We start from the raw sequence: 72089 nt of genomic DNA, 5'->3' as shown, positions 1-72089 counted from the left end.
CACTGTTGGAAGACAGGATACTGGGCTAGATGGACCTCTGATCTCACCCATTATGGCCGTTCTTATGTTCTTAATGCTTACCCACATCTTTGACTTTACTCACAGACACAAATGTTTGCAAGATCAGGATCTTAGTGACCACCTCCCTGTGATGGGCCAGAGAGGGTCCCCACCCTCATGGGGAACCACACTAGCACAACGAGGAGTCACTGATTTTTTTTCATTTATGCATTAGATGTCCCCGTCTACCATGGTTGGTTTGAATTCGGTTCAGAGTTGACCAAAATGACCATGGAAGGTCAAACCCAGGAACCTTCTGTATTTTTAAAGTCTTGTTTTGTTTAGCCCAATCTGCTTTCCAAGCTTCCTTCTGATTGTAGCCTGATTGGATGAGGCTAAACAAATGTTCCCAGAAAGGCTTGCGGGACTTAAGATGTTCTGGGGGGGGCTTTGTCAAGTTCTTGGTGAATAGGAAGACACCTGTTTTTTCAGCTACTGAATATATAAGTGCTATTGCAGATGTTTGCAACGCTGATGCACCCCAGGTTGTACCTTATGTTGGCTCTTGTTTTTATCTTTGCAGCTATCTTCCCAAGGTCATGGAAGATGAGGGTGTGGGTGAGTTTCACTCTGAGATATGTTGGAGTAATCATTTTACACATTTTTATCATAGAAATCTACTTTTAGTGTGTTTTTGGCACTCCTATTATTAAATTGAAATGCACTTACTATTGTTTTTCCAGGGTTTGGTTTGAGCCTCCCTTTCTGGAAGTATTGTTCCATAGTTTGGAGGTCCTCAGTTAATGCTTTCTCAATGTCCTGGAGGTTTGATGCTTGGATTGTCATGGCAAGATCATCTGTTTATCCAAATTGGCGTTTTTTAGTTGGAGGCATATCACTTTATGTAAATATGAAAAAGAGTTGGCACAAGTACAGAGCCTTGTGTTAGCTCATTGTTTGTTACAGGTGAGCTGGTCTTATTACCCAGGTACACCCGAAGGCATCTGTTACTCAGCATGGTCCACAGCAGGCAAAATGTTTGGTAGCAAGGTATCATTTTAGCAAGTTTCAGCAAAAGGTCCTTAATCCATAGAGTATCTTATGCAGATCACAGTTTGACAAATACTGCATCAGTCTTTAGGGTTTTTTGATAGCCAGCATCAATGTGAGTTGTGAGTGCCAGAACATGGTCACAACAACTATGTTTTGGCTGGAAACCTGCCTGTTCGACAGGGATAATTGGCTCAGTAAAGGGTGTATTCTTTTGAGGGTGATACGTTCAAGAAGTGTATAGGTTGTGCATGATAGAGAAACTGGCCTATAGCTTCCTGCTTCATTATTGGGCTTTCCAGGCTTTGGAATGGCAATTACCATTGCCTCACACACTATTTCAGGGATTCGTTCTGTCCTTAAGGTAGCAGAGTATAATGTTGCTAGCCATTGGAGTCCTTTGGGGCTGAGATAGTGGAGGAATTCTGATGGAATGCCATCAGGGCCTGCAGCCTTCCCTTTTTTCATCACGTCAAGTCCTTCTTTTACTTCCCCGATGCTGACAGTGGAAGGTTCTCTTCAGAGGATCGATGCAAGTGACTGGTAAAGTTGTTGATATGTGTTTGGAGGCTATTGAGTTTGGCCAGATTTTTGGTGGGATTAGCAACCGCTCAGTGTCACGGGAGCGTCCAGGCTCGACGGCTTGAATGTGTTAAAAACCAAGGTTTTGTATGCAGTCAAGCCAGCGCTGGCATCTTGCTGTGTTAAGGGAGTGTAGCGGGGCTTTAGTGGGTGTTAGAGCTCCTGGTCGGTTTGTATTCCTGGAGCAACTCTTGTGTGTCTCTTGTTCACCAGGGAGTATGCTTTTTCCAGAAGCCTTGGGGAATGTTCTTCTTTCCTGCTACTTTCAGGAGACCTGCGAACCGTTGATAGCATTCCGGTCTCGCTGGAATCCTTGCAACAATTTTCTCAACAGTCTGTTTGTAGGCATCCCAATCAATGTTAGCAAAATTCCATCATGGTATCTGTTTCAGAGAAAACACAGGAATTTTGATGCCTATATAGATCATTATAGGCATGTGCTGGCTGTTTGGAAATGCCAATAGTACTTCACAGGATACAGTGAGAGTGTTACCACTTTGGTCTTTGGACATAAATGTTAGGTTTGGATTGTACCCATGTTGGCTCTGGCTATGAGGGAGTTAGAGACTGACAAGCTGTCCACTGGCAATGAGAGGGTTAAGGAGAACCTGTGGAGCCAGTTGACCTTGTCCCATGACACCTGCAGGCTTGGAGAAGAGAGCTACAAGGAGGAGAACTAGCTGACCAGGCAGTAAAGCAGGGCTCCATTTGTCCTGATGTGAAAAGTCTGGTTGCTGCTCAAAGACTGAACAGACTTGCCAGATAGATAAACCCCTGCTAAAAGGGACAACCAGATACTGGGAGATCAGCAGGAGCATGGAGATGCCCTGAATTGAAGGGTCAGGTCCCACTGAAGGTTCATGAGTTGACCCTGTTTTGAGTTGTGGTTTTTGGTTCCTGATCTCCTTTGAACCTTAACACCGTTGAAGGAGTAGGACTGAAGTATATGCATTGGCTGGCGGGCCAAAGCACCGCTACCTCCAACTTCCCAGAGACAAACCTATCAGCAGAGACCTCAGCTGGGGAGTTGTGGCCTGTCAGGGCACAAGGGGGCATTGCCTAGGCAACCCAGCTACAAGCCCCCCTCTGTCACTCACCAAGATTGTTCTGCTCAGTAGGAATGCCTTATCTCCTCAAGGAATGCAGTGGAGAGACACTCCTGGTGACATATGTAGATCAGCTTTGCTCAATGCCCATGACAAGATCTGGGATGTCTGCTGCCCTGGGCAAATTCCTAACATTCCAGCATAGTAAAGCCATCCTTGTCAGTGTAATAAGTAACCAAGGCCAAATGTATCCCTGCTGTAGCTCCACACAAGTCTTGAAGTTATTGGAGTTGAGTTTGAATTCAGCCTATTGTGTTCAGTGCTATAGTAAAATGCTGATGGAAAGGTGGAAATTAAATACTATAATATTGTGCTTTGTTTAAAAAGGGAAGAGTGTCGTTTACTCTGATGGCTGTATCTTTCCAGTTTCTGAGCCAAGATAAGTAATGTTTTGCTTTAATGTTTTTCTTTACTTCCAGATAAAATTTATTTTTAAACAGCATCTTTCATAAAGAGTATCACAAAACACTTTAAAGTGTTTCTTTCTCTCACTCACTCACTCACTCACTCTGTGTGTGTTTTGACCAGCAGGGAGGGAGAGTAGCTGATCTCTATCAGACTTGCTTTAGTTGTTCCACCTCTCTTTTAAAGTACTATAATGTGGTTACGGTGCATAAAATGACAATGGTATATCGAAGCTCTCACACGCTTTGCCTTTAGTGAGATTTTATGATCTGGTATCAGTAAAGATCTGGTTTGGCTCTTCCTGGTTTCTGTTTCTACATAGAACAATATTTTCACAAGAGATTATCCCTGGTGCCATGGTTTCATTTCTTGTAAGCAGGGCATTCTTCCTGCTCTGCTGTGATGCTAGACGAACTAGGAAAAGGCAATTCCAGCTGCAGTAATCTCATTAAAATGTGGGTCATTCTGTGTCATTTCTAGTTTAGTAATTTACTGTAGCTACAAGAAATGGAAAATGCCACTATTTATAGTTACAGATAAAGCAAAGGGATTCATTAAAAATCATTTTAAAAGGAATCCATGGCTTTGTTTTTAATTTAATCTCAGACTTATAATACTTTTTTTTTATATAAGGTTTATTTTCTTTGATGTAGTTTAATTATAAATAGACTAGAATAGCTGAAGGTTGTCAGATTTGCTTTAAGGCTATGTCAACCAAATTGTTTCAGTCTCGATAGCATGCTTGTATATTCTGGAGCTTACTCATAGTTTTTAATGAACATACACAACAAATGCACATGCTGGAGGTCAAATTAAAATATGCCGTTTAATGTTTATTGAAATGGAACTGCTTGAAGCAGTTTCACATCCAGTAATTCTATAGAACTCTACTGCCCTCGTCCCATGAACATTGCAAGGATGTTCTTCTTTTGCCTGCTCCTCTGTACCAGGAATACAATATTTATCCCAACAGCTTATAGGCAACAACAGTTTTTCAATCAAGATGAAATTCATACCTGTTCAGGGGCCAGCACAATGACTATTCATCACTGAAGCACTCAAAATGTGGGAATTTCACCCTTCGTGAAAGATGCCATGCTGGTTTTTTTCACATATGCACGATCATCCATCCCTTTAAGCTGACATCAGGTGAAAGCTAGAATGGTCATGTGATAAAAGTTTTGAATCTCAGGTACTATTGTGTGCTACTACCAGAGTCCGATAATAACTTGGTGGTGCTCTTTCAGATGAACTTAGGGAATGTCTACACGTACAGCGTTCAGCGGCACTGCTGCAGCACATCGGTTGAAGCTCTATGCAGACGGGTGAAGCTCTCCCATTGGCATAATAATGGCAGAAGTTGTGTTGACAGGAGAAGTTCTCTTGCCAACACAGCGCTGTGCACACACAGCCTTAGTTTCTTCTGATTTTACAAGAAAGAAATATTGTATATTTGAAGAGAATGTCACTTGTCCCACTTCTGATTCTGATATGTGAGATGTTTGTTTGAACTGCTGTGAATATAATAAGCTCCCATCTCTCCTTTGGAAAAGCAGAGACTTTCAAAGCTATTGTAAAAATCAATTCAATTTTTATTTATTTACCAGTACTTTTAATATTGACTAAAGTACGTTCTCTGTTAATTAATCTAATTTTGGACTAGGAAATATGCAGGTGAGAGAGCTATCTGTTTAGACTATTACTTAGCCAAAGCATATAGCTTCAAAGAAACAACTACACAGGTTAAAACTAGTTCGCTGCATTTGTTAACCTCGCTGCAATAAATCAATGAGACAAACCAAAAGCATGGGAAAAGTTAATTGTCCGGTCACTTGAAAAAGTTTGTCAAGCCTTGCATTAAACAACTGGCTTACCCTTCCATTATGCTCCAAACCCTCTGCCTTGTGGTGATACAATTAGCCTTTTTTAATCTTTTTTTAAATAACTCTGAGAAACCTGAGGTTAATTCCAGAGAAGGAATTTTCTAAATTGCAAACATTCAACTTTTCAGCCTGAAGTCAGTCTCTGAAAGACTTCACTTTACTTTTAATGACAGACAGTCTCCTGCATCTAACTCAGCCTTTGATGATCACATCTTAAACGTGTTGTCAACTACTGATTCTGTCAGCAGCCAATCAGCAGTCACAGTTGTACTGTAACTGAGGCAGGAGTGGCATTTGCTGTTGATGTCCAGAGTTTCAAAGAAGCATCTTCTGCTTCTATAACAAAGATCAAAGATAATGGGACAAGTTCCTAAAATGAAGTGAGCAAACACTACACAAAGTAACAGATTGGGTTGCAGATCTCTGAAAGCCGATCTGAAAGCTGCAGAATCCTATTTAAATATTTGTGCATGTGCTGTTCCAATTGATGGGGGCTGCATTTTTCGCTTTTTTAAATATATTAGTGAAAAAATGCAGTCTCCAGTTTTAGTAACACAACGGGCGATGTGGTGGTCGAGGGACACTGAGGCCTTGACTGCACAGTGGGACATGAAGCTAAAAGCCAAGTGCTGCCAGCCCTTGTCTTGAGTGATTATTGCATAATGCCCATTTTCCCCCTATTTGTGTGGGGGTGTCTGTGGGTGAAATTCACCCCTGGCCACTGGGGCCCATTGAGGGCCTGCCACTCAGGCTTCATGTTAAGGGTTTAAATAAGCTTCATGCAGCTTAAGTGGTGCCCAGGGGCTTGTGAGGGCCCTCTGCATTGCAGTGAATTTCATTCAACAAGCTCCAGTTTTTGCCACTATGTCACACAATTACTGGCACGCAACAGAAGCTCCTCTTTGAGAGGGTGCGAGCAAGCCTGCAGTGTTTGGCTCACGATTTATTTGTGTGTGTGTGGGGGGGGGGGGGGTTGGTTTTTTGTTTTTGTTTGTTTTGTAAAACCCTTTTTAAAAATGTGAATAGAAAGGGTGGGTGTTTTGTTTTTCTAAATTTTAAACAGTCCCCAGCTCTGTTGCCCTACCTGTAGGAGAACCAGGAAGTGCCTGATTTCAATGTCTGAGCTGAATGAAATGCCTTAAGCCCACAGCCCACCAATTTTTGGAAAGCAAATTGGATTTTATTTGCAAATGTTACCATGCCCCTGAACAAACGCATGTAGATGAACATACTGGGCACCACCATGGCACTTCCCCATCTCCATTTTGGGCACCTACCTCAGCCAGAAGCACGGTACTCTGGCTACATATGCTGAAGAATGCAAGGAGGAGAGTACTGCCTAAAGCTGCCTGCAGTACTAGTGACCTAGGGGAGGCATTTCTGGGCTCCAAATCAGCAAGTTCTGAGATGGCAGCTCTATAAATATCTCCCTCCACAGCTTTTCAAAGGTATAGCAAGGACTACACACGATACCTCTGACTCACATTCTTACACTGTCCATACTGATCTTTGGGGACCATGGTTTTACTTGTTCTGCCTAGCACCTGGGTGCTTGAAAACTAACCATAACTGTTTAACAGCAGGTAAGTGACTATACCTTGGAACATATGCCATTTAAATTGATAGGGTCCCTGTACACCTTTCTACTTGTCACACCATTTATTACAAAGACTATAGTGGCCAAGATTTGATCATGCTATAACATGTGTCTTCTGTTCAGCCCTCTAGATCAGTGGTCTCCAAACTTTTAGGCTCGTGCACCCCCAGGGTGAAGACCGGAAGACCTACCGCAGGCGCGCTGCTGATGGAAGACGACCAGCCGTGGATGTGCAGAGTTGCCGCCGAAGGAAAAAACCGGCAGAGTGCCATCCAGCGGCACTCCTGCTGCCGCGCACCCCTGGGATCATCTTGCGCACCCCACTTTGGAGACCACTGCTCTAGATGTCAGCATCACACAGGTCATCTAGTCAGTGCTTTTAATACACACATGTGAAACCTAATGGGTCAAAATCATCGGTGGTGTAACTCCATTAATGGACTCCATTCCATCAGGGATAAAATTGGTCCTCTAACAATATGTAAAGGGGTGGATCTTAAACAAAAATCAGTTAAGGTTATTTATGTTTAAAGTAAATTTTTTTCTGGGTTTCTCCTAGGTTATCATCACTTTTAATGTGCATGTTTATATATAGCTGATCCATGAACATGCAAAGATGGGTCCTTTTTTCTGAGGTTGCATCTTCTTCAGAGGTAATCTTGCCAAAGCATTGTGTGACACCTAGTCCCACACTTCCAACCACCCCTCCCACCCCCCAGGTATGGCTTCATCCCCACTAGACTATGGCAACAGGAGAAGGTTCTTCTATAGCTTACTGTCTGTCAGGCAAGACAATGTTTGAAGGAGCTGTGCAGCCTGATGGCATCCTGACTGATCGCTCCAAAATGGATCACTACAAAGGTGTTAAAGAAGAGTAACTCACTGGGCCTTTCTCCTGCCTGATCAAAATTGTGGAGAGGGGGATTAGGAGAAGGAAGCCATCCCCCTAAATTGGAGGAACTGTATTGACAGTGGGGGGACCCTCACTACATCCAGGATGGTTTGCAGGTTCTCCTGCCCATTTTACACCATTCCATGTTTTTATGAGTAAGGGGTGTGAAGTGCATGGATACTAATTCTAGTGATGGGGGCCATCAAAGTTACTAGATCGAACACCCACTCTCATTATATAAGATGAAGTTCTAAAATTGGAAGTGGGGGAGCAGGGTGTGGTGGTGGGGAGCTGGGTTCCTTTCCTCTCCCTGTGCTGGGGGCTGCTAAGCATCTTGTTAATACTACAGTTGGGTCAAAAAAATTTCCATCAAAACTTTTTTCAATGGAAAACTCATTTTTGACTAAATGAGAGTTTTTGCTGAAATTCTGTTTTTCCTCAAACTGAAAAACGTTCAGTTTTTCCACAATTTTTTTTTTTAATTTTCATCCTTTTTCCCCACATGGAGAGAGGGGTGGGCAATATTTTTTAACCATCTCTAATTATAGTTCTAATTAGCAAAACTTTAAGGCTGTAGTAACTTAAAGACTTAGTTTCATTTACACTAAGTCCCCTTTATACAACCATGGCATTGCAGAGAGGGCCTTAAAATAGATGTAACTATGAGTTACCCTACTCCCAGGTCCCTTTACACTGCCGGGGGGTGGAAGGAGCCTAGTGTAAATGAGTGGCAGTTAGTTTGAGAGGACACCACCCAGGATCAGGAGTCACGTTATGTGGGGGGTGGAGTATCCTAAGATAGGTTTACATGAGCGTAACCTGGAATGTTAGAGGTGTAAGGGGAAGCGGGGGGCAGCACATGTGGTTGTGTGTTGGCTTCCCTGCTCATGTGGTTTCCTGAGGCTTTTTCATATCACATAGACATCAACTATATTATTGGGGAGCATAATGGGCATACTCTGTCCCTAGCCTCTGATGCCCCAGACAACTCTCAGACTCCGTCTAGTTGGTGGCAACTTCATGTGAATTTATTTAAATCCCCAATGCCCCTTCAGTCTCTCACAGCAATGTATTTGCAGTGTTTCTTTAGCCTTTTATCACAGGGCCAGCGAGGAACAGCTTTCCCTTTCGTTAAGATCTCAGCCCACACAGGGCTCATCTAACAAAGATCCCCCCCACCCCCCCACATATTTCCTTCCTGTGTCGTCTTATACTCCTCAGCCAATGGTCTTATACCCTCCCAGCCTGATCAGCTAAAGAGCTGCATAGTCCCTATTCACCTGCTCCACAGGAACTGATCTGGGAGCTGGCTCACCTGTTAACTTCCTGTGACAGACTACAAGAAGATATAACTTTGCTTCATATTGTTGACAATTTCGGAAGTTTGATGAATGGATTATTTTTTTTCTTTACTTGCCCACTGCATCCCTGTCCTGCCGGGGTGATGCAGGGTACACCTGGTGCAGTCTCTGGAGCAGATGTCCATTTCTTTCTTTGGATCATTACTGAGACTGAGCATCTGGGTGAGGTGGAAGAGGATTCTCCAGAGCAGCGATGTAGTTACACTTCCCACTTGGGGAATAGAGTTTAACTGCTGGGGCCTTGTGATCTGGTGCAGGGGGTTGAAGCACTGCTCAGGTTTGGCACCAGTGCCTCCCCGTCATGATGAGTGAGGGGGTAATGGGTCAAAGTGGAGTGGGTGGCACTGTGACCTGGTGCACAGGAATTGCAGCGCTGCTCAATTTTGGCCCCACCATTGTCCCAGCATGCTGGAGGGGCCGGGGACAGGGGGGAACTGAGCAGGCAATCAGCGGCACTGCTCCCTTCCTCCATGGCTGTGAGGGGCACTGGCTAAGAGGGATGGGGGAGCTCTCGCCCTCCCTCATGTCTGGGCTCTGGGGCAGCATGAGTCTCTGTCATTCTGGGGGCAGATCCCATTGCTGCTCCCTCCCACCTGAGCTCACAGTTACAGATGTGGGCTGGACTCCCCTCCCGCTCTGCCTGAAAGCCCTGATTTAAGCCAGTGGCAAGGGATGCAAAGGCCAGAAGTAGAGACTTAGCAGGGTGTGTGTGTGTGTGTGTGCACCCCCAGAGCTGATCCCAACCCAGTGTCCCCTCATATCCAGCTCTCCCTGAGGGCCAGGCCCAGCTCAGTGCTCTACTATAGGGGTATGGCAATAGGGCAGCAGGGGTGACTCAAAAACATGTTGTTGCAACACAACACACAAACCCAGGACTGTACTATCCTGCTTATAAAATGGATACAATATCTATATTAAAGTCAAACAAGTTTTTTATTTAAAACAAACTATTTTATTACATATCTATCTATTTTGGAGAAAAAATAGCCACCCAGACAAGGTTCTATTAATTCTAAATATTAAACTGAAATTTTTTTAATTTTTATTTTGTACAAAATGAAACAACAGCAAGCAAAGTTTTGTTTTGTTTTTTTCCATTTTTTGGAAAGAAACCAAATGTTTCCTCAACAAGTTTGAGTTCGGTTTCTGAAGCCCAACAGTTCCCAGCTGTAGAAAATTCTGAAAGCAGTTGTGACTCAACTGAGGCTGCTGGAAACAACCAGAAATTTGAGCTACCTAGGTCATCGACTTAGGCCCTAAACTTTTGGCCTGATAGTTGGAAACAAAACCAGTGGAAGGAATTTAAGGAGAAGTACCCCTGGCTGGACTGCAAGGAGAGAAAACTCAGTGAGTACACATTAGTACTGTGAATTCACAAGGTAGCATTATGTATATGAATTAAACCTAACCTTCTTCAAATAGTTCTTATACTAAATTATATGTATATTTCTAAACGAAAGAAAAGGAGTACTTGTGGCACCTTAGAGACTAACAAATTTATGTGAGCTACAGCTCACCATCAACTTCTAAATGAGTGTTCCATACACATTGTAGCTTGCCATCAGATGGTGGTGTTATAAATCCAAAGAATAATTTCACACTTTCTATCTCCTAATGCAAAAAGTTTTGACTCTTTCTCTGTGTGAGGTATATCGTAAGAATGATGGCTAACTGGTGCATCTGTCAATCTGCAGTGTGCCTGGCTTTTTTCTTTGACTGTTATGTTAGCAATAAGCAACATGGCTGTGGTATTAGTTGCACTGGGATATTTTACTGAAAGCTTTTCTAAAGTGACCACATTTGTCTTACATGCTGCCTGGGCCAACTAGAGTTTTTCAAGAACAAGGTGCATCTCTTGATGATGCCTGGTGCAGCTACTGTGTTGAAGCGTCTGGCAATAAAAGTAGAAATATTAAGTTGGCATCCTTCAGAATTGAAGTTAAGTGGATTCCAGAGCTCATGGGATAGTGCATAAAATCCAAGAGCAGAGGAAAGCAAATGTGCTTTAAAAAAACAAACAAACAAAAAAAACCATGGCAGCAATTTCAGGAGTCATAGATGAGGCAAGTGAGGCTGTATTTTGAACTGCTTATTATTTTGCCAAGAACAATCGCTCACTCACAGACCATGAACATCTGAGTTACAAGAACCCAATGAAGGAAACATGGGGGAATTTTTGCATTCACAATATAGTGCAACAGGCATTATGAATCACATTGCAACAGTGATGTGGAAATAGGTCACCATTGTGAACCACTTCAAAGGCTTTATGGAAAATTCCATATAACTACATCTGTTTCTCCCAAACATAGAACAAATATTTATTGAACACATCTGCCTTTTCTGCATTATTGATGATTCTACCATTTTCATCTAGTAATGAACCAATACCGTTGTCAGGATTCTTTTTATTCTTAATATACTTTAAAAACTCCTTATTGTCATTACCTCTGATGGCCATAGATTTCTCCTTGTATCCCTTTGTTTCTCTTATCAGTTTTCCACAATTCCTAGCTGCTGATATATATTCACTACTATAATCTTCCCCTTTCTTCCATTTTATACTCTATTTGTAGATAGATATATTTTATAGCTGCCTTCAATTACCCTCCAAATCAGGTCAGATTTTTAGTGACTATAGGTTTCTTCCTCAGTTGTGGGATTATGGCTTTTGGGGCATCTATAAAATTCCCAATGATCATTCACATTTTTGTTATAAAAATTCTCCCAGCTGATTTGACTCATACCTATTTTCAGCTTTGTTTAGCGTTCAGTTTAGTTTTCTCAGATTTCTGGGTGAGGGCTTAAACTAACTTTTTATTTAATTTTAAGAGAACCCCCCATAGATATTGAACCCAATCCTTGTTGCTGCCAACCCCACCTGGCACAAGGGTTACACTTATACTGTTTTATGCTGGGGTAAATATTGGCTTCAGTGGAGTTACTCTGGATTTACACTTACATAAGCGAGAGAAGACTGAGGCCCCTACTTTTACTCTCTCTCTCACACACACACACACACACACATATACACATTTTAAATATAATCCTCGCTACTTAAATTGTTAAAGTGTTTGTTTTTGTTTTTTGTGTGTGTTTTTTTTTTTAAACACTCTCAAGGCCTGTAGGATTTCAAAGAGCACCTCCTGGCCCCCCATTTCTGACACTTTGGAATTAAACCGAAGTTAAAAAGGGTAAAGAAAATGTTTAATTCATGCATTTCCTCCACCCCTTTAACATGCCCAGGAACTATGATGAACTGTAGTATTAGCTCTCAAAGGGCTAAAACTAGAAATTGTTAAATGGCAAGACCTTTTGCCATTCCTTCATTATAGCTCTAAATTAAGTAGTAATTTGTTAGTCTAACCAACAGAGGAGCTGATCTTGATCTCAAATATACTGGTATGAAATCCTGATCCCATTGAGGTCAATGGGAGTCTTGCCATTGACTACAGAGGGGCCAGGAATTCACCCACAGGGCTAGATTCTGCATGTTGCTGAGCACTTTAGCCCAATTCATCAAGGCACTAAAACTCATGTTTAAATTCAATAGGACAGCTCACGTGCTTAATTTCTACGGGACTAACACGCTTTAAATCAAGCACATGCTTAAGAGCTTTACTGGATTGGGGCTAAAGTGCTCAACATCTTGTAGAATCACGCATGAGATCAGAATTGGATCTAAAGAATAAGAAACCGGAGGATCAGTGGTCTAACTAGAAATAAATCTGCAATATTTTAAAATGTGTAATCAAAAAATTGTTTGAAAGGAAGGGGGGAAAAAAGCTATCCAGGCTAAAGAAGGATGTAGGTGATTTTATCATAGATTAACTACATTTGAAATACTCCTCCTGTTCTAAAAGCACAACTGCTACTTCTTGTACTGCTCTCCAAGCTCTCTGCTGATGGAAGTGCTTTGTGAAGTTTGCTTTGCTGATATGCCACTGCTTTTAGAAATCTCCACCTCGAGACTGATGAGTACTTCACCGACAGACTTCAGCATCTACGTGGAAGCCTCCTGAAGTTAGGGAGACACTGCATGGGCGCAGGGGCCTGTGTGCATAGAGCTCAGGGCAAGATCAGGGTTTAAATGAGAATCAAAGGAGAGGACCTCACGGAAGCAGACAACTGCAAGCTCAAAAGCTTTTGAAGCAAAGGGATGTGAATGATAGATTATATAATGTTAGGCAACGAAAGGCCTGTCCTCACAACAGCTACTAAATAAACAACACTCCTCAGACATGGCTATATTTCCTTTGCAGAGCAACTTTGACATAAGAGCTGGATACTGAAAATACTTCTGAAGATCACTTCATTTGTAAAAACTCATTTTAAATTGCTTTGTGAAAACTGCTCAAGTCAGTTTCTGCCAATTTACTTTTAATGTTGGGTGAGGGGATTGTTTGTTGTTGTTTTTTTTAAAAGAAAACTTTTGTCAGTTCAAAAACCTCTACCTTGCAGAAGATTATATATTAATATCAGCAACAGAGCTGAAAACAAACACATTTGCAAGCCATTTTCAGACGACGTGAGATGACAGATGAGAGTTAGTGCCAGCACAATAAATAGGGAGACTTACTCCAGTAGGATTCTTTGCAAAGTTGCATTTAGCAGAGATTGTCATATGTCAATAGCAATAAGAGAAGAGTAAGCATAAGTTGGCAAAGGACTTTGACACAAATAAGAGAACTGCAGACACAGCTTTAATTAGACAATTTACAATTTAAATTATAAAACATACTTGAACACCTCAACACTCTTGGTATCACATTTAAGTGTAATTATCAGTTGCATATATATCTCAGTGTTTCAGACGAGAGTACTATGTATGGAAAGTTATGGTAAACTATCCACAATCCCTTTACACAGAAGGAATACAGGCTATTTTAAAAAGAAAAAGAATACAAATGTAAAGTTAACACTAGCCACAAACATAGTTACTGGAAAGGATTACATTTCTGGGATTCTTGCAACTTCACCTTGTGACAGCACCAACCGTCCTCACTAGAAAAGGAATTGGCTGCCCTTGCCATTTTTTGCGGAGTGTTCACGTTGGTCATCAAATCTGCTAACTAATCATTTCCTACAAGACAGGTGTGAGATATCAATATTCCACTAACTAAGAAAGTGGCTAACATTCGATGCATTAACAAACTGAAAAGAAATATCTGTCTGGCAACAGAGTAAACTTATCTTCAGCAAATGTCAGAAAAAAGCAGTTTCACTTATCCATCGTGACATTGTGATCAGATGGATAAAGACAATGTAACAGTTCTTTATATTTCTAATATTGCTTATTGTGTTTCTTAATCCTTCAACAATTGCTTGCCAGGGAAATGACTCACTTGCCCATGGATCTAGTTGGAAGCAGCTCATTGTCCTGGTTAGGCAGTGAACATGAAGTGCTCATTGCTATTTATTGGGCAGTTGTACACATGACTGGAATTGGCTGCCCTAGTAATCCATAACACTGGCATTTTATAGTATAGAAATGAGTTTGCAAAACCTAGCTGTGAATGAAAGACCACTAGATTCTGGGTTGGTATAAACTGATGTAAATTCACATCAGAAAAGCTATACAGATCCTCTGGTGGTGTAAGTCTGATCCAGAAAGAGTGCCCCTATAATGTTTGCAGAGTTGCTCTAGCTGTGTCATTTCTGTATGTAGAAGGGTACGCCAAGGAAATACAGGGTAGGAACAAATGGTCAATTTTGACAATGGAGAGAGAGAAAAAGTGGGGGGTCCCCCAAGGATCTGTACGGAGACCTGTGCTATTCATCATATTTATTAATGATCTGGAAAAGGAAATGAACAGTGAAGGGGCAAAAGTTTACAGATGATACACAGTAGTTAAGTTCAAAGCTGACCAAGAAGAGTTACAAAGGAATCTCACAAAATTGGGTGATGGGGAAAACAAAAAAAAAAGAAAAGAAAAAAGGGCAGATGAACTTCAACCGTGGTAAGTACAAAGTAATGCACACTGGGAAAAAATAATCCCAACTATACATATATAATGATGGGTTCTAAATTAGCTGTTATCACTCAAAAGAGATCTTAGAGTCACCAGGCATAGTTCTCTGAAAACTTCAGCTTAATACACAGCAGAGGTCTAAAAGGCTAACAGTATATTAGGAAAGGGACAGAAAATAAAACAAAGTATCATAATGCCACTATATGAATCCATGGTATGCCTACATCTTGAATACTGTGTCCAGTTCTGGTCACCCCATCTCAAGAGAGATATAGTGGAACTATAACAGGTTCAGATAAGGGCAACAAAGATGCTCAAGGTCATGGAATGACTTCCACATGAGGAGAGACTATAAAGATTAGGACTGTTCACCTTAGAAAAGAAGAGACCTAAGGAGGGGATAAAATGGAGATCTATAAAATCATGAATGGTGTGTGTGTGGGAAGTGTTATTTACCCTTTCCCACAATATAAAAACCTGGGGTCAACCAGTGAAATTAACAGTCAGCAGGTTTAATTCAAACAAGAGGAAGTACTTTTTCACATAATGCACAATTAACCTGTGGAACTCCTTGCCATGAGATGTTGTGATGGCCAAAAGTATAACTGCATTCAAAAAAGAGCAGGTCGATCAATGGTTATTAGCCAAGATGGTCAGGGATGCATACTTGGGGCAACCCTAACCTTCTAACTGCCAGAAACCGGGATGGGAAGACAGGCATGGATCACTCCAACTGCCCGGTTCTGTACACGCCCCCTAAAGCTCTGGTACAGGTCACTGCATGAGACAGAACACTGGCTAGATGGGCCATTGGTCTGATGCAGTACGGTAGTTCTTTTGTTCTTATGAAATGTGCAACTTGAATTCTTTCCTGTGGTTCCCTGTTGAATCACTGAAGCTGCAAATTATGACCACAATATTAATACTGCTGTCATGATCTGAACATATGAGGCTTGGGATGGAGTAACTAATGTAGTTCCGTGGACAGCTCAACACTAGGAAAGTGGGGGGAGAGAGCCATAAAAACAGTAGATTAGGGTCATACAGCCAGTCCTAAATATCAAAATACTTTTTGCCCAAAGTTCTGTAGGAAAGCATCCTTTAAGAAAGATAGGTATGTGATGAATATTGGCATTCCTGATTTTAACTTATTTGCTGGTCTGTACTCATCTGAGCAATGGAAAGGTGGCAAAGAAAGGGGGAAGGCATTGCTGGCTTCCTTAGAAACTCTTTGAGACTTTAGTACAACCTTTTGCATTGTAGAAGCTAAAGACATGTCAAAACAAATGCATATGTGCACGTGCAGAACCTACATTTTCTGGTGTGTATCTGGAATTCTGGATTAGCACAAATTGTCAATGCAGTATGATATATTGTATAAAAATAATAAATGGCTCAAACCCCCAAATGCCACATTATATATGAAAGTGTTCAAAAAGGCAGTATCCCTGCTGCGTGATGCTTAAAATGCACCATATCTTGTACCCCATAGACAAACACAAGGCTTTCATGGCCACCATTTATCCACAACTAGGTGTCCTAAATCCCTCACGTGTCACTGAAGTATATGCCCACCTACAAATCAAATACATGATGAGTGTGTGTTTTAGTGACAGTTTGGTACTCAGCTTTCTATAGAATAAATTAGCTTAGTTTTTGGTCTCTTCTCTCTACATTCCTTCGATGCCTCACTCTTCAGTCTCCCAGTCCTTTCCCTCCAATGAACTTTTCTGCCCTTCTTCTTCCACCACTCCAAATCTCTCTCCATTCATCCATCCATCCCTTCTTTCTTCCCTGTTTTTGTTCCATTCTCCACCTTCAAGAGGTGCCCTCCTTTTGCTGACTTTCCACTGCCCGGATCTTGATTTTCCTCCCTGCCATTCTCCCTCTCGGATTATTTCTTGCTGCCTATTGAGTAATTGCCTGCACCTTTTCTCCTCTCACATTCCCCTACTTTGGGCTCTCTGCCTGTTACTTCTTGAATCCCACCTGCAGTTGTGTGTGTTAGTAAGGTGGTGCTGCTGGTAAAAGAGTAGAACCTCAGAGTAACAAACTGATCAATCAACCCCACACCTCATGTGGAACAGTAAGCATGCCATCAGGCAGCAGACACAAAAAAGCCAATACAGTACAGTACTGAGTTAAACAAACTACTAAAAAAAAGTTTTTAAAAAATTTGACAAGGTAAGGAAACAGTTTCTGTGCTTATTTCATGTAAATTAAGATGGTTAAAAACAGCGTTTTTCTTCTGCATAGTAAAGTTCCAAAGTTCTATTAAGTCAATGATCAGTTGTTACAAACGTTTCAATGAACAACCTCCATTCCCAAGATGTTCGTAACTCTGAGGTTCTACTGTAGTAGCCTTTGTGGCTGGCTTCCCTCCTTGTTCTGCTCTGCAGTGAGACAGGCAACAGAGAGCTGATATGCCAGCAGAGGATCAGCTTTTCAAACATGGAGTGATAGCCTGACTCCATTGAGATCAATGGTAGTTTCCATTGGCTTCAACTGGGCCAGGATTTTACTTAAGCCCTCATATATATGCTTTTGTATGTACAATATCAGTTGCCCAGAATTAAATTCAAGGCATGCTGCAAGCAAAATTTTGCATTCAAGATCAGAAACTAAACTGAGCCTTTTCTGAAAACCTGGTCCTAAATAAAATAAATGGAGACAGAACACTGTAGGATTAAATTCAGAGTAGCAGCCGTGTTAGTCTGTATTCGCAAAAAGAAAAGGAGGACTTGTGGCACCTTAGAGACGACAAATTTATTTGAGCATAAGCTTTTGTGAGCTACAGCTCACTTCACGGATGAAGTGAGCTGTAGCTCACAAAAGCTTATGCTCAGATAAATTTGTTAGTCTCTAAGGTGCCACAAGTACTCCTTGTTCTTTTTGTAGGATTGAAATCATTCTTTAATTTGACTGATGTTGAGAAGTGCTAGTTTTACCTTTGAATTTAAAAAGTGCTTTGAAACCGTAAAATAGCACTGTTCTTACAAGTAACAGAAGGCAGAGTCCTGCAATAGAATCCTACAACTTAAATTAATAGACAACAGCATGATTTTTTAAATCAAGATTGTTTTGAACAGACTACCAGAGAATTAACTGTAAAAGCTCAGTATTTCACAAATTGACTGCTAGACCACACTACATTATACAGCAGTTTTTAGAGGATGCGGTTCGAAAAAGAGAGAAGCTTTCAACTCAAGTCAAAGATTTCCTATGACTTGTCTAAAAGCAAACCGAGTTCTGTTTTTCAGATTACTAAAACATCTAAATAACAGAGAGAAAATTGCTTAAATCATGTTCCTTTCTACGAAAGCCACGGCTCCCCTAGTCACCTGGATTAACCTTTTAATCCTTTTTTTCCCCAAAGTTAACCCATTTGGGTTTCTGGAAGCTGCTTTAAACACAGAGACTACTGGCTCTGATTGTCTTTTCACATCAGTTTATACTAGTGGAAGTCTAGAGACTTCAATGGAATTACTTCTGATTTACACCACTGAGTGAGAGGTCAGTCAAGCCCAGTATATTAATGTCTGATGACAGAGACAAGGTAGGTGAGATAATCTCTTTTTTGGACCAACTTCTGTTGGTGGATGGGACAAGCTTTCGAGCTTCAGAGAGCTCTTCCTCATTTCTGGAGAACGTAACCAGAGCATCTAAGAAATGTATAATGCTATATAATGATGGCATCTACTGTTTACCTGCTTATGGTAAATATTTGGAATTGCAGAAGCTTTGGAGAAGGCTATACCCTAGAATCAGTGTGCTGTATATTTCACTGCCTATTTATGAGCTTGGAGCAGGGCATGAAAAATACACCTGTACACATAGCAGAGAGAAGGAAATTTTCCATGGTAATCGTGAGGGCCATTACTGCAGAACTTAAGCTTTCTTTTAAAAAAGACAACATCAATTTAAGGTTCTATCACTTATCATTGTAGAAATAACATTTCAAATGGAAACTGATGTAGTTCTGGGAGTTGGGGACTTCATACTTATCAGACACCAAGTAATCTGAGGCTAATATGAAGGATGGAGCCCCCATGCTAGCTTCTGGGACAATCCTGCAGCTGGGAGATGGAAGGCGTTTCACCAGGGTTTTGCTCCTGACCTTCACTTCTGCCTCTCTTTCATGTGAGAATTTAAGTGGTTTTGTTTTCTGGCTAGTATCTAGGTGTTTATGAAATAAATACACAAATACATGGCATTTCATGACAATCTTTAGAGTAAGGTCTGTAGAACCCTGTTGATTTTAGCTCTATTAAATTGTGTAGCGTTAATTCACTGTAGACTTGAATTATGTACTCTGGTAGCAATTTATGAAAGTAACTTGCTTATAATAAAGCTAAGAGCCATAACACCAAATAAGTATCAGATGTTTCTTACTGTAATATACATGTATGACAAACATAAATAAATGAAAATCTAACTTCACTACGGGTCTAACTGAATACTCATGAAGTTAACATCAAGAGTCCGTCCATTGACTTATCTTAGAAAATAAAGCTAAAGTTGCAGTCCAGGAGACACCCCTCACCACCTAGATAGGAACTGGGGAAGCCAGTTAAAAAGGAGTACAAACTTTGAGAAGAATTGAGTATTTTGCTACCTGATACTTTTATTTAAAAGATTTTTGTGTAAATATTGCAGCTGATGAAAGAATTTTTTATTCAATGTCAATCTTTGATGAGTGCAACAGACAAAATGAATTGTCAACACCTGGAGGATACTGAGGAGAACTGTCAGCCCTGTCCTGGAGAAAAAGCTTTCTACAGGCATAATGTAAAGGTATTAGACACCCTTTGTGCACATGCCCTGGAGAGCACACACAATGTTCAGGATATTGAGGGTATGATTAAGCTAAATGAATTCAATGCATGGCACCTCTGTACAGAATTATATTTTAATAGGTTTATGATTTGAAAGCATGCATATGTTAAATGGAAGAAAGGATACTACATGTGGAAATAAGAGGACATCTGGTCAAGCTACTCTGCAAACCTAGAATAATTTCCATCCCTTCAGCAAAATCTAGTTGTTTCTGTCCAGTGGTATTTGACACAGCAAATCTGATATACTGAATCACAACCTCCTTCCAGTCTTGCTATTTAGACGTACTTGCTCCAGTCCAAATCCTCAGCTAGTGTAAGTTGATAAAGCTCCATTTACTTCAGGGGAGTTATCCTGGCTTACACCAGTTGAGGAACTGGCCCATTTTACTGTATGAATAGCATTTACTTTGTACACTTGACTTCCCTGTGTGCCTGAGACCTCTTATTTCCCTTATCCGATGGTAATACCTCTCTACACTGGATAGAGGAATCTACAAACTGGTACTGCGTTCATGGCAATGTTTATGCCAAAGATAATGAGCCAATTTTGGAGGAGAGTAAGGGGGTGTAAATTGCATGGTAGAGAATGGCTCTAAGGGAGCTGCAAATGATGTAACTTGTGCCTTTTGTCAGCCTCTTACAGAGAAAATTACACCAATTTAGACTCATTTAGCCTAATACCTTATAGGGAACACCAGAAAGTGCCCCAGTCAAACAGTAGGTTACATTTATTTCAGATAAGGAAACCTAGTTTTATACATTAAATATAGATATGAAAAACACACCCCACCACTTATGAAAATTTAGAACATGGGTGCAGATCTTCAGAGGGTATCAACTGTCATAGTTCCACAGGCTTCAATGGAGCTATGACCATTGACACCAACTGAAGATCTGCCCAACTCTCTTGGCACTCCTACTAACTAATCCAGTACTTAAAATAAACACCACAAGCTAATGAATTGCTCCTATTTTACACTCTGGGGCTAGGTCTTGATCCTGAAGGTATTCGGGACATTGTGGTTACCTTGTAAGGCAATAGGAATAGAGGGTGCTCAGACTCTTGCAGGACAGGCCTCATCCTTCTGCTGGAAGCTATGACAGTACTGCGATGCTCCTCCATCATGGGCTGATTCAGGCAGACTAGTAATGTGTGAATTAACTGTGTTATTTCACTGATTTCTTTGGCATATTTTACTGCAGGGTCCTGATGATTTCCTTGAATTCAGCCATTATTTATGAGATGGTGTAGTATATAATTTAATTAAGATAATTAAAAAAAAATGTAGACTGTCTAGAATGTGCTCAAATTGTACTCCCCCTCCCTCCCCAAACCCATGTAGAACATTTATGCTACCAAAGGGAGCATCAATTCTGCATTTGTGATGTCAAGGAATGTTACAGGAACAGTTTGAACTACAAACTTTATGTAGTGGTAGAATCCACAAGGCCAGGGAATGCTCTAGCTGATCTATTAGGCTTTTTCTCTCTTTCCAATTTCTACTATTTTTATTCTAGACACAAGAAAATAATCACAGGCCAAATCCTCCTTGCATTGCTCATGCAAATAGTTCTAATGAAATCAGTGGGACTAGTCAAGCAAGTAAGACGAGCAGGATTTGGCACTTCCTGGCTAAGTAAGTCAAGGATAAAATAAGAAAAACCAGCACCCCAGAAATGTAACATCTAACAACAATCTTTAAGAGTCTTTATTGTTAACTCAAACCATCTCTGTCACTACCAGCTGAAAACAATAGTTAAAGCAGTTCTGTTGCCACTAACAAATCTTAGGCCCCTATTTTTTAAAATCTTGTCAAAAAATTAGACTCCCCCAAACAAAATGACCTGATTCTATGAACTGCTAAATGCTTAGCCGCTCCCAGTGACTCTAATGTGAGCAGGTAATTCATTTTACATTAAAAGTAGATTCAGGAGCTTAACTTAGGCTCCTATTTTTCAAAGTCTTGGACTTCGATGTGAATCATCAAAAGCAAGGTTATTTTTAAATGTTTTACTCTTTAAATTAAAAGAAAGTACAAGATGTTTAAAAGTTTATCAGTCTGATTCAACCCTATTAAAATTGTGTGTATGTTCTTATTCTTGGAACCAAAACTCAAGATATATATAATAAGGCTCTGTAGTAACAGTCCTACTTCAGCCAAGGCACTCTCCAGTGCTTTGTGGCACCTCTCATTTGTTACAATACAACAAACATACCTATTAAAACCACTGGTACAGCGGCTGTGTGCACACCCTCCCAGTTCAAACATTTTCTCTTGATTGCAGTATGCTAGTAAAGTGATTGCTAGTGAAGTGGATGGCACAGAGTTTTTACAAGGTAGCCAAAGCAAAAGGGCCAGATTCTTGCCTTGGTGTATACACAAGGTCTCTCACTGAAGTGCACAGGAATCATTCACACACATCAGAGGATAGAATTTGACTTTCAAGCCTGATCTACCATTCCTTGCACAACCAAATTCCCATTTCCTTAATGGCAGCTTTAGCTGTATACACAGTTTTGAGGTTTAATTCACATTAGACCTGATTTTGATTTTCTCCCTGTGTTTAAACTGGGGTAACTACTGGTATCGGGTCAGATTCTAGCCCATTGTTTCTTTTTTAAAATAGCATAAAAAGTTACATCAAATTAAATAACTTGGCATTTGTTTCAGCTACTGCATCTGCCTTCAACAAAGCGTTCTACTTTTTAAACAAATTTCATAACTATAAAGCTGGTTAAAAAGAAATCCAAGTCAATTTTTGTAACAAACTAAAAGGCTACATAATAATTAAAAAATAAGGCTGTAACCCAATGAAAAAACTCAAATTCAAGAAACTTACAGTTTTAAAAAAAATCTAAAGAAAATTACTTCTCTAAACGGGTTTATAATGCCAATCTGTGCAAGCAAAATGGACATCTTTGGAGCTATTCTTGTCTTCCAAATAAATAGTGTCCACACTAATCTTTTTAAAGAAGCCCTTTTACCTTACAGTGATGGTACTGGTTTTCTGTTCAATTATAATTTTAGACCTAAAACCTGTGGACATTTAAACACAGGAGGAGTTCTGTTAAACTCAATGAGTGAAATTCTGGCCTCAGTGAAATCAATAGAAGTTTTGCCATTGACTTTAATGGGGCTGGGATTTCACCCAGTGATGTTAAAACATGTGCATAAACTTCCTCAGAATTGGGACCTTAGGTAATTCTCTAAATGTACAACATATCAAGTATGTGCTAAATCCAGGATGGCTTCTTTCTAGTTTACTGTGTAACTATGTAAATTACGTTTACTTAACATTGCAAGGGGATGAAACTTTCTTGCACTCAGATTAAGAACAGTTGTCCAGAACTTGTTAACTTTAACAAAATGGATCTCTGTTTCAGATTCAATTTGCCAAATCCATTTGTACAGTGAAGTTAAGACCACATAAAATATGTGATTATAAAACTACAAACACAACTTTTATCATAGGCAACATATTAACGTTTTAAAAAATATATTTCTATTTGAAAATCTTGGCTACAGCACCCCCAGGAGAGGAATCCAGAGCAGGGGCTGATGAAAATATAACACCGGAACCAAATTCTGCTCAGCCTACGTGTGTGGCTCCTTTTACTTCAGTAGGAGCAGCATGAGAAGATCAAAAGCAGAATCTGGTTCACAAAATTCCTCTCATGTACTTTTTAGCATTTTCTTTTTAATACAAACACAACCAGTAGAGTTCTGAGTGGAGTATGTGTAAATTGAGACAATGCTAATTAAGTGAAGGGAAATCACCTCTCTTCACAAAGCAGTAACAGTTGACAGAGCTATGGATGTCAGTCCTGCAGAATTATCCCTGTGCCTCTTTATTCACACCTGACCATATGCCATTTGCCCGGTGAAGCCAGAATACTTACTGGAATATCACAGTCAAATGACCATCAAACTGTTTTGGAAGAAAGCTCCCATGGTTGAGCAGAAGCAACATTATGAAGTTCAATAGCTGTTATTTTAACTGGGTAAAGGGATTCCCATTCCTAAATGCAATTAGACTAGATTACAGACAATCCATTTGCTAAACTGCCAACTCTCAATTTCAATTTTTTAAAAATGGTTAAAGTCATACAGGGCCAAACTGAGCTCTGCTACATCAGGGTAATCCTCAGGGGCAGTTTCTGCTTCCCTTATTCACATTGAATAGTAACTGATCCTTCGATCCTGCAAGGGGTCAAACACTGTGTCCTTATCCAGTAAAGCATGTATACACCGGCTTACTTTTAAGCATGTGAGCAATCCCATTGTCTTTAACAGATTTCACCTTCAAGTCATGAGGACTACTGCTGTGTTTAAGTTATTTGCAAGATCGAGCCCTACCTCTAGGAGTAGTTCCACCAACATCAATGGGGCTAACGGTGGAGTTTAATTCTATTCAAATTGATTAAGGGAAGCAGAATTAGATCCATAACTTTAGAAATCTTTTAAAACAGCCAAATGATGAGCTCTAAAATTTGAGGTGGAAAGTCACACCCAAACAACAGATATTATGTAATGGCTTCATATGAGGTCTCTTCAACTGCTATACGCACAAGTTTGACACATACCTCTCACATTAAAGTGTCCTTGAAAACAATTATTTTGTTGGCAAACACATCAACAGAACAATTTTATTGCAGTGGGGGGAGAGGGGGGAACCCATGGATGTCAAGACAGCATCAGTTTGAGTTCTCTCCTCCTCCCCATTAACCACTGTTTTTATAACAGCCAATCGTCATGTGAATTTTTGATATGAATCATTTAGGGTGGTGGGTTTTTTGTTTTTTTTTTATGAAAGAGCTTAGTAGCCCACACATATTGCAATACACATGTTCTAGCATAGACAGCACAGTAAATATACTGAGCAGAAATCTGCAGTTTTTGGCATAGACCAAGTTCTTCATGCTGTTTTTCATCTTCTGTATCGTAACTAGCATCACGTTCTATTAACCATCAAAATTATAACGCTCATGATAAACTAATTTTATCCAGCCTGCAGTAGCTGAAGATTTATAAAGGATTCACATACTTGCCAGATCCCCTTCAATGCTAATACAGATTTTACACTTCCATTCCTCAACATCCACCCATCTTCAGAGTTAAATAGATTATTTGCTAGAATACCAAAGCCAGTGAAAATGTAATCCATAGACAGATGTGAAACATCAAGAATGGGCATTTTTTAAAAAGGAGTATCATCTCACCCTTTATCCCATTTTGTGTACACATTAATTTCACACCTTTGGAAAGCACCTCTTCCGTGGCAAGCAAAATATTGATTATTCACATTGGCTTTTTATCACAGTGATCCATTGGGGAAGCAGTCATGTGCTGAACAACAAAGTTTTTCATCCAGGAGATGTGCTTGTTGAATCTTCAAAGAATTTTTCTAGGGTTCTGACTCCTGTTTAAAAGAGAGGGGCACAAAATCAACTAACTGTGTAGTTCTTTATTCTTTTTTAGGTCTGGGGATACTTATTACAGCTTTAACTCATATTTGTTCCTACAAGTATAACTGGATGAACAAATATACCATCCAATTATGGAGTTAGAGGACTGTGCATTTGCAATTACAACTGAAATTTTCCACACCAAATACAGTACCTGAACATTCCCATGCAATATCTAAGGGACCATCATCAACTGGAAGATCACACTTCTGTCTGAAATGGTTACCCACCTTTATTACAAGTAACACCCAAGATCACCATATAACTGCAAGAACCTAGCAACACAATAACATTAATGTTCGGTTACTTTGAATGCTTGCCAGCCTGTCTGGTCAGTTTCAAAGTTTAGTTGACGGCCAGCTGCACTTCTTGCCTCAGGTTTTAAAACTAGGTCATTCACATACTGTTCTGGGGGACTTCACTCTTCTCCAGGCCTGCAACAGGGTGCTTTCCAATAACAGAGCAACGAGCAGCTGCTGTTTCTGATTTGGGGGTCAGAAGGGAAGCTTTTTCCTGGGACTCTGGCTTGAAGGTAGGGAGCAAGGAAAACCAAAGAGGTGGCTGCCAGAGGAATCTCCTTCTGCACTTCCTCACCCCCTGCACAGTGCACAGACTTCAGTAATAACAAGTCTCTAGAAGAAGAAGGGAATCCTTCTTTATGGATATTTATTTTTTCATAGATAGCCCTGGGCCAGGATTTGGCCCCTGATATAGCACTTGTGGCAAAAGGAGAATAAATTCAAAGGATCCAAGGGCGAAAATAAAACTTGCCCAGCTGTTTGGCCCATTGCACAAAGGATCCTCATACAGTGAGACAATGAGATAGTCCAGGATCACAACAGGTAAAGCTGTACTGTATCAGGAATTATATTGTCTACTCAACAGGAGAAGCTAACTGCATCTGACGGTTGCCGTGCATCCTATGCACTTCCTGCTACATACATACTTCCTCCAAGTTTTAATTGTCCCACAAGGAATTGCTACAAGCAAGTGGCTTCACCAACACCCTGAATCAGTTAAGTGATTTTTTTAAACATCTACTGACCAAATGTTGACCATCACTAGCTGTTTTTCCAGACTATTTCCAAAGCAAGACAAAGATGTTTTTGCATCCTTAGCTGCACTTATGTCAATGATTAAGGGCCAAGTTCTGCTGATACACCAGCGTAAATCCTGAACAGCCCCTCTGAAATCAGTGGAGTCACTTTGGATTTACACTGGTGTAACACAGCAGAATTTTGCCCTCAATGTGTAATTGACAGAAGATAATTACAGCTTCTATTATATATCAGAAATTAAAACAGGTAAGATTTTGTTTGGTCTAAAATGCTTTTCTGTTTATTATTCCAATTTCACACAGCTCACTAGTATAATATTGGCAAGGAAAGAGAGAGAGAGGAGCATCAGCATGAACATGCTGACCTCTCTCAACTTCTCTCAAAGCAAATTCAAGCTGAAGATGGCAAGAGGAGTAAAAGGTCTGTAAATGCAATATTCACCTTTGATGCCAACCTAGGTTTCAGCCCTAGAAAGGAGAAGACAGTGTTGCTTTCCTTTGCTTCAAAAAAGCAATCATAATCCTAGAGAAAAGAGAGGAGAAAAGATTGATTAACATTTCAAAAGCTTTTCCACATGATATTTTTATATTTATGCTATCAAAGCTCTGGTTGATATGTAACTATGCTGGGGAAAACAGTCAAACACTTGTGTTCTGCTGTATAAACCTGACAATTATTCTAAATTTAATGAGAATTCCAGACCCAGTGGAAGAGTTCAATTTCTCATTTAGGTTCTCTTTACTAGATATCTGAAGAAAATGGAAAACTAAAGCCTCCAGCATCTGAATGGCCAAATGAATGATCCATCTAGTGCAGTATCCTGCCTCTGACAGTGGACAGTACTGGATGTTTCAGAGGGAATGAACAGAAACGGGCAATTTCAAGTGATCCATTCCTGTAGTCCAGTCCCAGTTTCTGGCATTTGGAGGTTTAGGGACACCTGGAGCATGGGGTTGTGTCCCTGACCATCTTGGTTAATAGCCATTAATGGACCTATCCTCCATGAACTGATCTAATTCTTTTTTGAAGCCATTTATGCTTTTGGACTTCAAACATCCCCTGGCAACAAGGTCTACAGGCTGACTCTGTGTTGTGTGAAGAAGTACTTTCTTATATTTGTTTGTTTTTTAAAATCAATATTAATTTACATATACAAGAAATGTCTGAAAGGTTCTTGGTGCCAGATTTTTAAAGATATATAAGCACCTAAAGATGCAGATAGGTTCCTAGTGGGATTTTCAATCTGCATCTTTAGGCACCGAAATACCTTTTAAAAATTGGCCCTTGCTGAGTTTATCAGCTCAACTCCTTGAACAATCCTTTTCTCATGGAGCAGATACCTGAACACTCTGCCCTTTGAAACCAGAAATCATTAGCCAGTAATTTAGACAGTATGAAATTACTGTATCCTTTTAGAAAAATAAGTGAGAACATGTTTTCAGACTTGGCCAGTGAACAAGTTTCTGCTACAGCACAGATCTATTCCTTGGGTCATTATGGTTTTCCCTGACTATGTACAAGTTAGATATTACAGGGGAACCATTCATGAGCTGTCTTGTGGTGCCTTTGATATTGTTTAGGTTAAATATCTACAGAGGCAAGAGAACAAAGACAGATCTGAAGAACAATAAGTAGGGTTGTCAACAGTCCCTTATAACAAGGGCTGTCCCTTATTTTTTCATTTCTGTACAACAAGATCTGGAGTTGCTGAGTGCTGCAAAAAGCAGCAAGAAATACCCCTGGCAAATGTGGGTGAGTACTACTTATTAATTAATTATTATTATTATAATGATAATATCAGGAGTAGGAGTGGAGCGGGGGTGCTAAGGAAACAGTCCCTTATTTTTCAAATACAACATTGGCAACCCTAGCAATAAGTAAAGAGCCAGGGGATTTAACGCAGACTTACAAAGAAAACTGTGCTGATCTAAAATGGTTCTGCCGATTTAGAAAATTGAAGTTATGGGTGTGTGAGAAATCAGCCTGTGGTGTATAACTAACTCTTTAACCTATTAAGTTAAATTCATTTTTTAGTAGGTCAAAGGCCTAGCACTTCTTGAGCTCCTGATGAATGTACAGCTCACCACTCTTGTCTATCCACCACATAGCTCTTGCCCTCACCTTAAAATCTGAGGTGATTTAGCTAACCAACTGGTACAAGACTGGGAGTCAGGAAGGTCTGTGGCTCTGTTACGGAGTTGCAGTGTGACCAAGGGCAATCAACTTAATATCTTGTACAGCTTCCTTCCCTCCCACCTAAATCTAGAAAATGGGAATACCAATGTTTATCTAACTACTTATGTGTCGGACACAAGGCTGGTAGAATACCTAATGTCTCTACATCATATTTCAAAAATAAAAGCACAATGCATGTGCTAAGTAGAATTTACTATTAATTCTCATATTTCTTAGCTACTAGTTACTCCAAAAATCAAAAGTATAAACACAGTAAGATTTGGGATAAATCCCTTTATGATACTGAATGATCACAAATACACACTGCATTGTTTACTTAGCTCAGCTTCGAAGGATTCTCCAAAAACTTCTCAGCCCAGGTTAAAAAAAAATAAAATAAATCTATTAGCCCACCTTTAACTCTTAATGCTAACATGCACAGCCTCCGTGTCTCCATACACCCACACACACGTCTCAGCCACTCAACACACTCATCCTCAGTTCTCTCACTTGAGCACCATATTTATCACTTCTCTTCCTCCTACCCTTCCCAGACTCATTATTTCTCTTTGCTGACCCATAAAGTATCACTTCTCAGCATGGCAACTTCATTACAAAAGCAGTTGCTTCAGACCCTCCCCCAGTCAGGCCTCAGCACTCTTCCCTGCAGTTGGGCCTCAAGTTTTCCCCTGATGGCAGGTGACATATCTCTCCTTCTAGATATGTTTAAGCTTTGATCTCCCAATTCCTCCATGCTCCCAGACTGGGACATGGAGAATCTGGGTAACCACTACTTCTTCCATTTTGGCCCTCCACTTGTTTTCAGAGATACAGAGCCTTCTTGAACTCGCAGCATATGTCCATCTTAAGGCTGCATTTGATTTGGCTGACTAAGAGTATGTCTTCACTACCGGCCGGATCAGTGGGCAGTGATCGATCCAGTGGGGATTGATTTATCGCATCTAGTCTAGATGTGATAAATCAATCCCCAAGCGCTCTCCCGTCAACTCCTGTACTCCAGCGCTGCGAGAGGTGCAGGCAGAGTTGACGGGGAAGTGGCAGCAGTCGACTCACCGCAGTGGAGACATCACGGAAAGTTGAGCTAAGTACGTCAACTTCAGCTACATTATTCACATAGCTGAAGTTGCATAACTTAGATCGATCCCTGCCCCCCAGTGTAGACCAGGGCTTAGGCACTCTGTGCAAGGACTTAAAGGACGTAAGTGTCCCAACCACTCTGCTGGACTTGATCAGCAAGCTGCATAATGGAACCATTGCCCATGTATGTCTCGGGAATCAGACATCGGCACCTTTTAAAGCAGTATGTGGTGTCAGGCAGCACTGTGTCTTGGCCGCTGCACTCTTTAGTCCGGCAATGGATTTCATAACCTGACAGAATGCTGCATTAAGATCGTGGTATTATGCTTTCAGACCTTGACTATGCTGATTATGCTGTTCTTTTAGTACAGAGCCCCAACAGGTTTCATGAGCCGGTCAAGGTTGGCCTCCATGTTTCATGGAAAATGACAAAGCTGCAAAGCCTACAATTAGGTCCACCCATGACTCTAATCTCTTTGAATAATGAAACTGTTGAAGCAGTTTCCAGCTTTTATTATTTAGGTTCTATACTCACCAGTTCCTCCAACTCTCACATGGAGGTTCTTCACTGGATTGGCATTGCAGTATCTGCCATGGGTCATTTATAATGAATATGGAATTATCATCAACTCAGCAGGACAACCAAATTCAGGATCTATTTAAGCTGTAGCCTCTCCGTACTGCTGTACAGTTGTGAAATATGGACACAATGCCGCTCAGATTGGGCAAAGCTAGAGGCTTTCCACACAGAATGCCATCATCATATATTGGGCACAAAATGGATGACTTCATTCGTAATGCAGACGTTCATGGTCGCTCCGGCCTACAGACTGCTGGGGCCATTCTCCGCAGACAGCGTCTTATGCAATTTGGACACGTCGCCAGAATGCCGCAAGACATTTCTGCAAATGCCATTCTCCACGTGGCTTGTAACATTCAGGATAAAATTCCACCAACCGAGGGGTGCGGCCCAGAGGCAGACCCCCTATTATATGGGTGCATCAAATCTGTTCTGACTTTTAACTCTTGGCCCATCAAGCCCTTGCGGCTGCACAGAAACGGACCAAATGATCTCTACAGTGGACCATTTGGCTAATTGCTGAAGACGACTACTTCTTCAGAACCCTTCCCACAACACTCCACTGATTCTTTATAATCCTGTATTTATGAGCATCCAGTTAACCCCTTCCTTGCTTCACCATAGTAGCTGTTAATGTATCTTCCCCAGCTCCCCTCAACACCCCCAAAACAAATAAAGCAAACAAAGATCAAACCAAAACCTAAGTATTTTCACAGCAAGGCCAACAAAACAAATCTGGAGTTTTTAGGTCATCATTTGTAGATATTGGCTCTGCTACACCAAAGCACTCAAGAACATGCTTAGATTTAAGCACCTTGGTAGTCCAATTTATTTCAAAAGGCCTTTTCAGGTACTCAGAGTTAAGCATGTGCTTGAATGCTTGCTGGATTGCAACCATTATGAGCCAAATTATGGGTCACATTTTTCCCAAAAGAGAACTTCACCTCAATTTTCAAGACACCATAACTTTAAAATTCCATTTCTGTGGGTTTAAAAAAAAAACAAAAACAAACCCCACACAAAACTTCCCATACAGACTCCCTGGGATGAGGGCATGCAAAATTCAATTATTTTTCAAGGAATTTAGATGGGGGTAGGGAGTTAAAATCAGGTTCATACCAATAAGCTAGCTTCATCCTGAATTATAGATCAGCTAAGGCCACTACATAACTAGTTTCTATTTTGTTTTCTACCAAATCTGTATGTGTCTAGGAGTCTGCTGTCTTCTGAGGACAGCTGCCATTTTGTGAGGTACATCTGGGGAAGCATTTTAGAGGAGATGTAATGTGTTATCTCATGAAGACTTTACTTTTGTCATTTCTTGTTCGTTCTTTCCCTTCAACTAAAATAAAAATTTATTCTGACTGAACATATATAGCGACTGTTTATATATAGAGAACATAACACCACTGAAGTTAATGGTCATTGTACAGCTGTGTGAAAATGCAGAATTTTATCCAGATGCTCTGTGGTACAAGAGACTAGAACACATGATTGGTGTAGACGGAAAGCTTTGGGCTTCGGTAAAGAATGTTTTCTGCAATGCTGTAGGCTGAGGTAATTCAATATTCTATAACTAAACTTTATGTCTAGTGACACTTTCCATTTATTCAGGATCCATGTAATCATGCTTCTTTAGTTCTACCCATCCTCAATTCAATGTTTTTCTTTACTTGTGATGTACAATTTAAGTTTGGCTAATGTGAAGTTATCTAGGACAGTTGTTTGCTTTCACCCTCAGGAGGAGTTTAAAGTACTAATAGATAAACAGCTGGCCACTTGGTCTGTGGCACAGAGGAAGATGTACTCTCTCTCAAATAGAGACACAAGGGTACTGCTGAGGACTTCTATGTGCACAGGGAGTGCTTAACCATCTATGGCACCAACCACTGTTACAATTATGTTTTAAAGTTATAGTGTGTTCAAAAACTACATTTTCAGTTCTTTATTTATTTTAGGGGTAGGACTAGTTTTACCTAATTTTGAAACAAAGTACATATTACAACTGAATGGCTCACCAAAATAAATTTTACAGCTAATTTGGTTCTGAGACAAACTAATCTGAAGTAAGTAAACAATCTAGTTTTGGACCTAGTACAAACTCATGATCAACAGCCAAACAGGTATACCTAAATAAAATTGATATATATGGCACAGTAGAACATGGCAGAAACCGATTGCGCTTAAGGAAGTCACGTCAATATCCCTGATAGAAACAGGATTGTTTAATAATTAATTATTTTTTAAACTTAAACATCCAAAGGGAAAAGAAATTGTGCAGCAGTTTCACATATGGTTTTAAGCCTTTGAGTTCTGAGAGCTTGACTGGAGAATCTACATAAACACATCTGCTATAGGTACAGATGTACAAGTATTTTGTTTTGTTTTTTTGAAAAGGTGGCTTATTACCAATATCCACATCCCTATTACTTCAGTAGAAAACATTGCCAGGGCTGGCTTTGAGATCACTATCATGTTATATTACTTGTCTTGCTTTGCTCCTACTTCAGCAGGAAAGTGTAGCTTGATTCAGGAGACAGAGCCTGTGAATGGAATTCAGAACAATAGGGATTGACTTCCACCTCTGACTAACTTACTGTGTAACCTTGGGAAAGTCACTTTACAAAAGTTAAGTGTTTTAAGACCTTCAGATCAAAAGCATTCTTTAAGTGCTAATTATTATAAAATGAACCAGGGCTGATTTAATATCTTGCCACCCCTTGCCCTGCAGAAGAATTTGGAATTACCCATTTTGGTTCTGAAAAGTATTTTCCAGGTTAAAAACAATGAACAAGACCAAACTAGCAGATGTTTAAAAGAGAATAAAATCAGCATACATAGTTAACTAGTTATTCATCTAACACAGGGCAGAACACTTTGAGCCATGAAAAATAATTAGCTAAAGACATGCTTCTCACTATATAACTATGTTAAACGATATATTAAGATGCTATGACACTTTTATACTGAGCTGAAGAAATCATCATTGCTTAATAATAGAGCTGGTCAAAAAAATTCGGAAAGACAAGTTTTGTTGGAAAATACAGGAAAGTTTAAAATCTGATTTTTCATTCTAATTCAGGATGAAAGTATTCTGAAGTGTCAGATTTTGAGTTTTGACCAGTTGTATTTAATAGTATACAAGTGGTAACTTTGTAAACTACTGCTGACCATAAATACATTTAAAAGGATATTATCAAGGTTGACAAAATTTGGCCCGCCTAAATAAATAAATATAATACAAGGTATGTTATAAGTGTCTCTACAATATTGACACTACTAATATGAGAAGACCAATGCAGTTTTGGGCTGCTTACACAAAGGTATCACATCATAGACCAGGGAAGGGATAATCCTGTCTAGATAACACTGAGGGAACCACACTGTATGCATTTCATGTATAAATATAGCATTGATAATATCCCTTTCAATGTATTTATGGTCAGCAGTAGTTTACAAAGTTACTAATTATGTCCTGTCAATGCAGAAAATTCTGGAGACTTGAGTGGCAGACAAAAGTCAATAAAACTCAGCGAATAGAGAAGACCAACAAGAATGATCAATGAACTGGGCAGACTGACTTACAAAGAAAGACTTAAACAAAACATCTAAGGAAGCTAGGAAACCTGTCTACAAGTAACTGAAGATGGCAGGTCAGAGAAAAGAGTGATTGTTTAGGATGGTTTAAAGGGGATAAAAGAATAATGAGATGAAAGTAAGCTAAGAAAAAAGCAAATTCACTGGTGCAGGGGAAACATTTCCTAAACATGGAATGAATCTTCTTTGGCTCTGACTTTGCGCTACTGACTTCATTTAAAACTAGACTGGATGGAGCATTAAAGAATATGCTGTAGGAACTACCAAGGAATGGACCAGATGGCTTAATAATCTGTATCTCTCTCAGTTTTATTCTTAATATAAAAGAATGAAAACAGCTCTGAGGCTGCAGTAACTTGAACCCTGGCTTGCCTCAGAAGAGAAATACAGAGGCCTCATAAAGCCATATTTCCCTTACTGTCTACTCCCGTAGAGTGACGATGAGCCAGAATGGAGAATCAGGCCCTATCCAAAAAGGTTTCTTCAAATACACCTGCATGGCTGTAATTAAATAATTGGTTTGTAAGATGCACTGCAATGTATCACATCATAGACCAGGGAAGGGATAATCCCTTAGCAACAGCTAAGTATCAATGACGTTAAAACCTGTTGTTAGCCTCATTTTCACAGGTCTGGGCACTTGCAGTTCACATTGAAGCCAATGGCTGCTGTGCAGAGCATACAAATAAAAATCATGCAACAAAGGCATGATAATTATATTAACGTTTACATAGCCAGAAACTGCCAGAGTGTTATAACGAGATGAAGCATGTTCTACTGGTTATGGTACCAGAGTAGGACTTGAGAAACGTGGGTTCAGTTCTTGGCTACACCACAGACTTCCTATGCCAGTTTCAGTACATGAGTTTACATCCTACCCCTACCCACTTCAACATGAGAACTGCTGGCAAGTGGGAGGCTGAAGGGGGACTTTGCCTCCTTTGTAAAGTCCCAATTCCATGGCCCCTCCTCAGTATCAGCTACTAAGTACTTGTCTTTTTCTGCCACATACACCACCACAGCTAGTATCCAGAGGGTGGTATCTATGCATGCGTGCTCTGAACTCTGATCCTAGCACCAAGAGATGGGATCACAAGTGATGTGATTATGAACAAAGGCCACAATTAATTTGCTTCAGCATTGCGTTAAGTCTTTGAAAGTGGCTACACTGAAGTGCATTTAAATAGATACTATATCTGTTGAGAGAACTGATTTTTCTCTGCACAGAAAGCTAAGCCGTATTGCAGTTCAGTGTTGTTAAAAATAGATGCTATGCAGCAAAAGACAGGTTACAGAAGACCATTCACACATTTTATGGGCACCAGATCAAAGCAAACATTTTCAGTAGGTTCCACTTATGAATACCAACTAAATATATGTCTGCTTATTAACAATAAATGTGTTATAAAGGGCACTCTAAAGGCTGTAAATTGTAGTTGTAAATAATTTCTCCCAATATATTTCTTTTAAAACAAAAAGGATTTGGGGTTTTTTCTTTGTAGTAAACAAAAGAAGCTCACTTACCATTTGATGAACAAATCTGCAGCAATCAGGTGTTTAGCTTTACATACCAGGATACTAGAAAAGTTAAAAAAAAAAAATCTAGCTTCCCCATGTATAATAGAGAGACTTAAAAAAAACCAGCATAAATATAATTATAAGAGCACTTAAAAGGGAAACCTATTCCAATGCCTTATTCTGTAAACAGTCTCACTTTGGCAACTATTTATTTGCATTAAATATGATTGTCACATCAGGACTCTAGCGAAAGGGACAAGACAACTGATCTTACACAAACAGTAAAAGGCAAAAAGTGAGGGGGGGACTCTTAACTGAAATAAACTGAATCAGCAGTCTGCTTCTCACTGAGTTAATACTGTATGTCACTGAGAATGAGACATCAGCATCCTGACTGAAAGAGCAATTCAGTTCTGTGGGACAGATGACACACACATATTGATCTGATTAGGGTTACAGCGGAAAGCTCTTATTCAGCACAGCTCTCTCAGGAGACCGAGTTGATATAAAAAAAGATTGTCTGTACAACACAGAGCAGTCTAAAAACAAATCTCCAATTAGCCAACCTTCTGATAAGACCTCTAGGCTAGGATTCTTAAGCGATAACGTAACATACGCAATCTATCTACTACTCACACAAAGGTTAGATATTTTTCACTAACTTTCTTAGTTGGCAAGATTCCAAAAACAAAGCCTTTATTAAATGCCTGGGGATACATGTTAGAAATAACTCTGCTACATGGACAATAGGTAACACACTCTGACTTAGGGTATGTCTACACTACAGAATTATGTCGACCTAAATTACAGCGACGTACAGCCACCGCAGTAATTAAATGGCTTTTGCACATCCATGCTATGCTTGTGCTGGTGGTGTGCATCCTCACCCAGAAGCACTTGCACCAATTTAACTGTCAGTGTGGGGCATTGTGGGACAGCTTCTGAAAGGCAGCAACAGTCGATGTAAGCAACACATCTACACTGACACTGTGTTGACATAACTACATAGACATTGACACTACGCCACTAGCTGCCTTCCATCGACCTAACTCTGTAGTTTAGACCAGGCCTTACTGATGTCCACCAACAACATATTCAGCAACAACAAAACATTATCTAGCAGCCTTCAAATATCACAGTACTTAATGACCAGAGAGGAAGTATCATTATTCCCCATCTGTAATATGGGGATCTGAAGCACAAAGAGGTTGTGCAAGATCAAACTATAAGGTCCCAATCTTGCAATGGATTCAGCACCGTGCCCCCAGTGACTTCAGTGTGGGGCTCAGGAGTCTACGGATGCAGAATGTATTCCAGAATCAGTGCTTGCATCGGGGAAGTGCCAGGAATACCATGGGTCTCTTGACTCCCAGCTCTCTGTGCTCTCCAATGCATCCTGCTGCCACTTTAGGGAGAATTTGTTTTGATAAGATTATTACTCAATTAAAATTACAAGTATAAAAGCCTGTGTCTTTTGGGAAGGTGGGGGTTGTCTTGTTTTAAAGATAGATAATGAATGACGAACTATAGTAACCTTCCTCTTACCCAAGACTGCTGTTAAAGATATGTAACCCATAGTACTAGCATGTCCGCACACATTTGAAATGACGACAATTTCCCTAAAAGCATATAATTTGAATACACTAGCTGTAACTTTAAAAGGGATGAACTTAAAAAAACCCATCACCACCAATAAAATCCAGACTTTTAACCTAATATTGGTATAAGTTACTTCAGAGCACTATAAAAGGAAAAGAGAATTTTTTTCCAGTTTGTTTACTTTATGACTAATGGTTCCCCTGGATAATCTCTTCTCCGCGTGGGTCTTTCACACAGTCACAGGGAAAGTATTTAAAGAATAGAAAAATGTGATTATAAACCCACAAAAACTGGCTAAGGAAATGAGGGGCAGGAATAGTACCTGAAACTGTATTAACTTCTTCATAAGTTTTAAACAGAGTAGATCTCTTTGGTCTACGATAACCCTTAGAAAATACTTTTCCCTCTTCTTGTCTTACATTAAAGTAAACAGAAATGGAATTACGATTCTTTTTGTAGCATTTTTCTGTTTAACTGATTTGTTGAAAGATTCTCTCTACTTTAAGACCAGATATGTTGGTTGTTAAATAGTTCACTCAAGGGCCTGTGCTCCTCTCCAAGAGGCAGAAAGGAATAACATGGGGCTGAAGGTCTCTGAAAGCAACCCATGGGCTGATGGAGTAGCAGAGAGAAGGAATGTGACAGCTCCATGTAGCCCACAGCTACTCTCTCTGCACTCACCCCCATTTTTGGAGCTCCAGGAGCTTTGGGGTGAATGGTATCCTGCCAGCATGGAGAATAGGCAGAGCTGGGGAGCAGCTGCTTTGTGCAGCATGCATGTAGTTCTTTCAAATGCTAGTGGTATTACTGCTCTGCCATCTTTTCCCTACACTGCCTGATTGGCCAGGACTAGGCTCTAAGATACTATGGTAATAAGGGTCATGTAAATATCTGAGCACTTCACAATCTTGGATGCATTTATCCCCATATCACCCCTGTGAGTTAGGGAAGTGCTAATATCCTCATTTTACAGATGGGGAACTGAGGCACAGAGAGACTATGGGCTAAATTCACAAAAGGATTTAAGCACTTAACTACTAATTTAGGTGCATAAATCCAGAATCAGCCCCCACTAGGAGTCAGAAAACGCCCAATTCAGCTGCTGCTCAACCCTGTAGGCACCTAAACTTGCTCGGCAGTTTTTGCTGTAAAAAGTTCCCTGGGTGCCCATGTTTGTGAATGAAGCCCCATGTCAGATGTCCAGATGCCTAAGCTCCAGAGTGATTCACATATAGGGAAAAGATAGGCATTCCCATGCCTAACTCATCTGCAGGACCCAATCTGGTAGCGTAAGCTCAGAGCTCGCCTACCAGATCAGGCCCTTATAGGTGAGCTTACACAAAATACCAGGCAGGAGGAGGAACTGCCTCACGACTTTTAGCCCAGTGATTAGGGTACTCACATGGGATCTGAGACACCCCTGCTCAAATCCTCTCTCCTCCTGAAGGGGGAGAAGGGATTTGAACAGGGAGCAGCCACATCTCAGGTGAGTGCCTTAACCACTGGGCTCTGGGATATTCTGATGGGGGGCTACCAGCGTAAGTTCGAAAGCTTGTCTCTCTCATCAACAGAAGTTGGTCCAATAATAGATATTACCTCATTCACCTTGTCTCTCCCATATTCTCAGAGACCAGTCAAGGTGAAGTGGCCCATTATCACCACTCCAGGTATAGGACAAATTGGGGGGGGGCAGTGTTTGCAGAATGTTGTAATAATTTTTCTTTGATTCTTAATTGTTCATTTAGAAAGAAACATTCACTATAGAAGGTAGTAAATGATTTTGAAATCTCAGACTCATAAGTCTGGTGATTTTGTAATTGGATTTGTTTTATGACTACTAAAAGCCTATCTAGAGCATGGGGGATGTCAAGTACATCTCTCAGTAGAGTTCGGAGATGCAGGGATATGGAGAAATAGAAAAGCAACCTTGACAATGAAGCCTTCGATGGCAGTAGTACTGGTTTTGTGTTGTGTATATACTTTTTGATAGAAGTTATTCAGCTGTGTGTGTGGTGGCCTAATTCTTTTTGGCTTTACAAGTTAAATTTCTTTGCAAGATAAGGACGGTATCAGTTTGGCCTTTCCTACAAGCAGCATTTAGTCAAATTAAGTTATTCTCTTTGGTCTGAAAGGTGGATGTCATTTATCAATTCTCCATTGAGAGCATGCGAGTCAAAAACCTTGATTTTTGATACTGCACTGCATTGTGTTAGCTATTATAAGGGATTTATTCAGGGCCAGATTCTGCTGCTCTTACTGGGCTGAGTAGTATCTTCTCGCATAAGTAGTTCAACTGATTCCAGTGGAGGTGGGTAGAAAGAATCTAGTCCTGAATTAAAAGTAATCAGTAATGCAGAGATATTACTGAGCTTTGCTTTGAAATATCTTTCCATTTAAATAGTATTAATCTAATAATGAAGTTGCACTATCCTGATACTGGTTGAGGTAGCATTAACCCATCTGCCTTTAGATCCAAAATGGGAATTAACAGGTGTGGTGTGGTAACAGAAACGTTATATTCTTGCCTAGCCGTTCCCAGTTATTTTTTTCCAGGTTTACAGAGAGTTACTGTATTAGATTAAATTTACTGTAGCCTTGAGGGCTGAGAACAGAGGTGATTGTGGTGCTTTATGGGTATTTTGCAACCTTAAGAAAGGACTGCTACCTGGAAGTTATGCTTCCCCACATTAACAGACAAGATGGAGATTTTCTGATTTTTATAATAACGCAAATTTAGATTGCAGTCCAAGGATATTGGGTACTATGTGCCTCTCACACCAGCAAAAACTAGTTAAAATTCAGATCTCCATTATAATTACCTGTTTTGTATCCTTTTATTCTGAAGTGTCCCATGCTTAGTCTCATGCCAGCAGCTTATGTCTGTTTTATTGAAAGCTAATTGCTCAGTTTATTTTTGAATTATGGGAGACCATTTTTGCTTACCCTTAATTCAAAAGTGGTGGAACACAAGAACTTCCAAGAATGCAGCTGGTTAGCCTCTCAGACAAAACAAGTTAGTTAAGCATGAAAGATTAAAACCTGAAATAACTATATAAAGCTATCAAAAGAAGCCATTTCCAAGGATGGTCAATAGGCAACTGCCGTAACTTTAGCACCATCCAATGAAACTTTTCCTTCTCTATAACATTGTAAAGACTGCAGAGATAATTACAAACTTTCCTTGTCTGGCCTGAAAGGCGCAGCCTGCTGCTGGCATAGCTTACATAAGAGAGATTATTAGTAAATGTCTCATTGAACAAAGTACTACCCAAAAAAAAAAAAAAAGCCTTAGTCAACAATAGGAAAAGCGTTGCAGGTTTTGATCCCACACAGAAAGCTAATGTTGTGCCAATACTAAAAGAAATAAATGGGATGAGCTAGATAATTATAGACCTGACAGCCTGACATCAGTCCCAAGATGATGCAGAGGCTTTGTGAATCCCAGTGATTTTTCTAGCGGTTAGGCATGGCAACACTCAGCATCACCACACCTAAATTCCTTTGTGAATTTAGCCCAAAGTCACATAGGAAGTCTGTGGTAGAGTGGGTAACCTGGAACTCCCAAGTCCCAGGCTAATGCCCTAACCACTAGAACATCCTCCCACACCAGCTTCTGAGGCAGAGTGGCTGAGCAGAAGTGAGGAGGTGCATAGATGCAAAGGCAGTCCTTCTCCATGGATGCCCCGAGCTCTAAAGGGATGGAGCTTGCTTTTCTTGCAGATCCTCTAGCTCTGTAGGGTTTGACGATTTCACACCCTGTCTCCTATGCAAGTCCACTAATCTCAGTCCCTGTGGAAAGCAAAGGGCAGAAACTCTGAGGTGGATCCTTGCAGTTTTCCAAAGTCCTCTTTCCACCTCTGACATGTAACACCAATGCGGGTGTATTGATTTGGTTACTGAAATACTTCTAAATAAGGAAGAAAAATTCAGTCTGTCAGAATTGTGTTTATCTGTCAAGTTCATTCAAACATATCAGAATGAGATTTTCAAGTTAATAATGAGCTAGGAAGATTAGTGCCACAATGATTGTCTGTGTCCTAACTGGTTTCTCCTTTGGCAAATACTGTAGACCATCTATTTTATTTCTTTCTTTAGTATAAATGTACACAGCTGATGGAGCTGATTCTAGAGTTTGTCAAAACTCTGAATTTCTGATTTCTGGGAAATTATGACATTTTGAAATTTGTTTTTGGTCCAAATGATATTTAAAATAAAAATAGAATATTTCAGCTGATGTCAGTTTCAGTAGTAGCATAAAATAAATGTAAAAAAAATGAAAAGATTTTTAAAATTTCAAAACAAAATGTTGGAAATCCCCGATATGAAGTGTTTCCAAGATGAAATATCTTTCATTTTGAAGAAAAAAAAATTCAACTGATGTTATTCAAAATTGCCACTTCAAAATGTTTCTAATTTCAACAAAAGTGGAATTTTGTTCAAAAAAACATTTTGATGAAAAGTTTCTGGCCAGGTCTAGCTGAAACTTATGTGATAACCTGAAGAGCAAGGTGATAAAAAGATATATCCCTTGACAATAGGACAAGAAGTAATGGGCTTAATTTGCAGCAAGAAAGATTTAGGTTAGATATTAGGCAAAACTTTCTAACTCTAAGGATAGTTAAGCTCGGGAATAGGCTTCCAGGGGAGACTGTGGAATCTCCATCGTTGGTGGTTTTTAAGAACAGGTTGAACAAACACCCGTCGGGGATGGTCTAGGTTTACTTGGCCTCAGGACAGGAGGCTGATGACCTTTCAAGGTCCCATCCAGCCCTACATTTCTACGAATCTTTATCATGCATTTCTGATTGCCTCCACTGCTCTCTGCCTGGTAATCGTTTCCTCAGGACTCACTCCATGCTAACCCTCCTGAGCAGCTTCCAAGAAACAACTCTGTTTTTGTGTGTGTGTGGAGGGGGGGGTTGGCGGGGTTAAGAACAACCTGCCATAGAAACAGTTCCTCCTTAGCTCCCACTACACCTAGGGGGGAAAAAAAGAAAGATGCTTCCACTTGAGACATATGACAAGCAAGATTCATTCCTGTACCAGTGGCAGGTTTTCTGTACTGTACGTTAAAATATCACTACTTCTAAGTTTTAATTTGCAGCCCTGCAGAGAGTTAAAAAATGGAGTTTTATTTCACTGGGAAAGGGAAGATGTCCAGCTTCCCAGTACAATCCAAAATTCTAGCCTTAAGAGGGCCTGGTGTCTGATTTTAAAGTCATGACATTTTTAGGTCTAGAAGAATAATTTTAGGTCATTTCTGGAGGTTTTTATAGCTCTCTATCAGCCCTGAACAGTTGGTTTAATGGTAACTAAGGCTCCACTCCTACAATGAGCTCTGCATAGATAGATATCTCCACCCATAGGGAGTTCAAAGGACTGGGGGAGAAGACTGTAGAGCAAGTGGGATAGATATAGATAGATTTTAAATTATTTAGATTTCTACCATAATAGAATACCTGATAGTGTGGTATACTATAAAGGTTTACCAGCAATCATAACTACAAAGTGGTTTCACTTTTATACTACCACACCACACCATTGTGCGCGTGTATATATAATGGTGATACACACTATAAATTACAGAATCACGAAAGCTTTCAGAGGAGCAGCCGTGTTAGTCTGTATTCACAAAAAGAAAAGGAGTACTTGTGGCACCTTAGAGACTTAAGGTGCCACAAGTACTCCTTTTCTTTTTGAAAATCATGAAAGAATCATGTTTTGGAATTCATGAACACTATATTGAACTTTCTGAATTTTTATCTTGCTGTTAAAACAACATTTTCTTCAGTACATTTATTATTTTCCTGCATGGTCTTCTTACTCCACTGGAGCTCAGTAATGTTTGGAAACATTACATGCATAACCTTAAAATGTGACATACTGAACAGGGAGATTTACGGAATCCTCTTGCCTTCACTTGTATCATCAGAACATTTGCTCCTTGAGCAGGCAGAAACAGACAGCCCAGAAAAAATGGTTGTGACATCTTCTGTTGCACAGGTGCGTGCTGATAAATCAAGGACAGCCAAGTAGCATGCTGACAGCCAATAGTAAGAATGATGTAATTATACAGATCAGTATTTCAGGAGCCAACACACTGGCAACTAAGGCATGGCCTACTTAGCAGGGACATTTTATTGCTCAAATAAAAGCAATGCTGGTCTGTTTTAATCAGGGATTAAAATATGAAGCATCACTGAAGTTTTTACGTAGTATAATCCTTGTTCTAAAACTTCTATATTGACCAATTTAGAGACTTGTCTCTGCGACTGATTTTTGTTAAATGCAAAAAAGTTTATAGAATTGCTTTTAAAAGTGTTTTTAGTTACTTATCTTTCCCCCCTAGAATGGTTAGGGGGCTGGAGCGGGGGGGGGGGGGGGGGGGGGGGCGGGCAGGGAGAGCAAGAAGAGTTCAAAGCCTGCTCTTATTTAGGTAACCGAACACAGTGGAATTCCCTATTTTAAAATTTGTTGTTTTCAAAAAAACCTATATCAGATCAATGAAAGTCTCATTTAAAGCATGAGCGCTAGTGCTACATCATCAGAGAAATGAGTAATCCTGAACACAAAAGGTTTTAGACTGGGTAGGCCATTTCCAGTCAACTGGATCCTGTTCACTCACCTACCTAAGCATTAAGCTGAAATTAAAAATGATCCTTCTAGCTCTGAAGTTCTCCCACTGATACCAAGCACCCCATCTGGGGAAAATGGCTGTATATTATTGCAACCATGGTACTCTACTCACTTAGTTCTTCTCTCAAATGACTCTGGTGTTTCCTTTCTTTCTGCAATATCAAACAGACTAAACTCCTTGGGGCAGGAACCATGTGCCAACTTCTCTCATTTACATGGTGTAAGCTAGAGTAACTACACCGAAGTAGTTATCCATTTAAACCAGTGTAAATGAATGGAGCTGGTCCTCATGTCTCTTTTTTGTCTCAAGTGCCCCACACATCTGTGATGCTATAATAATGTCCCTGGAACGAGGCAACACATTCCAATGACATATAAATGACTACAATATTAAGAAGCACTAGCACCAAAATTGGACTGTTAGTTAAATGATTCATGTTGATGTGGGCTTATGGCTGCCATCAGTCTAAGAATTTTACTTGCAGACTATAGGCACTGTTTTTATTGCAACATCCCACTAGTGGAGCTCACTACTGAGCAATTGTGAGGCAGAGATCTCAGAGACTGAAATAGCACTAGGCAGATCTATGAGGACATCTGCAGTTAAACCAGTTCAGACACAATTACAAGGGCTTTGAGTCTGCGCACTTCAGGGCAGGAGCTAATCAGCAGGTGGTGGTACAGTACTGCGCAATTAGGTGTATCATGTTTGTTTTGCATCTTGTGAACTATTCAGCATTAGGTACGGTTAGAGACACGATACCAGAACAGATCGTTCATTGGTCTGCTTCAGTCACTTTAATCTCCAAGCTATCTAATGTAAACACTGAATAAATATTCCCTTTAGAGAGCAATTATACTCTGAAAAGTGACTAGTTCAAAAGCCACCTTCCTACTTAGCAGGTCTAGTTCCAGTGTGTATTCATAGTCGTACCTGCTGATTTTTACCATGCAGTGGTGGGGGGGGGGGAGAGGGAGAGCTTACATACTTTTTACTAATCATCACTATAGAGCCTACACTTCTATTCAAAAAAAGAAAAGGAGTACTCGTGGCACCTTAGAGACTAACAAATTTATTTGAGCATAAGCTTTCGTGAGCTACAGCTCACTTCATCGGATGCATACAGACTAACAAGACTTCTATTCAAGTGACCTTGTCTCTATAGTGGCTTGTACATCAGCAGTTGGGTTCAATTGTAGAACCGTGCCCACCTGTGCAACCCTAGTGAATCAATCTGGAAAAACCTGCATCTGGTTAGCTTTTTTCTTCTCACCCAAATGCATGAAGAAAAGACAATCCACAGAATCAGATAAGAGGGTTGCATAGCTAATCACAAGCAGATCTGGCCTATATAGTTTTTATTGCTGGTGATAATGCCTAAGCCAGAGGAAAAAATACTCAGGTTAGCTTCCTGTTGCCATGTTGAGTTTGCAGACCAGGCAGTTGGAAAAACGAGCAGACCTTTGTAAGCTCAGCACATTGGATTTAGAAATCACTACGACACACAAAAAACTGAACCCTACACTGTCATTTTCACTAAGGCTGTGTCTTCAAGGACATTAAAATGTGTGTGTTTTGACAGCAAGAAAACTAAACACACAAACAGTTAGCTCACTATAAAATCCCAAGTGGAGACAAGATACTTCTAGTGTTTATTGGGAGGTTCCTAGGCAAGATCAGCACTATACACCTCCCTTGCCCCCCACCCCTTGATCTTGGCTAGTTTACTTCCCTGTAAAACTAAAGTGGCTCCATTATGTTTTTACAGCAGCATTACGAATGTGTGTTAGTTATCTCATGTTGTAAACATCTTTTTGTTAGCAAAGACACAATCCAAATCTCTTTTCAAAGTAAAGCCGCTCTTTAAAGCTGTTCACACAAATTGTACAGTCTAGCAACAGTAACAGAATTAGGTCTGCTCAAAAAAAAACAGATAGCAACTGCACAGATATAGTAACAAGATGATTTTCATGACACATGGAAGACTCTTTCTATCTAGTTAAACACAACCTGTGTTTGGAGTTAGCTAGTTATTATAAAACATGCTTAAATGCACTAATAAAAGGAACCCCCAAAAAGATGCAAAATTAGCATCCCCAAAAATTTCACATCCCTTCCCCAAATGAACCAAGTTTTGTATACTTGTGGAACTTCCACTGTACATAAGGGAGAGGGCCACAAGTATCCCCTCATTTCCTAGGAACATGTGAAAAATACATGCTTACCCCTTCCAATGGACCTGTGGCACACTGCATTATTTGGACACAATTCACACAGCTGGGATTAGAGCTACCCCAGTGCAAATAAATAGGAACAAACAACGTGCCACACATGGTATGGCTGAAGACCAACGGCTGTTACCCTTCTTCCCCACACAATGAAGCTCACCCATCTATCAAATGCACAAACCTTTCCACCACCCCATCTGTGAGATTAAGGGTTGAATCATCTCCCAGATGCGATGACCCGCTTGATACCCACCTCCACCAGACATCCACCTGCCTTAACACATTGCACCCTATAAACCAGACATCCATTTCAACCTATCTCCCAGATGTTTCAATCATGAAAATACATCCACCCATCTCACCTTCCTGCTGCATCAACCCACAAACACAACCCCTGTCTGCCTCCAGTTATGTTCCTGGGGACACGTCATCCAACAGTCAAACCTACTGATCTCCCAACCAGCCAATATGCACACCTCACCTCCCAAAGGATGCACTGGTCAAGGGATTGAAGAAGCAAGAAATGAAAAGCTGCCATGTATTGACAAGCCCCAACTCTCCACTTTTTGCACTAGTTTGACAGTGATGACTTTGTATTCAACACAGTTACTCCTGATCTACAACAGTGTCAGGGGAGAATCTGGCCTACCATTCGCAGTACTGTTTAAAAAGATGATAAAAAATTCCATATTAGGCCATTCTTCTTAAATTAAAATGATAAGGCCTTCTCCTCAGCCTCTGTACACTGGCATAAACTCCTCTGGAATCAATGGACCTATGACAGATTATAACAGCAGAGGATCTAGCCTGCAAACTGTTGTCAGAGTGATAAATTCTCATGCTTAATAAAAACCTTCCCCATTTTCAGTAAAGGAAGGCGAGTCTTAATTTTATTGTCTCCTGAAGAAAGCCAGGAACTAATTTTTAAATAATACAGTTCTCATTTATGCTAAAACCCCTCATAGTGACAGTGTAAATGGGCCTCAAAGTGGGGGTAAATGTATCTTGCCCTACCGGGGCAGTGTAAAGGAGTCTTACTGTAAATGAGAGCCTCAGGCAGTAGCTCCAGTGCTCTCAGTTGGGGTGCTGACTATTCCTTTCTCAGAATCATATGTTAGCATCATAAAAAAAAAAAAATCACTGAACAGCAGCAAAACAGGGCATCTCTAGGTTCTGATAATCTCACCAACTGCTCTGCCTTCAAAGTTGTGCTTCACCAGTGTGTCCATTCATCATTCTGCATAAGAATTCTTGAAATGTTTGTGAAGGGAAGACTTTTAGTGGAAAATGAATTAAAATTCAATGGTCACCATTAAACTGTGAACACTTGCCAGGTTAGTACAGTTATCTCCCGTAATAAGATGTTGTGCACACTGGCAAATGCTGACTTCACAATGGTCAACACTAACTTAACGTAACCAGTCTGGACCACAAAGCTACTTACTCCACAGTACTGATCATCATTAAATATCTGGGGTGGCAGCGGATTGCCCTGTGCAGGCTGTCTTTCCTCAGGAATATTTTTATACATCCATTGTCTTTGTTCCTCCGACATTGTGATATCCACCTCTTCAAAATCTATCCTGTTGGCTTCCAGAAATCGTATCACATCTTGCTGTCTCTTCTTTATCTGAGAGAGAGAGAGAGAGAGAGAGAGAGAGAGAGAGAGAGGAAAACAATACATCACAGCTAGCCCATCATTACTAAAGATATGTTTACAAGCCTGAATATGCTTGTCTATTTTTTACTCAAAGGTCAAAAGGTTCAATAAGAAAGTCAAATATTTCTAAGTTAAACATATGTGACTTAACACTGCAGTTTCTTTATTTACAAGTTACGAAAGTCTACAAAGTCCTGCCTCATTTTCTAGGCGGTTGGCTGTTTGTTTTTTGGGGGGGGTAGTTTTTGTTTTTAAAAGATGCCTGTGATAGAGGAACACCCTGACTGGTACTCCAAATAAGTCAAAGATAAAAGAGTAGCTGGTTTTCAGATTCACCATACACTACTGGCCACATTTTAAAGGTATTTAGGCACCTAAAGACGCAGATAGGCACCTAGTGAGATTTTCCAAAGTGTCTACATACCTTTTAAAATGTGGCTGTGGGTTTCCTGAATAACAGTTTATTCATTTCTTAGGTTCATACAGAACACGCGCACATGCTTTGAGATGGAGATGTTCTTGTCTCATACCAGCTTTGTCTTAACTGAAAAAAAAGGGGGGAGGTGCACTGTGGGGGGCTTGTTTTGGGGGGGGGGTTAAATAGAGATTATCTTCTTGACAAAGTCCTAGCAGAAACAGCACACAGGTAGCTTTTACCCTGATGCAGCTAGTCAAAGTCAACTCTATATGACTGCACCCGCCCCCCCCCGCAGTGTTTACCTTGACTAGTTACATTGGGGTTAAAAAACTGCCTGTGCCCTGTCTTCACTAGCACTTTGTATAAAAGGGATAACTATGTAAAAACACACCTTTTTTTGCAGTGAAGACATAGCCACAGAGTCTTCGAGATTGAGGTAAAGCCTCTGGGTTACTAATTCAGCCAGGATCTGTTCTGCATTACAACCAGCTTCACGCTCTATTTCCAGCACGTCCAAGATCCTTCTACTAAGGCACATTCCACCTAAAAGGGGCTACACACTGTATTCACTATACAGTCAGACTACTCAAAACATGTTTCCCAGCCATACTGTTTGGAGATAAAAACTTATATTTAAGAATTTTACAGTATAAAAATACTGTGGCGCAAGATCCATCCACTTGCTGGTTGGTTTAAACTATGGGTGGATGGATGTTACCTTTGGGTACCATAGGACCCAGACAGTATTTAAAAACTATCAGTTTTTCAAGTGCATGTACGAGCTGTATTTGTCACACCACTCTTCATATTGGAGCCATTTGATACATCAGATAACAAAAATAATAATCTTCAGTGAAATTTATTACAGATTACAGTAAAAATTCATATTGTGCCTTTCAGGTGACTTTCAGTGGTGAAATAATTACGTCCTCCTTGAAACAAAGACCATGGATATCTCCAAGAGGCTTTGGTCCAATTTCTGCAAAACAACGTATTTCTAAAATGTCTGAACATTTATGTGCTCTGCTGCAGAAGGAAACCGATTGGCTCCTAAATATGTATTCCTTGTAACGTAACAACCAGTTATTCAATACATTTGTGTTTCTTTCAGTGGTTGGTTCCTTCTTTTACGTATGCCATACTGATTTTTCAAACAATGCACATTATGAAAGAGCAATCACTCTCATACAAAACTTTTCTTCTAAAACTGTATGCAGAAAATACAAGATTACCAGTAGTAGCTCAGTTACCATCATTATCACCATTTTTCTGCTAATCAAAGCACAATGCTGAAAGTAAAATGACTTCTTGTACTACGACATTAAACTCATAAAGGAATCATACTGTAGAAGTGAGAGAAACAGTTCTTATCCTCAGTAACTTACAATAGAAGATGAGAGACAACTTCAATCTGAAATGGAGATTGAGATTTTCTTAAAACTGGCCATTTTATTAAATATTTGTTCAAGTAAATATGTGAGGCTAAGATGATATTGCAGGAGGAAATTCCTTGGAAATTCTGCATGTGTAATGAAAGATTTTTAAAAATAAAAATGCCTTTCCATTTCACAATGTTCATTCTGCCTGCCAATTTCCACTAGTCTTAGACACTGGCGACACACACTACTGACAATTGCAACGTAGATTTAATCAGATCCTCAACTGTTGTACTGATCACACAAAGTGAAAATTCTTGGATTTCCTTTACCTTTTATATAGCATGATCCTAATCTGCCTTTAACATAGTAAAGAAAGTCATCACAATTTAATATGGTATTAATCTTTAGAGCTCAGTGCTTATAGTGACTCCTATATTATCTACATGCTGATAATTTAGAACATATGTACTTTGTCTCTGGTTTTATTGTTAATCCATACTGCAAGTCACAAAAATAAAACTGAAAAAAACAGAAATCCCCATCTACACCAGATCTAGACTTCGTGTTTGGAGCTGGTCTCCCTAACAGGGTTACAAAACAGCAACAAAAAGAGAGTGTCATGTAAATATACACAGAACTGTGTAATTATGTAGTTTGTCACTCATCGTTAGTAAAATTGCTCATCTGATAGATGGGGCTTTTGCAACGGGGAAACTGAAACGTCCAGGTTCTTATTTCTTGTTCATATTTTTTATTGATTTACTCAAGAAAATGAGAAGGCATGCACTGCTTAACCACATGTACTGTTTCTAAAAGATACTTCAAAGACGGGCTAACTAAATGGATCTGTACGAGCTATTTAGATCTGTGTGAAAGTTTCGTTAACTTAAAACATGGTAAGATTCACAGAGTGATTCAGCAAAACCAACAAGAATCAGGCTAGGTCACCCCCATCCTCACAGGAACTTGCCATTTCCAACAAGTTCAGTCTATCCTCTACTTTGCCATCTCCTATGTTTACTGAAATGTGTATGGGGAAAGATGGCCTAGTGACTTGGCTCCTGTTGTCTTCAGTGAAATGGATGGCTTGCTCCCACCTCTGGATTTCCAGGGGGCAAAGAACTTACCTCCTTTCCTTATTCTGATTTTTTAAGATAAGCTTTCTCACAAAATCCTCTTTCTGAGCATCCTTTAGGGGAACAGGTGACAGACTGGTACTGAGACACCATAGAGTTAACTGAGTTAGCAGGGAATACATGTAGAGGTTTCCCCAATAGCCTGGTTCATCCCAAGACATCTCTCAGTGCAGAGTGCTAGAGTAGTATTGACAACTGTCAGATCTCATGAGCCTAGCTTGTGATCCTACAACATCAGGATGATGATAATGCTTCATACTTCTGCACCATCTTTGATCCAAGGACCTCAGTATGCTGCACACAAAGTTAGTTAATTTAGTGTCATGACCCCTCTCCGGGGTAAATCAGGATTACTATCTCCATGCTATATAGGTGATTACACTCAGAGAGAAATATTAATGCAATTTTTTCCTCAGGGAGAACTGCAAGACACTAAAATTTACTCACCCTTGAACTTAAAAGATTCTTAAAATACACTCAACTCTGCTCTATCCTGCCCACCTGTTTAGCCGAAGTTCCACGAACAAATCAGTTTTCTTTATAACATGGAAAACAGTGAGACCATGCATATGCATCAAACAAGACATTCTGGTTTTGAGATAGCATGAGAACATTAATACCTTCTGATATGAACAGACAATAAAGATACACCTACTGAAATGAAAAAGCGTACCAGCAAAAGTTGCCTGACATTCCCCAGGCCGTACGATGGAATGACACAGATTGCCAAGCAGAATTAATGACCACTGCATACTACTATTAGTACCTTTTAAACCATGTTATATATCATTGGTGTAGTATATTCATTCTGATTCTAAGATTCTTATCAAAGATAAATTAATTTGCCAAATTTCATAGCACTTGCTGCAGCAATGCTATGGGCTCTAACTGAGGCCAATATAAAAATTAGCCCTGGAGTGCCACAGGATTCTAGTGACCTCTGTTATATTGATCAAAGAGAGAAATATTGTAATAAGTAATATTTACATTTCATTTTGGACAATTTACATTTGTATTATCAACAGAAGGAAATGTAGAAGAGTTTGGGATTTATGAAGAAATTAGCTCGATAACATACCTTTTTGTCCTATAAACATAGGATCAGTATGTCTTTAGAAATCTGAGTGCAAGTGAAACGTAAAGAATTGGCACTATGACTAGCAACCTAAGCTGTAATGTTTTTCAGGCAGATATAACAACTGTTTCATCAGCTTGACCCAAGGGAACTACCATCTTCAGGGGATCAGACTCCATAATGAAATGCCATGCTCTTTTATTTTGTATGCACAATGAAAGTCTTCATGGAAATAATGGATATGTGAGGACTACTGTTTTTGTATTCAAATGGAAGTCTGTCTTGACACAGATATTGTATGTTTTTCTCCAGAAGGTGGTGATCAGTTACCAATCCTTTCTTTACATAAGCTTTCCCCCCCTACTCTTCCAAAGTAAAAATGTGTCAGCAACATGTTGTGGGCATGTTGTGGATATAAAACTATTACATCAGCATCTTCTGTTACCACATTAGTATTCAGACAAAGCATTTTTACCAAAGATAGGTAAATGTTTTGTAAATCTCTTAAATGTGAGCAATTTACCTTTGAGGGGAAAAATAGATTTGGTAGCTGTGCATTATAAGGTGTGACTGTTGATCGAAATGCTATTAAAATTATAACAACCTGCAGTAAATTGTACCCAAGAGCCATTCAGTCCCTCTGGAGCCACGAGATTCTTTTCTGAACCTTTTCTCCTAGGATTTCTGTATTTTTTCATCACCACCCATGAGGTGGGCAGACAGAATAGATCATGAACTGTTTACTTCCATCACTAAAAACAGACACTAGATTAACTTCAGTGGGACTCATGAGTAAGGTGAGCAGGATTTGGCCTGATACTTCGAGAGGAATCAAAGTGATCTGGTGAACTCTAGCCATTTCTGAACTGGGAGTGTCTGAAGGAGCACAGATAGTGCGGACACGTCATTTCATATAGCATTTGTTCTTTGAAGGGAATCATGGTTACAGAGCTAGCTGCACCACTGTTCCCTGTCTGGTCTCTCTGAGTGCAACCCTACCTCCTCAGATATTTTGCCCTTACTAGTCTCAGGGTGGAATCTCCCAGTTCTTCCATTTTTAGACCAGGACCCAGATACACTACCTTGTGGTAAGTGGTTGGTACACACACTGCAGGCCTGACTGGGTTTCAGGCACCTGCAGGAGAGACAAAGTCACCTCAGATTAGCCAGTTGCCGGATAGTTAGGGCACTTACTTGGGATGCAGGAGACCCATGATCGAGTCCCCTAAATTAGGCAGAGCAGCCACTTGAACCTTGCTTTGCCTAACTCCAGGGACTTGATCCTGGGTCTCCCACATCCCATATGAATGTCCTAACTACTGGGCTATAGAGTTAGTCTCTCTCTCTGAATGAATATTTTATTATACAAAATGGAACGGTTCCAACGAGAGGCAGAGAGAAAGAGAGACTGTATGACCCAGCGATTAGGGCACTCAACTACAATATGGGAGACCCAGGTTCAAGTCTCTTTGCCAAAAAAGGCAGAGGAGAGATTTGAACCTCGGTCTCCCCCATCCCAGGCGAGTGCCCTAACCACTGGTCTTCTCTTTCTCTTCTGTCATATATTCCACTTTGGAATGAAACCAAGTATCAAAACAGAAATATTGTTTTCCAGCCAGACCCAATAGTTATTTCCCTTCCATACAAGTGTAAGCACTTTTATGCCAATATTACTGAGCTCTCACTCAGGGAGTTTTATTGCTTTAAACTATACTTGTAGAGTTAAAGTGGTACAATTTATCTGTAGACTAAACCCTTAGAAGTCAAGCATGTAAATCCAATTTTGATATACATCTAAATATGCAATTAATAGAGTTATTTATGGTCATTGTCCCACAAGGTTAACAATTATCTTGCAGACATGCACCACCCTCATTCACCAGTGCAAACACTGCCTTCCCATCCATAGACAAACGAATAGCATCCTTAGCCAAACACAACAATCGCTTACATGAAAAAGTACAGTTAGGAAAGGATTATTATTACAGTAGAACCTCAGCGTTATGAACATTAGAGTTACGAACTGACTGGTCAACCACACACCTGATCTGGAACTGGAAGTACACAAATCAAGCAGCAGCAGAGCCAAAAATAAAAAAGTAAATACAGTACAGTACTGTGTTAAATGTAAACTACTAAAACAAATGAAAGTTTTAAAACAAGGATTTGACAAGGTAAGGAAACTGTTTCTGTGCTTGTTTCACTTAAATTAAGATCGTTCAAAGCAGCATTTTTCTTCTGCATAGTAAAGTTTCAAAGCTTTATTAAGTCAATGTTCAGTTATAAACTTTTGAAAGAACCACCATAACACTTTGTTCAGAGTTACAAACAACTTCCATTCCTGAGGTGTTCGTAACTCAGATTCTACTGAATTTGTGAGACAAGGTGGGTGAGGTACTCTCTCTTATTGGGCCAACTTCTGTTGGTGAAGGACGCATGCTTTTGAACTACACACAGTTCTTCTTTGTGCAGCTTGAAAGCTCGTCTCCTTCACCAACAGAAGTGGGTCCAATAAAAATATATTAAGCTCACCCATGTCGTCTCTCTACTATCCTGGGACCAACACAGCTACAACAGCACTGCAAACAATAATTATTATCTGTAATCCAGCACAAAAGACCCAGTTACAATTAGAAGTGCATTGTGTTAAGCGCTGTACCCCCCCCCCCCCCCAAAAAAAAAAAACCCCACAAACAAAAAAACTGTCACAGACCCTTAATGTAATTTACAACTTAAGGGCCCAGTCCTGTACCACTGAAATCAGTGAGTTTTGCCATGGACTTTATAGGGAGCAAAGTCAAGCCCTACTACAGGGGTGGCCAACCAGTGGCTCCGAAGCCACATGCAGCTCTTCAGAAGTTAATATGCGGCTCCTTGTATAGGCACCAACTGAGGGGCTGGAGCTACAAGCGCCAACTTTCCAATGTGCTAGGGGGTGCTCACTGCTCAACCCTTGGCTCTGCCACAGGCCCTGCCCCCACTCCACCCCTTCCCACCCCCCTCCCTCAGCCTGCCGTGCCCTTGCTTCTCCTCCCCACCAGAGCCTCCTGCATGTCACGAAACAGCTGATCGGGATGTGCCGGGAGGGAGGGGGGAGCGCTGATGGGCGGGGCTGCCGGTGGGTGGAAGGCGCTGAGTGGGGGGAGGAGGGGAGCTGATGGGAGGGCTGCTGATGTATTACTGTGGCTCTTTGGCAATGTACATTGGTAAATTCTGGCTCCTTCTCAGGCTCAGGTTGGCCACCCCTGCCCTAATAGGTAAGACGGAGGAAGAGTGGGAGGGAGGAGGGAGATGCAATATAAACTAAAGGGTTAGAGAGAATGGTAGCCACCGTCATGTTGGTTCTGTGGGTTTTTAATGATCTATGCACAAATGTACACAGCACTGTCTTCCAATGAAACTACACATAGCAGCTGAAGACACGAAAGAGAAACTGCATATGCTGCATATGAGCAGCAACCATTGTTCTACTGTGGTTATTGTTCATATGCTCATTTCACATACTGATAAGTATTCCTCTTGGACTTTGGTTGTTTACTTTTACAGAAGACAGAATTTTATTACTTCCTTTTTATATGTAGATTGTACAAATTCATAGATTAATAAAGCCATTGTGATCATTTAGTCTGACCTCTTGCATAACACTGGCCATAGGACAGCCTAGAATTAATTCCTGCTAGAGCTAGAGCATTGTTTTCAGAAAAAGAGCCAGTCTTGATTTAAAAATTTCTAGTAATGGAGCATCCACCACAACCCTCGCAACTGGTTTCCCTTTGTTTCCCCGAGACTTTGACATGTGGCACTATACGATCGTGGCTACTGAGTATGCTATTTAACTTTTGTCATTCATAATCACAGACAATTTAGTAGTAACCTCACAAAGAAACTATAAATCAGGCTACAGATCATGGGAGGAAGGGCTCAGAGCCTTGAGGCAGGTATTACTGGTGCTCTGACAATCTGCCACTATACTAGGGAACAATGCTGTATGGAGCGCCATTCGGGGTCCAGTACTCTCCTCAACCAGCCATTGCTTTGAAAATGTATAGCGCTCCAGTGAGACTTGGCTAGATCCTGGGCTGCACCACCTGAGAAACAAAGCACAGAAGGGGCAGCACTATGGGAAAGGGTGGGGAAAAGGTGATTTTATGCCATGTTGTACCACCTGGATTCTGAGTTGGAGCCAATATGTAGCAAGCACTTAGAGGAAAGTGATCAGGAACAGTCAGCATGGATTCACCAAGGGCAAGTCATCCCTGACTAATCTTCTATGATGAGATAACTGGCTCTGTGGATGAAGGAAAAGCAGTGGACATGTTGTTCCTTGACTTTAGCAAAGCTTTTGACACAGTCTCCCACAGTATTCTTGCCAGCAAGTTAAAGAAGTTTGGGCTGGATGAATGGACTATAAGATAGATAGAAAGCTGGCTAGATTGTCGGGCTAAACGGGTAGTGATCAAAAGCTCCATGTCTAGTTGGCAGCCGGTATCAAGTGGAGTGCCCCAAGGGTCGGTCCTGGGGCCGGTTTTGTTCAATATCTTCATTAATGATCTGGAGGATGGTTTGGATTGCATCCTCAGCAAGTTTGCAGATGACACTAAACTGGAAGGAGAGGTAGATACGCTGGAGGGTAGGGATAGGATACAGAGGGACCTAGACAAATTAGAGGATTGGGCCAAAAGAAATCTGATGAGGTTCAACAAGGACAAGTGCAGAATTCTGCACTTAGGATGGAAGAATCCCATGCACCACTACAGACTAGGGACCAAATGGCTCGGCAGCAGTTCTGCAGAAAAGGACCTAGGGGTTACAGTGGACAAGAAGCTGGATATGAGTCAGCAGTGTGCCCTTGTTGCCAAGAAGGTCAATGGCATTTTGGGATGTATACGTAGGGGCATTGCCAGCAGATCGAGGGACGTGATCGTTCCCCTCTATTCGACATTGGTGAGGCCTCATCTGGAGTACTGTGTCCAGATTTGGGCCCCACACTACAAGAAGGATGTGAAAAAAATTGGAAAACGTCCAGCGGAGGGCAACAAAAATGATTAGGGGTCTGGAACACATGACTTATGAGGAGAGGCTGAGGGAACTGGGATTGTTTAGTCTGCAGAAGAGAAGAATGAGGGGGGATTTGATAGCTGCTTTCAACTACCTGAAAGGGGGTTCCAAAGAGGATTGATCTAGACTGTTCTCAGAGGTAGCAGATGACAGAACGAGGAGTAATGGTCTCAAGTTGCAGTGGGGGAGGTTTAGGTTGGATATTAGGAAAAACTTTTTCACTAGGAGGGTGGTGAAGCACTGGAATGCGTTACCTAGGGAGGTGGTGGAATCTCCTTCCTTTGAAGTTTTTAAGGTCAGGCTTGACAAAGCCCTGGCTGGGATGATTTAGTTGGGGATTGGTCCTGCTTTGAGCAGGGGGTTGGACTAGATGACCTCCTGAGGTCCCTTCCAACCCTGATATTCTATGATTCTAAGCTTCAGAGTAGCAGCCGTGTTAGTCTGTATCCGCAAAAAGAAGAGAACAAATTTATTTGAGCATAAGCTTTCGTGAGCTACAGCTCACTTCATCGGATGCATGAAGTGAGCTGTAGCTCACGAAAGCTTATGCTCAAACAAATTTGTTAGTCTCTAAGGTGCCGCAAGTCATCCTCTTCTTTTTATGATTCTAAGCAGGACTAAATCATCATGTTTACTTAACATTTCATAGGGACTGTTACTTATCAATATCTTCCTTCTATGACAGGAGTTCGTATGCTTCTACACCACTTGATTTTGCTACCTTAAATTACACAAGGGGGGAAGAAACAGTACAGAGAAACCTATTCCCATGTCTCATTTGCAGTAAATATTTTGCTTTATTCAGAGCAAGCACTCTGAGCTAATGCTATGTGCTTTATCAGTCAAATGATTCTGTAGCAATGTTTTGCTGACACACACTCTGGCCATGAATTTTGCTAAGTGCGATCTGTGCTTGCAGTTTTACAATGTAATTGATGAATAAATTCCAGGGCTTACAGCACATTAACTGTTTGTTTTGAGAGCACCAACAATTGTTTTAATTTTTTAAAAGTTGTAAAGATGCTAGGAAGTAGCAGCTCCTTGCTTTTTAAAAGGTGCTACCAAATCTGCTCCAATTAGCTACAGGTTAGCAAACGCTGAGTAACTGATACTTGTGCCCACATCTTGAGAAAATTACAAACAAGAAACATAACTGCAAGACTAATTGCAAATGTAAACATATTGGTGGCTTCAAACATACCTGCCAACACTGAATAGGTGTAGGTAGGGCTGCATGGGGAGAAAAAGTGGAGACTAGGAGAGCTTTTTGAAGGTAAAGGAATGGGAAGAGTTAAATATCTTGCTATAAAAGAGGGACTGTCCTGTACTAAAAGGAAATGTTTTTCAAGTTACTGTCCCCATTAAATAAAGAATTTTAATGGATGATAAAAACAAATGGCGTCCCTTCCTCCTGCTTCATGAAAAGCTCTTCAGGCCCAGTGCTAAGATCTTGACTCAGACAAAGCTCCCATTGACCAACAGCAGGAGCTTTGAGTGAGGATTTTAGCATAGGCCCCTTAATAACCAGGATGGTAAAGTGCTTAGTTTATTTAATAACCTCACATTTAAGAAAAAAAAAACAAAAACTTGTAAAAGATTCTACTCTTTAATACCATCTAAATCATGTAACGGTGGTTTTGTCTTACAGCCCTTATGTTAGCAGTGCTATTGGTCTGAGCATAATTCTGCTCATTAAAATAATGGCAACACACCCACTGACTTAAACTAGAGAAGGATTGAGCCCTCACATGAAGGACAGGTTGCGCCCATGTAATCCTGTAAAGTTTACCAGGAATATTCAGGGATCAGTCCTCTCAGTACATTGCAGGATCAGGAATTTAGTTCGCAGTTCCCCAACTTTTGAAACATTCAGTTACCTTATTGAATGGAGAGTTTAAAGGAGAAGAACTGTATTCTTTGAAATGAAAAACAACAAAATAGAAGAACACACATTAGTAAATATTATGCAGTGTGTAGATTAGAGAACAAGTTACATTAATTAGGAGAAAAACCTTCCTGTCAATTAGGATTAACTGAATTAAGGGTTGTGATTGTACAGTATATGTACAAAATACATTTTAATGGGGAAGGTAGACTTTGCTAGATGAAATGTTTATTGTCAGCATGCAAAATACTTGTTAAAATGTCATATTTTTAACAAAGGAGAGTGGTATCAGAGGGAGTTGAATGTAGAGTACTAAATAAAGGATTCAGATTTAGACAAGATTGACAGACTTAAGAAATCTTGTATTGGAGACATACAAGAAAATAACACTTGCTTTTCAGCCATTTTCTTGAAAATTACTTAATCATCTGCTAGATTACAAATGAAACATTAGTCTCCAACACTGCAAGTCTATGGAAATAATTTAGCTGTCATCGGGGTTTGGAAACACACACATTTATTAATCCCTGGAGTTGCAAAATAGCATGCACATTTTTCCAGTTCTCGCATAGCTCAGCAAATGACAGGTGCTCGGCACAAAGATGCATTCTGTCTTCTCAGCTGCTTTGATTTCTTGAACGAACTGTAGCCTGCCACCATACTTTTATCTTCTCAGCAACCTGTATGTGCAGATTTGGCTTCAAATGGGCTGTTACAGCTCTAGTTAAGCTCCCCATGCTGGATGCTCTCCAGACTGCTGTGTTTGGACCCAGATGCCGAGCCTGCGTGCTTTCAAGCTTTTCTTCATCTGAGTAAGCTCCAGCATAGACTATGGCTATGGCATCTCTGGCACACTTCCTAGACATGGACACTCTGTCTGATACCCCTTCTGGAAGTGGGACCCCATAGCCAGCTCCCAAGGACTAATGCTGCCTCCCCCTCACACACACCCAGTAGCTCAAGCACATCCTTTCCCAGAACTAGGGTTGCCAGGTATCCAGTTTTCTACCAGAACACCTGGTCAAAAGGCACCTGACGGCAACCGGGCCATTAAAAGTCCGGTTGGCACGGGACTAGCAGTCTCCCTGCTCGGCTCCGTACGGCTCCCAGAAAGTTACCAGCATGTCCCTCCGTCTCCTAGGTGTAAGGATGGCCGCGGGGGCTCCACACACTGCCCCCACCCCGAGCGCTGGCTCTGCAGCTCCCATTGGCCAGGAACTGGAGGGACATGTCACCGCTTCCTGGGAGCCCGCAAGGTAAGCACTGCCCAGAGCCTGCACCCCAACTCCCTGCCCCAGCCTGGAGCCCCCCTCCCATACCCCAAACACTTCATCCCCGGAGCCCACACCCCCAGCCAGAGTCCTCCCCCCACCCCACGCACCTTAACCCCTGCACCAGCCCTGAGTCCCCTCCTGCACCCAAACTCCCTCCTGAAGCCCACAGCCCCTCCCTGTGCTCCAACCCCTGCCCCAGCTCAGAACCCCGTTCCACATCCAAACTCCATCCCGGAGCCCAACCCCTCCTCCCCTGCCCCAGCCCTGCGCCCCCTCCTGCACTCAAACTCCCTCTCGGAGCCTGCACCTCAACCTCCTGCCCCAGCCCAGAGGCCCCTCCCATACTCTGAATCCCTCATTTCTGGCCCCACCCCAGTGAAAACCCCCTGCCCCAGCCCAGTGAAAATGAGCGAGTGAGCGAGGTTGGGAAGAACAAGCAACAGAGGGAGGGAGGGGGGATGGAGTGAGCAGGGGCAAGGCCTCAGAGAAGAGGCAGGGCAGGGGCAAGGGTGTTCGGTTTTGTGCGATTAGAAAGCTGGCAAGTCTACCCAGAACTCCCTCCTGATGGGCACGCTGGTTTATAGTTTACTCTTTCAGGAACATGTGATAGCTGAAGCGAATAGACACAGACTTTGCAAAAGTATTTCTAAAATTATTTTCTTTAGACAGTACAAGAGACAGATCCAGCTAAAACCAGAAACACCTACATGCCATTCCCTGCCTCCATCTCCTCACCAGTCTTGAGTGGTCTTTGGGATTTGGGTCAACATCCTTTCAGGATTCCAGGTCCCCTCTTCAGGACCATGCTCCTCCAGCTCACGGCTTATCCTCAGACTCATGGAGTCTCTCTGACCTTCGCAGTCAGCTTCCTTCAGTGCTGGCTGGTCTGCAGTCAGCAGGTCCTCCTTGGCTCCTAGAGCCTGACCCTTTTGTTCCTCTCTCCGAGTCCCTCTCTGTTTTTAACCAAACACCTCAGTCTCTTTGTTCCCTTTCTGGGGAAAGTCCACTGCTCCTCTTCCTCCTCCCCCCCCCGGCCCCGCCCATACCCCTTTTCTGCAGTGAGAACTGGTTCTCCTAGCCTTCAGCCATCCCAGTGTCCTAAAGTGCTTCCATCTGAATGGGAGCTTGCAGTTTAACAAATTTCCATTGTCCCTAGTCTGAGAGAGGCATGATACCAGCTCTGAAAGCAGATAACGGATTCCACATACACCGAGGCACTCATTGATACAACAATTTCATAAAATCAACCAGAATTCATAAGTTGTACATAGACAGGTTCTCCAAACCATCACACATGCCTCTTCCTTAGAGTACTTTCCATCGAGAGCAATTCAAACAGAACCCGAGCTGTTTAAAAAAAAAAAATCTTAGCTCCTGGAGTAATAGGCACATTAGAAATCTCTAAGGAAGAGAGCTAACTGTATGCACTATGCTATGGCAAACTGCCTGGTTAAGTGCCACTGCAGCTGCTTTCTGGGAGTCAAAAGCTTATTTGACTGGAAAGACTGCTGCCCTATACCATATGGGGCCTCCTTGGGTTGCACCTCTGTATTAAAGATGAGATAGTAGAAAGTGGACCATCATATTTTTCCTTAAACTCTGAAATGTCCAAGGTGTTTCAAGCTATTTGGATGTCCATTTTGAGAAGAGTGCATCTCTCCTGGGGCATACGTAGTGCAGCAGTTGCTATGGCAAGTAACCATTAGTTTAGCTAGGTAGTGAATGGTTATGCAATACTGCGGGGGTGGGGGTGGTTTTTAGCTTCTCGTGTCTCTTTTTTCCCCGAAGATGCACATAGGTGAGTGGTGTTATCTTGCACTTATAACAGGGGACTGGGAGTCAATGCAACTGGTTTGGGTAAAATTACACTTCTGTCACATATGATAAAAGCCCCAGGGTGGGTATAGAAATTGTCTTGAATCAGACATGCTTTCCTTACCTAAGAAACACAGTAGAAGCAAAAATAGGCAGAGTACCTCTGTCACTGCAGGCTCAAATGTAACAAGAGCATCAGAAATGTGCATGGCTCTATGATGGACTCTGCGATGGTTTCTCTTTTGTGCTTATATCAAAACAGCAATGCAACGAAATAGAAGACGAATGAATGCCAGGACTGTCACCTCCTGTCATTTTATAAATCTGAATAAAGAAGAGTGAGGTGGGTCTGCAGTTAGTCAGTATTAAACTAGAGGTATGTTCATCTGATTCTGCTAAGGCTTCATCACATCTCCTGTTATGGCTTAATATTTTCACAGTAAGATGTAACTGGGAATGTGATTTAATCATCAATATGAGAAACAGAGATAATAATCCAGTGTAATAACTAGTTATTATGACTCCTGTAGTACAACAGATTCCCTTTGCATTACTTTGCAAGACTAATGATGTTTCTGATATTTTTGATGTGCACAGAGGTGGAGGGGGAAGCATTTCAAAGAGGTGCTGTCTAGATGACTCCCATTCCAAACAGCCGGAGTTGTGCATCCTTCAGCTTTTCATGAGCCACTGTGTGTGTGTGTGTGTGTGTGTGTGTGTGTGTGTGTGTCTGTCTGTCCGTCTCTCTCTCTCTCTCTCACACACACACACGCCTTTTAAACTTCAAATGATCAAAAGCTAGATCATAGCCTATAACGTTACTTATTGGAATTTTACAAGGGGAACACAGATGTAGAAAAGCTACCTGATTTGCCCAAAGCCATGTGAAGAATTAGGGAAAAATCCAGAATTGGAAATGGAGTTGTTGGTTCCTAATCCCATTCTAGGACTTCACTTACACTCTTATTAATTGTCTTGCAGTAAATTTGATTCTCTTTGCTGGACCTCCGATTTTGTAACCCACATTTACTCTGTGTGGTTTGCTGGACCACAGAGGTTTATGAGTCTCCTACATCTTTTTTTCTAACAGAGCTGAGCGTTTTAGCTCAGACAGTACAGGCTTCAACTTTTCTATCTGGTTCAATCCCCACTGCTGACCCCAGGGACATTATATTACATTTGTAAAGTACATCAGTAGGGTGCTTTCAGGCTGGAGCCTAGAACATTGCACAAGTTTTACATTTAAGAACAGCAATATAAAACATTAGCAAAAATACAAACTGAAGATATTTTGTTTTTTGAAGAACTCCTCCCCCCACCCCTCATTGCCAAACAAACACACAAATAAGATACCCTTAAGGTTTAATTACTAGGCACAGAAAGCTGCAATGCAATTCTGTGAACCTTGTATTTAGTCAATTGGGGCCGGATTCAAAGGCCACTGAAGTCATCAAAGATCTTTGGATCGGGCCCTTACTGTATCTGATACAGCAGCTATTATGGCACCTTTTGCTAACACGACTGTCAAGACGTTGCTGCAGTAAGGAGAAAATCAGATGTGGATACTTAACACAGTAAACATTGCAGCCCAAAAGGTCTGACATTAACTTGTTATTTTCCTTTAACAAAAATGCCTGCCACTCAGTGTAATTCATGCCTATGATTTGTTCTAGAATAATTTGTTTCAATAATTAAAATACTGAAACTAGGTAAAGGAAAAATACTGAAGTTTTGTGCTGCTTAGAATGCTTTGCCCAAACAGGCACTTTGGCTAATGGATCCTCAGAGCCAGTAAATGCCTTTAAATCAGATTGCCTAAGATAAGAACTTTCACACAATCCTATTGATCCATGAAATAGGATGGAATTCAACTCACTCTCTTGGTTGTGTTGGCTTTGCAGAGGTAACAGGAATAAAACCAGATGTCTAAGACCAAATCCTGCATTGAGTTGCATGTGGATAGACTCTTGTACCCATGCAAAGCAACATTGAAGTCTTTCAGGATCAAGGCCCAAGTTTCTGTCACTAAAGTAAGCAAACCTGCTGCTGAATACAAACACAGCTCAAGGTTCTCTTACCTCTTTGGGTTTTAGTTGGATTACACAACTGCTTTCTAACAACAGAAATGGGTTATGGATTATTTTTCAATTTCCAAAACAAATGTGATTTGAATATCTTAATTTTGCTTTTCCTTGATTTTTCACATTTGCATTGCGGATGCTATATGTCAGTAACCTTAACTGTTTGAAATCAAATTCAGTTAGCAGACATGGTGACTTAATAGATTAAGGATCTTCTACAATCAGTGCCAGTAGTGACAATAAAGAATGAAGCAAGATTCTAGACTTATATGACACAGCTGGCCAATAAAGGGGCCAAGGTGACCATTAGTGAAAAAAGGTCTATTCATGGCTAGACCATTGTCTCATGGAACTGTTAGCTCTACAGGCTAAAGAAATAAAATCTTTAAAAATGTATGAATTGTTCTTTATCATTTCACAATCATGCCAGAGTGAGTGAATTCAGAGAAAAGAGATTAACAATTGCACAACGTGTGCTTTTAAAGTTGAGATTGGGATTATTCACGTAGCTGAAGTTGCGTAACTTAGATCGATCCCTCCCGCCCCCACTGTAGACCAGGGCTGAGTTCAGGACATCTTCCCTGAAGGGACAGAAAGTATAGGGTGAAGAAGCAAAAGGCGACAGGGCCAGCAAAAACCTGCTAGGCTGTCTTTACGAGGTTTCCCACTGGGTTTCAACTGCATCAGCTAAAATATGTTAAACTACAACTTGCCCTGTCTACACTAGGGTGTTTTTAAAAACTTTTATTTTAGCCTGGACAAGGCCTTAGGTTTTCTATAGTGCCCACAAGCAGTGATAGGGGACTGTATGGTGCAAACATTGAAAGGAATATTTACATTCCAATTAAAGCTGTTTTACTGGATATTTTTAAATTCATGAAGCATTTGCATCTACAGGTTTCATAATAAAATAAAGCCATCAGCGCTATTACAGTTCACCATCAACCATACGCAGGACTAGAAACAGCGATGTCCTTGAGAAGTCTTGGGATTCTAACACCAAAATGAAGTGTGGAGCTTGTTTGCTGCTTCTGGTGCTCAACCTCTTGCTGGATACCATTTTACCATCCCTCCTCAAGAGGGCTTATCCCTTGAACTTCTACACATATTTATAGACAGGCCATTTTTCTTTTCTCTGGCATAGGTCAGATTGCACTAAGTGTCAGGGATTTAAAAAGAAAAAAACAGTGGGAATACACCTAAACAAAGGGAACATTGTGCTAGCAATGGTTAGTATATTTTTCAGGGACATTTCCAGCTCAGTACACTTAGTACAACCTGGGCATAATTGTGGAGATTTCAAAGGAATTATATTGGAGTAAACTTGGACCATTACGCTTGCCAAACAATGTCACCTCTCCTCGTGGTTAGCATACAGGGGTTTTGTTTAAAAGAAAATAAGATGATTGATTCCCCTGTCCTTCACCCCACCTTCCATGCAAGCACATTCACACCAGACTTATCACAGGCTAAAGAGGAAGAAGGTTTGTTAAATCTCCCTGTTAGAGTATTGGCAACACATTGCTGTGTAGATAACAAAGAAACCAAACCCAGTATTGGAGCTTGTTGAATCTTTATTTAAAGACAAAACAAAACTAGTAATTTAACCAAATACCAGTAGTGAGGTTAAGAAATGAAAAACAAAACAGTCATACCACACGCCTTGTAACAGAACATTGATCTCAATGTTATAAGTATAGCTACAATGGGCCAGATTCTGATATCATGTAAATCTCTTTGACATCAGTGGCGTTATTACTGATTTACAGAATCTTGCCTCTGGCACAAAGCCGTGCACTGTTAAGGAACAGGTAGTAAAGGTATAAATTTCTTAAATAAATCACACACATTTAAAAATGATGGTATATCAGAATTCAGACAGCCCTTGTATAAGTATTGATAAATAACTGTTATAACAGGATTTTGCATAACTGTGAAAAAACTATTTTATTTCTATATCTGCAAATACCAGCTAGTCATAATGTTTTTCATTTTCAAAAACTGCCCACCCCCTAGTCAGTACTACAAACACAGGCATGGAGACATCCACATTACATTATGTTTTTTTTATTTTTGTATATAGCATCTTCGCTCAAAATCTAGTGCCAGCCAAGGAAGAGAGAGTGCCTTTCAGTCTAAGGTATGTTTTAGGTATCAGTCACTAATTTAAGTCCCAACGTCTAAAGATATTTCTTTGTAAATTCTTATGCGTGCATATTTCCTTTTGTTGACACTCCTGTTTCAGATATGCATTATGAAAACTGCAAATATAACAAAAATAATCTTAATTTGCTCACATTGTAAATAGAACTCAATCAATGGCACCATCGCTCTTTACAGAGCAAGGTGTATGCGCCAATGAGTTCTCTGATTGCTGCTAAGTCCGATGCATGAGTGATGGGCCTGTCCACAGATAGGGCACACCCATACACTAACAATGCTCTGAATTCGAGCAGCAGATTCTTTCCTCCTCTGACGCCAGTCCTCACAAAGCCCGATCCAGTCTGCTTCGCAATGCCTTGCTCCATCTATCTACATACAAGCTGATGCTGCTAACTAGAGTGACATTCTTCACTCCTTTCCCAATCATCCAAAGGATTCCAAAGGATACTAAATCATCTTTGCAAGCATCCTGAAATCTGCACAGTGGTCTGCCTCTATTTTAGACACTTCTTGAGCTTCAGAGTACAGCACACGCTTCGGGATCTTGTATTCCAGCATTCACTTGATATGTCCAAGCCACCTGAGTCTTTTCTTACTAATCAACATTCCGATGAATGACATACCAGCATGATTTAACACTAAATAGAACTAGTTTATCTACAAACAATGGAACAGAAAGAGAAGGTAACTGTACATCCACAGCAGAACAGAAGGGCAGCAATAATTTCCTAGGGAAAATGATGGAAGAAGCATTGCCTAAGACATTTAAAACTTGATTGGACAAAGCACCAGCAAATGCGCTTGAGAGAACAGTCCTACATGTATGGATGTCTTACAGCTTCACCCAAGATGTCATAAGGAGTGGAAATCAAACCATCAGTTCCTTCCAGACCTGTTGGTGTGGGTTCTGGAGGGGTGTTTCATTATTTTCTAGTGCCCTTGGCAAAAAGGGAGATAATGCTGTGTCCTGAATTGCACGGCAGAAGATGCAGGCTCGGCTTTCCATGCACTTGGAAGAGGATGGACATGACCTAGCTGGTCTTTCCCTTCTCTGATACCTGATTCTACAGTGGTCTTCTCAAACATCAAGAAATAAGTTTTAAAACTTCACTGTTTTTAGAGTATTACTAAAATAGAGAATCGGTAATGGGTTGCAGTGCCTTTCCCCTTTATGTCACCTATTCTGTTCTGCCCAAAGATACTAACAAATGAAAGTCTTTCCTATCAGATGGCCGTACAAGAGCCTATATGAAGTGAGTTGGTGGTCTTAGTCCAGTACTAATGGTCCACGGTCATCTAAGTCACCCTCATAATTGGCCCTACTGCTGGCAGCCAAAGCAGAAAGCCAGTGGATGAATTGACATGAAAATTAAACTTCACTTCAACCCCAGAACTGGGATGGCAGGGTAATGGAGGGGAATCTCTAACTGCTGCTGATCTTGGTGTAAAAATTAACTTGTTTGTCAGTCAGGTAATAACTAGCTAGATTAGCCCATCCATCCCTACCTGTGCCTGAAGCTGGGAATGGGCAACAGGGGATGGATCACTTGATGATTACCTGTTCTGTTCATTGCCTCTGAAGCACTTAACAGTGACCAATGCCAGAAGACAGGATACTGGGCTAGATGGACCTTTGGCCATTCTTATGTTCTTATTCTTAACTATTCTAGCTGGTGATTATTGGACCAAGCTTCTCCTCCCCTAGCCCCCCAAAAAACTCAAATAGGTCATTATGGTTTGAAATAAATATGAGACAAATGAAACATATCAATATTGCACTACTACAATATGAACTGACTGCCAGTTAATGGAGGGAGTGTTTCTATTATGAATGCTCACTGAGCATGTACTGTTAAAGTTCTGAAGAGATTCTGTATTTGCTCAATAGGCTACTGAAATGGATAATTAGTTTTTATTAGCTGTAAGTATGCAACTACTAAGCATTCCAAGCACTTCATGCCAAACTGTATCAGACGACAAACCTGTCATCATGCAACTGACCTGAACACAAACAGTGCACAATAGAAGAACAAAGGAAGAGAATACATAAACCTTCAGTGGGGAACAAAGTCCACTGTCACTCTACAAAAAAAAAAAAAAAAAAAAATGCCAATAATAGCACTGCTCAAGCATAAAGTATACCAATTATATCTGAAGCCCTCTGATGTTTCTCATTAAAGAACACATTCAGATGAGCATTTCCATTCCGATTGTCTTCATGGAAATATAAGCTGTCATTTTAAATAGGAATATGGATATTTATAGGTCACATGCATAATTAATTAACCAAGAGAAAACTGTAAGGACTTCAGCTACTATCAAAGGACATAATGATAGATGCCCTTCAAAATTTAATTCAAAGAGTTGTGCCCACTTCAAAATACTTGTTAACTTGCAGATACGCCTTTGTCCTGAGGTCCTGTGGTTTGTTTTTTTTAAAAGCCTCCAGTAATTATCAGTAGACTTTATTTTGTTTGTTACAGTGCCCTGAGGAAAAATACGTATTTCAGACTAAAGCAATCCTGTTGCAAGACTCCCCTTCTCTATCCATGGGACGTGACTAACAATGGTAAAACTAGGTTTCAGAGTAGCAGCCGTGTTAGTCTATATTCGCAAAAAGAAAAGGAGTACTTGTGGTAAAACTAGGCTACTTTACTCAAGAAATCTCATCAATAACTTAAGGAAGAGTTTTAAGATTTTTTTTTAACTGTCAGCTTACCAATTTTGTTATACTTTCTTTAGTCATTTTAATTTTTTCCAAGCACACATGCATGACCCCAGACCTCCCTGGACATTTTAAATACCTTTTATTTCAAAGCAGGCAGGCTGATACAAAAAACAAAAAACAAGTGGGACAGCATATAAATTTTCTCTCACAGTAAAGTTTTTGTACGCCAGTGCTAGATGAAGACTGACTACATACAACCAAGTATAATTATGTTGGAAGCAATGCTACAGTAAATACTAACATTCTAGTCTAAATCAAGTTTAGCATGGAAATGGTGGAACAACAACAGGGAGGGCTGTACCATGATAAGAACTTCTGCTAGGAGAGAGGAAACAATCTATCACAACAATACTCTTATAATAAAAACGAGGAAATACACTTTATTTAAAAAACAAAAACAAAAATACCAAGCAGATATCCTGCTCTGCTTGTTTTTAAACTAAATTATGGGAATCATAGAATTGTAGGACTGGAGGGACCTCAAGAGGTCTTTTACTCCAATTTATTTCACTGCTTAAACACCCTGACAGAAAGTTTTTCCCAAATAAGCAACCTAAAGGGGAAGGATAGCTCAGTGGTTTGAGCATTGGCCTGCTAAACCAGGGTTGTGAGTTCAATCCTTGAGGGGGCCATTTAGGGACCTGGGGCAAAAATTGGCGATTGGTCCTGCTTTGAGGAATTTCCAAACACTAGATGACCTCCTGAGGTTCCTTCCAACCCTGATATTTGATGCAGGGCCGGCTCTACACTTTTTGCTGCCGCAAGCAGCACACCAAATTGCCGCCTGAAGAAGGGAGCTGCCACTAAATTGCCACCACGGGTGGCCGAAGAAGGGGGCTGCCGCCGAATTGCCGCCGCTGGACTGTGAAGATACAAGCTGATGCCGAATTGCCGGCATGGCGAAAAAACTCATGCCGCCCTAACGACACATGGCCTGCCGCCCCTTTAAGATTGCCACCCCAGGCACCTGCTTAGAATGCTGGTGCCTGGAGCCGGCCCTGATTCTATGATTCTAAACCACCCCTGCTGCAATTTAAGCCTATTGGTTCTTGTCCTATCCTCAGAGGTTAAAAAGAACAATAATTCCTGTATGAGGCAGTTCCTCAGATACTGTAAAAAGAAAAGGAGTACTTAGAGACTAAGGTGCCACAAGTCCTCCTTTTCTTTTTGCGGCTACAGACTAACAGGGCTGCTCCTCTGAAACCTGTCAGATACTGTAGTTTCGCAAATAAACACGGAATTTATGGTTCAAATTTGAGACCTCTTTTCTTACTCCACCCCACCAAATCTTATCAACAAAGGCACCCCTGTCCACCACTAACTACTATCTGAAATGTAGGTCCCCTAAGCAATTGGCCCCACCCAAATCCAAGTGGTTCCTTGGAATTTCCAAACATTTGATGAGCAGCAGAGTTGTGTGTGTCTCTCTCCTGCGGTGAATGTTTGCAGCGGGGAAGCGCCATCCCCCCAGCCAGCTTTAGCGATAGCAGCGTGGGTGGCTGGGGATCCCAAGCAGCCAGCTGGCCTCAGCCACCGCCTGCCCCTCTGTCCCTGCAGGTGCGCCTCCCACGCCCCCCATCACTCACCGCCACCGAGCCAGAGGAGGATGCGATGAACAGCCGGATAACCATCCTCACTTCATTCGCCGCTTCTCTCCAGCCAAGGGGAGGCGTGGAAGGGCTAAGGGGGCTTCCACTCCTGCAGCTGAAAGCCGCTGCTGCGAGCTGGGGGGTTGCTTGCAGGACCTAGCCCGCCTTGCTCACGCCGCTGAAGCCCAGAGGCGCTAGCAGCTCCAGCCCGGCGTTCGCCTCGGGACTCCCGCTTCGCCTGGCAGCAGCCGCAGCCGCAGCCGCAGCGCAGACACCAGAGCTGAGAGGGAGGCAGGAGACGAAAGCAGAAGGGGGGAAAGAGAGGGGCGTGCGCAGTGATTGCTGGGAATTGTAGTGCTGCCTCTCTGCCAGCTGGTGGATGTGTTTCCAGGGGGCAACCTGCACCTCCCAGCTGGGGGGAGGGGGGGGCGACAGGTCGAACGGGGCCCCACCCTGGTCTGAAAACCGGGCTTTAGATCAGTCCCCACGGTCAGGTAGTTTAGTAGGGAACAACCTACTTTAATAGTAGCCGCTAATTCTGGCTGTCTCTAAATTCTGGTGGCTCCCATAGGGGACACTTCTAGGAGGCCTGATTCCCAGAGATGTTGCACACCCGCAGCTCCCATTGACTTGAGCCTGAGTTGGGGGGCTCAGTACCACGGCGTGCCAGGCACGCTGGTCACCCCAGTTATTTATGGCCAAGGATCTAGACACCCTGGCAAATCAACAGTGGAACAGAGGCAAGTAAGGACCATTTTTAAAGATACAGGCCACAGTGCCTAACAGCTTGTTTTCATCTGCAGCATTATTAAAGTACATCCATAATAAGGGCTTCTTTCATATTGAGCTATGCCTGCATGCCAGCTGATGGTGTTTAGAAATGACAAAACCCTATTTTTCAGCCGAGTTTTGAATTCCCCTCACTCTCAGTTTTATTTTCTACTGCCTGGCCTAGTGTCTACCCGGTCTGCACAAAGTGGGTGTCAAGGCCACCATTGTGATCTGGTGCATTTTTTACACTTGCTTCACACAAGTGAAAATTACAACACAAGGTTTGAGACCGAAGAAAATCAGGACCGCTTGCCTTTCAGAAAGTCATCCTAACCCAATATATTTCAGTGAGTTAAAGTGGGTCCCAGTCTTCACCCAGCTGTACATATTTATAGCTTTCAATGTTGGCAGGTATGTGGCAGATTTTCTCTGAGCTGATTAGGGTAAAGAGATGTCTCAGTTACCAGCCAGTGGCTAATAGGGATTGAGCCATCCTCAATAGTGTTCTTTATATTTAAAAAAAAAAAAAAACAACCCTCGAAACCTACAGATTGTGTCTCTAGCTAGTCACATATTCCTGTCATTGTTACCCTCATCCTCCTAGGTCTCCAGACCCAGCCAGGTGGCCAACCACCCCTCTGATTAACCTCTCCCCACCACATGATCTATCCCTGCTGCTGAACTGGCTTGTGTTGTTCTCCATTATGCTCATGTAATGCCACTGACTTCAATAACGTTGCACTGGCACAGGAAGGGCAGAATGTGACATTTGGACTTTCCTTTGCTGGCAGCCAAAGGATATGAATGTCAAGCACATTTTTAAAGCTATTTTCATATTTTATTATATACATTGAGATCCTGAGACATTGTTTGGCTGTAAGATTTAAAATAAAAATAATATAAAAAATCACGACACGCAGTGTCTATTTAGATCCTGATCCATGAAAGTCATTGGAAAGACTCTCATTGACTTCCAAATAAGCTCTAGAACAGACTATCAATATCCTGAAGATTAAAGCACAATCTTATAAACTAATAATGCTCCTGTCTTCTGCAAAGATTTAAGAATTATACCTCACTTTATTGAAATCAATGGGACTGCTCATGTGGGCAAAGCAATGCACGAGTTTAACACTTTGCAAGACTGGTCCTAAAGCTGTTGCATTCATTCTAATACCATGTTAGAACCTTTTAAATAATATTTATTTCCTTTCCAATTTTGTCTTTTTTATTATTTGGCAAAAATATTTTCCCTTGTATTCTAAGAGTCTTAACATCAATTTTATTTTTTGTGTTTATTTTATTAGGGCTCAGTGCTGCAGTCCTTACTCTCACTGTGGGGGCAGAAAAAATAGCATCACCCAACAGTTTATTGGTTAGCCGCTGCTGAAGAGCCAGCAAAGGGCCCAAAGGA

The 72089-nt window shown here is 40.9% G+C and overlaps 1 protein-coding gene across 1 annotated transcript; it reads right to left on the bottom strand.

The window, feature by feature from the left end:
• Positions 1-17660: 17660 nt before the first annotated feature.
• On the bottom strand, positions 17661-71413 carry SH3BGRL2 (SH3 domain binding glutamate rich protein like 2). Its single transcript, XM_037894367.2, has 4 exons — positions 69902-71413; positions 47088-47273; positions 26653-26733; positions 17661-25107 (listed from the first exon to the last, which is right to left on the bottom strand). Exons 1-4 carry the CDS (start codon positions 69944-69946, stop codon positions 25093-25095), a joined length of 327 nt encoding a protein of 108 aa, XP_037750295.1. The 5' UTR covers positions 69947-71413; the 3' UTR covers positions 17661-25092.
• Positions 71414-72089: the final 676 nt, after the last annotated feature.

This window comes from Chelonia mydas, chromosome 3 (genome assembly GCF_015237465.2).
Source record: "Chelonia mydas isolate rCheMyd1 chromosome 3, rCheMyd1.pri.v2, whole genome shotgun sequence".
NCBI classification, from domain to species: Eukaryota; Metazoa; Chordata; order Testudines; family Cheloniidae; genus Chelonia; species Chelonia mydas.
Note: the sequence above shows the minus strand (reverse complement) of the source record. Positions and strands in the feature narration are given on the sequence as shown.

Coding starts and splice junctions, on each gene's coding strand:
- SH3BGRL2 (XM_037894367.2), bottom strand. CDS start 69,946: ATGGTTATCCGGCTGTTCATCGCATCCTCCTCTGGCTCGGTGGCG. Junction 47,274..69,901: donor CCTCCTCTGGCTCGGTGGCG/GTGAGTGATGGG, acceptor TCTCTCTCTCAG/ATAAAGAAGAGACAGCAAGA. Junction 26,734..47,087: donor ATGATGATCAGTACTGTGGA/GTAAGTAGCTTT, acceptor TCTTTTCTCTAG/GATTATGATTGCTTTTTTGA.